The 72,089-nt window shown below is 41.0% G+C and overlaps 2 protein-coding genes across 4 annotated transcripts in view; one reads left to right on the top strand and one right to left on the bottom strand.

Moving 5' to 3' along the window:
- The window catches only part of adamts3 (ADAM metallopeptidase with thrombospondin type 1 motif, 3), a 113,582-nt gene extending 109,119 nt beyond the window's left edge, over positions 1-4,463 (top strand). For both annotated transcript variants that reach the window (XM_035638733.2, XM_035638734.2), the window contains one exon: positions 140-4,463. In XM_035638733.2, the coding sequence (XP_035494626.2) occupies positions 140-615 (476 nt within the window). In that variant the 3' untranslated portion in view covers positions 616-4,463. The remainder of the gene's footprint in view (positions 1-139) is intronic.
- Positions 4,464-25,681: 21,218 nt separating this feature from the next.
- Positions 25,682-51,323, bottom strand: npffr2a (neuropeptide FF receptor 2a). 2 transcript variants are annotated; one of them, XM_035639884.2, is made up of 4 exons: positions 50,934-51,323; positions 43,600-43,934; positions 37,059-37,158; positions 25,682-34,868 (listed from the first exon to the last, which is right to left on the bottom strand). In XM_035639884.2, the coding sequence occupies exons 2-4, from the start codon at positions 43,925-43,927 to the stop codon at positions 34,016-34,018; spliced, it is 1,281 nt and encodes a 426-aa protein (XP_035495777.1). In that variant the 5' UTR covers positions 43,928-43,934; positions 50,934-51,323; the 3' UTR covers positions 25,682-34,015. The 2 variants fall into 2 exon arrangements, with proteins under 2 accessions (XP_035495777.1, XP_035495776.1); XM_035639883.2 differs by lacking the exon at positions 50,934-51,323 and having other exon boundaries at positions 43,600-44,543.
- Positions 51,324-72,089: the final 20,766 nt, after the last annotated feature.

The raw sequence follows: 72,089 nt of genomic DNA, 5'->3' as shown, positions 1-72,089 counted from the left end.
CCATGTGAGGCTACAAACACTTCCCTGTCCGTCTGCCTCAGTGCTCCGCGGTGCGTCCACCTGCACTCGGCCCTCCTGACCTCTGTCCACGGCCGCCCGCTCACAGCCTCACACTCTGTTGTGCTCTTCAACTTTTCAGACGAGCCGTGCAACGGGGACAAATCCATCTTCTGCCAAATGGAGGTCCTGGCGCGCTACTGCTCCATCCCGGGCTACAACAAGCTGTGCTGCGACTCCTGCACCAGGCGCAGCGGCGCGCTGACCCTGCTCCCCGAGGCGGCCGAGGCGGAGATGGAGCACGTCCGCTTCGGATCGGCCTCCCAGCTGCTGGAGACCTTGACGGCCTCTGCGGCAGCCAACGGCACCGGCGCCGGTAAACAAGGCGCGGGCGACAAGGGGTCGGCCGGGAAACACGCCAGCACCCCTGCGCCCCTGAAGAAAGCCCCGTCAAAGGTCACGGCGGCGCCGAGGCGGGTTCCGCGACACGCGGCTCTCGCCGGCAGGGGGCCGCGCGCCGTGGCGGCGTCTCCCCTGGCAGATCCCACCGAGGGTCAGAGGCTGAGCGGCTCGACGGGAAGCCGGCGGCCGACGGCGCACTCCGAAGTGGAGAGATGAGAGCGACGCCCCCTTTCCCCCCTTCAGGACTCTTTATGGACATTAGATAATCCGGCTTCACCCTGAGTCTTCTCATCCCACAAACACCACAGAGAGAGAGAGAGAAACAAAGAAAACAAGAGATAGAGAAAAGAAAAGTGCTGGTTCACTTTGTTTGTTGAGAGTTCGCCTGTTTGCCCCTTGACACAGACTCCAGACATCACGTCTCACAGCGAGTTCCCACATCAGCATTGGAAACGCAACCTGCCCGTGTTGCTTTGCCGTCACACCTCATATTTGGACCGAAAGCATAAATTGATAATTTCAAGGTGAAGGAAGGGTCACGTGGTCCGGAGGGGATTTTCATCCGTGTCAAATGAACGGCTTGAGGAAACGCAGCTTCGGTGGCAGATAGTGAATCATTCGAGGGATACAAAAACAGCCCAGAGGACAGGTTAGGATTCAATATACACGTACCAAGTAGATACCATGAAAGAAACGGACTTCTTCACTCAGGCGCAGGAAGGTGTTGGCATTTCCCTCTTCCTCCGGTCCTGTCCTTTAATGAATTAGGCCCCGAGTGTCTGCGCAGCGGGTGGCGAGGAGGAAAATGTCAATAGGTGCGGCCATTAGGGCCGATTCCGTCTGTGGGAAAATCTATGCAGGGCATGAAATGTTTCACTTCTTGCATTCGCCATGTTGTCCTTTGTTTATGTGGCTAGTAAACGAATGAAATGCCTCCGTCTTACATGATGAGAGGCTCAGTTTGTGAGGCATCTCACCTTGACGTTCAGGACAAACGGACAAAAGAATATTTCAAAGATCGAAACGAGGTGATCTGATACAGCTGAAAATCCCCCTAAATGTTACAGTCAGCCATTTTCTTGCCAAAGCGAATAAATAAAGTACTGTACCGGTACTCGTGGGTTTACTTGCAATGTACAGAAGTCAGACATGGGACTCTGATTGAGTGCGTTTTGGAAAGTTGACCGGAGATGAACCAGTGAAGACCATTAGGAAAATGGTTTCTTTAGTTGTATAGATTATTTTATATATCCAGCAATGTCTGTTGAGTGGCACTCTTCATTTTCTACGGAAATGGGTATTTATAAAGGTTCCTGTAAATACTGTACATGAAAATATCAGTATTATTTTTCAGAAAAAGCTAAGGATACTTTGAAACACCCAACTTTTTAAAAAAAAAATCAAATTAAAATAACGGAGATTCTTCTGAATGCTTAACCTTTTCAGTAGCAGTAGCAACCGCTCTCTGAAAGGATCAAAAATGATGATTTATTTTCTCCCTGAATTCTGCAAAAAAAAAACAATCTGCGCACGTATTATTTTTAAAAGTTTGACATTTTTGGGAAATGCACTTCGTGCCAAAAGCTGGAGGAGGAGATGGAAACGACTCTCGTGTCTGTAGGCTAACTACGAAGCTACGGTTAGTTTAGCTTAGCACAACGACTGGCTATAGAACAGCTAGCTTACTAAAGAGCATCGATTAACTTTATATCTTTATCTTTGTTTATTTGTAAAAAAAAAACACCAAAGTTTTTTCCACATGTTAAGATTCTGAGTGTACGACTTTCAGCAAGAAATTGAAAAAGCATATAGTTCCAAACGTGTCAAATAGTTTTCACCCCGGCCTTGACCTCTTTCTAAATGACAAGTGTGTGTGGTGCTAGCCATCAACCCCTTGTCTGGCTCGTCTGTACTCGACTCCTTGTGAAAGTTCTTTCTCAGAAAGTGTGAAAATGTCACGTTGAAGAAGGGAACGCGTTTGTCAATGTGTCCTCTCAACGCTAGACGTTTCTGACAGGACGCTCGTGTTCAGCTGGGAAATTCTCAATGCATCAACCAAAAAAAGAACTAAAGAAAATTCAACCTGACAGGTTACTATTGAATTCCAAACACACATCAAAGCTGCATTAAGCAATTTTTGACCACTAGGAAACACAGCTCTCATTCGCTCATTAAGTGCTAACGGCTAACCGGTTAGCACGCACTCGCTTACTGACTGATGCACATCCGGAGGCCGAGAACGCGGTGAGAATGAGCTCGTCCGTTGGCTCAACCCCTTGCGCGTGCGTATTGTCGAGTCTCCTGGAATTCCAACGCTGGCGGCCAACGACATATCATCCCACATATGTTTGTTGAATTTACTCTTTTAAAGCATTTCAATTCTGTGACTTATTGAATTCATTTTTGAGCCCATCGCAGCGGACAATATGTTCGTTTTGAAAAGAAATAATCACTTCACCTACCTCTCTTCTTTCGCCTTTTCCCGCCTCATTCAAATATCTGCCACCGTCAGAGGAACGGGAAAAACTGCGGTGCCGATTGATCCGCCTATTGCGCCGCGGAGAAGAGGAGCGAGCAGCCAATCACGTTGCGACCTCTTTATCGTCCTCGGGCCCCAGAGAACACGGCCGCGACCACACATGTAGCCCGGACGCATAGAATCCCACTTACGTTCATCCACCCGATGGACGTAAGTGGAAAGACTCGCTCCGCTTTCCGCTCAGACTTTGGTCTCCACCGAGCTCCTCGGACAAAAACCCCCCGAATCTGTGCCTCTTCAGCCGCTCGATTATCGGCTGCATTCACCAGCTCCCTGTTAATGGCTGTGTGGCGCTGCGGCGGCTGGAGTGAGCGACCGTTTCACATCGCACAGAACTATTCGAATACTTTGTGCATCAAAAGTGTGCTTAATGGAGCGCGCAGCCTCGCGCCCGCTCCTCGGTCTGAACGAGGTTCTGGGGCACGTGCTGTGTTTGCAGGAGCGACGACTTTTAAAAGAGGTTTTACTGTATGTGGAACGGTTTTGTTTTTTTTCTTCTTCTTTTTTGCTTCAAAGTAATTTCTAAATGGCTTTTTTTTGTTATGGTTCAGGAGAGAAAGCTATTTATTCCAAAAAAAGAAAAAAAAAAAAAAAAAGGATTTCCTCACAACCACCATGCATCTGACTGCAATAGCCAAAGCACACGTTTTGTGTTTTCAGCAATAGCTCGCAACTATTCACACTCACTCCTGTGTGCCAATGTATAGTACATGTATATAGCATTGAGTACATGAATATTTATTGAAAGTTAAAGGGTCCTGCTTTGTTTTTTACAGCGTGCGAGGTGCCGGCTGATCAATAAGCTCCAGCAGACAAACCATAGATCGCCATCTACATTTTCTACTTGTAACTGGATTTCTACTCGTCTTCTTTTCTTTCTAAAGAAAAAACATGATAGGATAGAAACGACATTGTTCCCTTTTTGTAAACAATTAGATGTAAATATACATGCTCAATTTTTGAGATGTTTTTTACCTTTCTTGTCAGAAAGCTGTTTTTTTCCCCGCAGCTGTTTCGTAGAAGTCGTGAACGGAGCTGTGCCAACCGCAGCGACATGTACTGACCAGACAAATGCTTTATTATAACCAATAAAACATGAATAGCGTAGCACCAGTAACGTTTTGTTTTTTTTATAAATGCTGTTTGTAGTTTGTCAGCGTTGTCTTACCATTTGACATTTCTCTTTTCACACCCTTTACTCGCTGCCCTATAAAACATTGCTGCTAATGTTGTAGAGAGCTTGTAACGATACGTAGGATATAGTTGTAGATGTTACGTTGACAATCCCTGAGCCTCAGACAGATATTGCTGCATAGGATTCTCCATGTACTGTATCAATACCCCCCCCCCTCCCCCTGTGCTATCGATAATAATAATTATAATAATAATAATAGCGATTGTCACGACTGTCAGTCACTCTCTGCTCTATTCTGCTTTTCTATGTATTTGTGTAGATTGAAGTGTACACTACTGATACTGTTTGTTGTAATGGGGAGCACATAGCAATAAAAGATATGATCGACGACTCTTCGATTTCTTGCTTCCCAGCCTCTCTGCTGCCGCATCGTCTCGGCGTCTGCGGGGTTCAAAACGTATAATTAGTTACACGGATTAAGTCCGGCATTATTCCGATTACGCCTATTCTTATCGTTTCATTCATTCATTTCCACAGAAACCTAAGTTTCTTTCAATCAGTCAATCACATTTTATTCGTACAGCCCATGTTCACGAATCACACTGGGCCTCATAGGGCCGAACAAGTCGCACAACCCGGAAAACCTTCTCCCAGGACGGACAGAAGTGCAGGAGATATGGCGTGTTGCAGAGCACGTCACCCAAATATCAACATGTCGAACACTTGGCGTGAGAAGAGACGTCGTCTGACATAAATGTGGAGATCTAACTATGTTTTAAATTATTCATGCAAAAAAAAGAAACCATCTGACAGAGATGGAGGGAGAGAGAGAGGAGGCGAGGCATCCTGACAAGTATGGAGAGTAGCAGTACTAGTACATGGAGGTCAGTGCATTGTGTATCTGAACAATCCTGGATCCTATAGAATCCTTAATGATCCATGACGCGACCACGGCCACCGAATTCCTGCATCTGCGGTGATGAAGCAACAAGGACTCCGGGGGGGGGTTGAAGAAGTCAAATCAATGGCACGAATTAATGGGACACTGATGTGATGAAGAGCTCTGAGGGAGGGACGTGTCCCCAGACGGTCGCTGTGACTGAGGAGCAGGTGCGAGGCCGAGCCGAGCGCGAACCGTGACGAGCTTCATCAGAAGAGGGAAGTTACTGTACTCTGGACTGAGAGGGCGTCGCCTCCCGCACTGAGACTAGGAGGCTTCTTGTTTTTGATGCAAATGGTCAGTAATTTCTTAACTGTACGTTTCGATAAATCTTTCTAAAAACAAAAGAGAAGAGGATTTTTTTCTTCAGGTACCAATCTCAGCTGCGGATCAGCAAATGTTTGGCGTCGGACTTTCTCCTTAGAATGAGTTTGTATTTGGTTTTGATCTTTTCCTTGCAAAACTCAAAAAAAAATATAGAATTAGAATAAAAGGAGCAGGAAATAGAATTCAGTGAGCCTCCACTGCTTTCTGCTGGGAGAGGAAAAACACACATCGCGTCGCCTCAACTTCAACTTGCAGACTGCACAGGTGGAGACAACGTGCCAGAGGCCATCAGGCCCCGGGCCACGGTTACAAGCAGCCGTCGATATGGAAATGTCAAGCGTAATTACTCGAGCGCTGTCGTGATATATCGACCGGAACACCAAGCGGAGAGCGCCGAAATTGATTCCGGGCCGCGAAGTAGACCAGCAACCAGGGAAAGTCAAACCTCGGTCCCTGTTTGAGGCGTGAACAGGAGCCTCTTCGTATCACAGCAGCACTTGTTCACTGTGTTTACCGTGGCACATCATTTGCTCCCTGAGTCCGCATCTGTCACAGATTTCTTCCTGTTAAAAGGGAGGTTTTTTTTGTGCTTTGCTCATTGTGGGATCTGTTGGGTTTTCCCTGTGATATTGTTGCACCGACCTCACTATGTAAAGTGCCGTGAGACAATGTCTGTTGCGATATGGCCCAATACAAATAAAACGGAATTGAATTACTTAGATCCTCACGTTCGGTCCCAACGTCGCATTGACGAATGCGGTGAGTTTTACATGAACAGAGACGTTATTGAATTAACCCCATCAATCACCTTCTTCCAAATGAGGTTTATGTTTAGCTGAAATAATCTCATCTGCGACAGAACAGATTCATTGATTTTACAATAGACAACAGCGGTCAGTGGAGCGGACGACCCCCCGAGACATATCCCACATGTTGGTTTTTTTTCGGCCTGTATCGATCAAAGTGAGACGTTTCATTCGTCTGAAATACTTTTGGCCTTTTAGTTCCAATTAAGTGAAACTGCAGCCGTTTCAAAGTCAGCGCAGCGGAACATCGATGTCACGTGTGCAAAGGTTCATGGACCTTCATACGTATACACACAAACACAGTCGGATGATATAATGAAATCCATTACCGAGAATGGGCCCTGTTCCCTTATGCGTCTGTTTTGCCTCTTGATGTATTGATTGGAAATGGATTATGATGGACGGCGGCGTTGTGAGGAGGAGGTGGCTCAACGCTCTCTGTGGCTGCAACGGGACAAAACAAGTAGAGAGACTTCCATGAGTAGTGGCGGCTGCGGCGTCGATTATATTGTCAAACACGAATAAACGTAATTTAACTAGTATGAATTATAGTGCGTTAACCGTCGTTTGGGAGGCGAAGCGGCGGAGACGCCGTCGCTGGACGTGAGCTGGTGCGTCTCGGGCCACTCGACCCAACTGGACCTTGAGACAGTTGAGGCTTCATCCGGAGAGACAAAATCACAAAGAGACGCGCGGAATCATTATTCTGACACGAATGAAACATAACTCTGACACCTTTTTTTCCCCCAGCAGGATTCAGATTATGTCTTGTTAGGATTCTGACAGCGGCAACAAAAGCTGGAAGTGGTGGCGTCAACATCCTTCTAGGTTGGCACACGTCGTACGTCTGATGGACGCAGCTCATATGAGAGGAATATTTCAACACTGGATTAGTCTGGTTTCTAACATTTCAACAGAGATCTAGATTGTTTCTAGGGGCTGACACTAACGATTATTTTCATAATCGATTCATCTGTTTTTTTTCTCCATTAATCGATTTGGTCCAGAAAATGGTAAAAAAACGTCGACCGTGTTTCCCAAAATCTGAAGGTGACGTTTTGATTTGTCCACACACCAAAGATATTCAGTTTACTGTCGCAGAGGAGCAAAGAAACCAGGAAATATTCACGTCAGCTGAAATAAGACAATTTGGACTTTGTTTCCCCATAAAAACTACTCAAGCGATTAATCGGTTATCAAAATGGTTGGCGATTAATTTAGTAATCGATTGACTGTTGCAGCTCTAATTGATTCCCACTAAGGTTGAATTATTCCAAATCCAAACCCTTTTTTTATTTTTAAGGTTGCAGATTCTCTTTTGACTCGAATCGATGGGATTTCTACAAGAGATGAATAATAATAATAATAATAATAATAATAGTACATTTCAATACTAGAGCACGTTTCATTGCTAAAAGCAATCTCAAAGTGATGACAAGAACAAAATCCCCGAGAAATATCTGACAGGCAGACTTTGTCCAAACAACAATAAGACGAAGAAAAGCGGAAAAACCCACAGCTCCAGAAATCCTCCTCGTTCTGCTCAAAGCTGCTTCTTCTGAGGAGACGGGAGCCACAACATCGGTTCACGTGAGCGCCTCGCAGCTCGGTTGAGCGATGCCATGAGACAGAGCCGTCGCGGGGAACACAGTCGGTGGCTGCGCTCCACGATAAATAAAAATAATCCGGAAGTGACGGGCGGAAAACCACGCTCCAACCTGATTACAGCCACGTGGCAGTAAATTAGGCCGACAGGCAAAAATAATGAATTCTCTCTGAGGAAAATTCCTACTTCACTTCGTCTCTCTCTTTGCTCCTCATCAGGTGAGATTGGGGAGAATGTTGATTACACCATGGGATCAACCACACACACACACACACACACGCACACGCAGCGTGACGTACTGTCATTGTGCGCTCAGAGCTCGGGCGTCTGACACTGAGCCAGAAGCCACGGTGCATGACTGATGAGCGGCTTAATCCTGCGAGCTGACAAACTGTAAACTGCTTCGCTCGTGGCTGGCTGCTTTTATTTGCAGTGCAGCAGAAAAAGAAAGAAAACGTGACGTGAGCCCGCACTGTGGAAAAAAAAGGCTGATGTTTGACATCGTGACATCATTGCGCGTTAGAGCCAGATGCTTTTGATTTATTGATTTATTCTCCGTCCCCATCCGCACATCACTGACATGCATTCTGCATTCACCTACAGTACAGTGGGATGTATTCATCCATCTGCTCCGATATATATTCCCTGTGGTTATTACAACTGCAGGTTCACGGGTGCAAACAAATGCTATCTTTCAGTATCATTTCCACACAAATTACTTTGAATCATTGAGGCAGGTGCTGCTAAGGGCCTGTGACTGTGACTATGAATATTCATGATATGCAAATGACACAGGCCCCGCCCACCACAGCTGCTCATGCTAGGTTGACTGGTGGAAGAATGTGCGCAACAAAATGGCTAGAGGCAACATTCAGCCAAAAACTTTCACAAACTGCTAATGCTAATGCTAACTGTCTGATGATACACCCGCCGACCTCACGTGGATGCTAACTGCTAATGCTAACGCAAACGGTCTGCTGACACACCCGCCGTCCTCTCGTGGATGCTAACTGCTAATGCTAACACTAACTGTCTGCTGACACACCCGCCGTCCTCTCGTGGATGCTTACTGCTAATGCTAACGCTAACGTTCTGCTGACACACCCGCCGTCCTCACGTGGATGCTAATTGCTAATGCTAACGCTAAAGTTCTGCTGACACCTGCCGTCCTCGTCCATGTGACAACACCTCTATAGTAACATGTGATCAGATACAAGTCGCTAAAGTAAATGTCAGACATTTTAGAGGACAGGAACAGAAGGAAAACACTTTTTTTGAGTGGAGGGGGCCATTGCTGCCTGAAAAAGTAAAAGTGCATAATCAATATAATTATTACATGTATGAACATTCTTTCATTTCCGCCTCACATTCTACAAGTTGTCATGTTTTCAGTTGCTGAACAGAGTACGTGTCACAGTCCACTCAGCGATGAAGGGACATTGTCGCAGGTGCATCACAGATCTGAAATCAGTAAACGAGGCACAAGAGCTTTCTCATCAAGCAGAAAAGAACAACCACATTTACTGACGTTTGAATTCATTGTCGCACTGAGGCGGGATGAAACGGGTGACTTGTTTTTAGTATTGACAGTTCTGGCCGGGTGAATCCAGCCCAGTGGCCGGCTGCCAAATGACGGGCGGGCGGGCCGGCTCGGCTCAGTGTGAACCTTTTTTTGCGCGACACTGTGTGTCCAATCGCTCAAGTGGACGAGACGTGAGCTTGTCAGAGATCGTTAACGAGACGCCTCCGCTTGGAAGACATGCGAGGGTTCTCTCGGCCAAACAATGGTTGTTTTTGTGCGGCGAGACACGACTGCGATCTGACACGACGTTGCGTTTGTCCTTTGTTTCGCTGGACAGATCAGGCTGACGGGCTCCTTTTGAGCTCCGCAAGTGGCATCAATTAAATGGGAGAGGTGGCAGTTCCCCAAAGGCAACAATCAACATGTTTATTACAGGATGAACGACCGGTGACATGGGTTTGTAACGTGTGCAAGCGATTTTACAATCTACACCAGTTATTAAGTCTAAACCTTCACTGAAAATCCATAATGTGTTTACACTCTTGACATGAAATCATTCATTTTAAACTCACAGGAACTTTGACAGTCTAACATTACAAAATAAATACATGAAAAAAGGTGCACAGAAGTTTAAACCTCATTCTGCCCCACACCAGTCCAAAACAAAAAAAGTTTCATCCCTGGTATTAATTTGTGATCAACACACTCACACCACAGGGCACGTTTGTGATGATTATTAAAGTGATATTTCATACAAAAAGATTTTCTGACTTCTGTAAACCACTTTGCGACCACTTCCATGCAGAGATAGTCACATGGAAGTGGTCCCAACTCTGACTTTTCAGAGTTGGGACCAGGAAGCAGAGTTGCAGTCTTACACGCTTCTCTGCGCTTCTATTACAGCAGTCACCCCCACAAAACCCCATAGAAACTGTTTCTGCCCCACGACCACTTCAACTATCTAATCCAAAGGGAAATAAAAGAGGTGTAATTCACACAAATCTCATAAAGATCAACACAAAGCCTATAAATGAACCTAACAATAGAACAATAAAATGTGGATTATTTAATATTAGGTCACTCCCATCTAAATCTTTGTTAGTGAATGATCTGATAACTGATCAGCACGTTGATTTATTCTGTATGACTGAAACCTGGCTACAGCCAGAAGAATATGTTAGTTTAAATGAATCAACACCTCCCTCTTATAATAATACTCATATTCCTCGGACCACAGGACGAGGAGGAGGAGTAGCAGCAATCTACCAAGCAGACTTATTGCTTAACGCTCGACTTAACCATAGTTTTAACTCATTTGAAAGCCTAACTCTTAGCCTCCTTCACCCTAGCTGGAATTGTCAAAAACCAGTTATTGTAGTCGTTGTTTATCGACCACCAGGCCCTTACTCTGAATTTTTATCTGAATTTTCAGACTTTTTATCTGAGTTGGTGCTTAGCACAGATAAAGTTATTATAGTGGGTGACTTCAACGTTCATGTGGATGTTGCCAACGACAGTCTTAGTTCTGCCTTTAATTCGCTCATAGACTCAATTGGTTTTACTCAACATGTAAACAAACCCACTCACTGTTTTAATCACACCCTCGACCTCGTTCTGACCTATGGCATAGACATTGACAATCTTATAGTATTTCCTCAAAACCCTCTGTCCGATCACTACTTAGTTACATTTGAATTCTCCATTAATAACTTTACTGAATTTGGAGAAAAGTTCTATTACAGCAGGTGTCTATCAGAAAACTCTGTTAGTAAATTCAAAGAAACAGTTCCTTCGTTATTTACTCTACTGCCATGTGTCGATACAGTGCAGGATCGTTATCAAAACTTTACTCCCATACAAATTGATGATGTTGTTGATAGTGCAGCAGCCTCACTACGTTCCACACTTGACACTGTCGCCCCTCTGAAAAAGAAGACAGTCAAACAGAGGAGGATAGCTCCATGGTTTAATGCACAGACACGCGCTTTAAAACAGACGTCACGTAGGTTAGAAAGGAAGTGGCGTTCCAATAGTCTAGATGATTCTCACCTAGACTGGAAAAATAGTTTAATTACATATAAGAAAGCCCTCCGAAATGCCAGAACCAATTATTTTTCTTCACTAATAGAGGAAAATAAAAACAACCCCAGGTTCCTCTTCAGCACTGTAGCCAGGCTGACTGAGAGTAAAAGCTCTACTGAACAGTCTATTCCTCCAACTCTAAGTAGCAATGATTTCATGAGTTTCTTTACTAATAAGATTATTACCATCAGAGAAAAAATTTACCAGCTTCTTCCCACTAATGGCACATGGTCCAGTACTGTAGGTTCTGAACCAATAGTATCGCCTAATTTTTATTTAGAATGCTTCTCCCCTATAGATCTGGCTGAGCTGACTTCACTTGTCACTTCATCCAAGTCATCAACCTGTCTTTTAGATCCTATTCCATCAAGGCTATTTAAGGATATATTACCTTTAATTAATAATTCCATATTAGATCAGATCAATTTATCTATATTGACAGGCTATGTACCAAAGGCCTTTAAGGTGGCAGTAGTTAAACCTCTGCTCAAAAAACCAACTCTGGACCCAGATATCTTAGCTAACTATAGACCCATATCAAACCTCCCCTTTATCTCTAAAATCCTTGAAAAAACTGTTGCTAACCAGTTATGTGACTATTTACACAGGAATAGTCTGCTTGAAGACTTTCAGTCAGATTTTAGAAAACATCATAGTACAGAAACAGCACTACTGAAGGTTACCAACGACCTTCTCATGGCCTCAGACAGTGGATATGTTTCTATTCTCGTCCTTTTAGATCTTAGTGCTGCATTTGATACCATCGATCACAAAATTCTGTTACAGAGACTAGAACACATTGGGATTAAAGGAACAGCACTAGAATGGTTTAAGTCCTACTTATCTGATAGATTTCAGTTTGTTAACGTTAATAACAAATCTTCCATGCATACAAAAGTGAGACATGGAGTACCACAAGGTTCTGTACTGGGACCGATACTTTTCACTCTTTATATACTTCCTTTAGGCAATATTATAAGAAAACGCCGCATCAATTTCCATTGCTACGCTGATGATACCCAGCTGTATTTATCTATAAAGCCAGATGAAACTAATCAGGTCGACAAACTTCTGGATTGTCTTAAAGACATAAAGGCCTGGATGACTTATAATTTTTTACTTCTAAACTCAGAAAAAACTGAGGTCATTATACTCGGCCCTAAACACCTCAGAGAAACATTATCTGATCATATAGTTACTTTGGATGGCATTACCTTGGCCTCCAGCTCTACTGTGAGAAACCTTGGAGTTACCTTTGACCAGGACATGTCCTTTGACTCACACATAAAACAAGTCTCTAGGACAGCCTTCTTTCACCTGCGCAATATCAAGAACATTAGAAACATCCTCTCTCAAAAGGATGCTGAAAAACTAGTCCATGCTTTTGTTACTTCTAGACTGGACTACTGTAATTCATTACTGCTAGGATGCCCCAATAAGTCTGTGAAAAGCCTCCAGCTAATCCAAAATGCCGCAGCTCGAGTTCTGACAGGAACTAGAAAAAGAGATCATATTTCTCCAGTGTTAGAATCTCTGCATTGGCTTCCTGTAAAATTTAGAATAGAATTCAAAATACTGCTCCTAACCTACAAAGCCCTTAATAATCAAGCTCCATCATATCTTACAGAGCTCCTAGTTTCATATTATCCCAATAGATCACTTCGCTCTGTAAATGCAGGATTACTTGTGGTTCCCAGAGTCTGTAAAAGTAGAATGGGAGGCAGAGCCTTCAGCCACCAGGCTCCTCTCCTCTGGAACCAGCTCCCAGTTTGTGTCAGGGATGCAGATACCCTGTCTACATTTAAAGTTAAACTTAAAACCTTCCTTTTTGATAAAGCTTATAGTTAGAACTGCTCAGGTGTTTAATAAACCATTTCTTTATTATGCTGTTATAAGCCTAGACTGCTGGGGGAACTTATATCATGAGCATCTTTCTCCCTCTCCCGTTCTCTCCTTCTCCCTCTTTCTCTCCCTTTATATCTCTCTCCTTCTCCCACCTTTTCAATCTCTCTCTCTCTCTCTCTCTCTGCCCCCATGTATCTACATTACATGTCACTAACTCTGTTTTCTCTCTCCCCTAGTAGATCTGACCCCAGATCTGCAGGATCCAAACCCGTCATTATTATTATTACTATCATTATTATTAATAACATCATTGTATTTATAAGTATCAGTTTTCACTAATTATAAGTATCAGTCTGGTAGAAATTAAAGCAACTGTTATACTACCCCCCCCATCCCCCGATATGTTTACAGTACATGTCACTAACCCTGTTTGTGTTTTCTATCTCTCCTAGTGTATCTCTGACCCCAGAGCTGCAGGACCCAAACCCGTCATTATTATTATTATTGCTATTATTAATATTAATATTAATATCATCACTATATAATGACAACAACATAATTGTATTTTTTAATTATAAGTATCAGTCTGGTAGAGATTACAGCGGCGGTTGTACAACTGTCCTCTCTCTCTCTTCTCTCCTACTGTCTCTCCTCCCACCCTCTTTCTGCCCACCTCTCCTCTCTTCCTCCTCTCTCTCCTCACCCCAACCGGTCGAGACAGATGACCGCCCACAACTGAGTCTGGTTCTGTCAGAGATTTCTTCCTGTTAAAAGGGAGTTTTTTCTCTCCACCGTCGCCAAGTGCTTTGCTCATTGTGGGATTTGTTGGGTTTTCCCTGTAATATTGTAATATTGACCTCACTATGTAAAGTGCCTTGAGACAATGTATGTTGTGATATGGCGCTATACAAATAAAATTGAATTGAATTGAATTGAATCTCCACCGAGAGTCGTCTGAACGGAGCACAAATCAATGCAAAAAAAAGGTGTGTGGCTGGCTGCAACCACACACACACACACACACACACACACACCTCAGTCATCAATAACTATTCATATGCCCCATCCAGTGGGAAATGACCAATTTTCTTGTGGAGAAAGCTGTGACAGCTCTTCTTCATCATGAGATAAAATCCCACAGGAATCACAAACTGAAGATGTCCAAGCACCAGGATGTGGAATTTTTTCATCTTTAAAGCAGTTTCAGACTGGTTCGCTCTCACCACGCTGTGGCCTCCCGAGGCGTTGTGGTGAGAAGCATGATCCTTTGTCCTCTAAAAAGTCTGTCGTCATTATCTCTGCACATCTTCCCCAGAACACTCTTTTAAAAAGGTTTTTAGTTGGAGAGAAAACATTTTTAAGAATAATCACCGCTGCAACAGCCTTACAACAAAATAAACATGTTAAAATGCTTTTTTTGTTGTTGTTGCTGAAAACATAGAAATTCAAACCACATTTGCTGAACATTTACCTGAACCCTTTTTGGGGGGTGGACAAATCAACATAATATGTTTCCTAGGAAATGAGCAGCGTTGCCATTTGTCTAACTCCATTCGTTTTGGTCAAGCAACCGTTTTCATCTCGAAACCAAACGCTCATCGAAGTGACTGCGCGTGCGGATGCAAACCCCACCGGGCCCCGGCTGACACCGTCCTCACTGGAGTATCAGCTGCGTTGTGAGTTCTGTGTGCATGGCAGCTCTGGCTCCACACACCACTGGAGCTGGTGCTCATTCACTCAGTGGAGTCGATTCAGCCTCACTGCATGCCCCCCACCCCCTCGCCGTCCCCTGCAGCACACAGCTTCTCTTTAATTTGCGTCATTAGATGAAACCGTGAAGCGACTGGAGCCACTGAATCCGAGAGTGTGTCATGAAGGCTCTCTGCTTATACACTCTTAATGCTATCATCCCCATTGCATTCCACTTCCATAACAGAGAGACGCTGTACTTTTTTACTCCTCTTCATTTAGAACTGTCATCACTTAGATTTTACACCCAAAACCTACGAGCGGCTTCTAAAATTGTGTTGCATTAATATAGTTTCAAGGCCATGCATATATATGGAGGGATTTGCGTGCTGTCACCAATGAGGATTGTAAAAGTTCAAACTCCAACAGCAACAAAGCTAACAAGAGAAAAATTACTATTTTTAATCAAATTTTATGAAGTGCATCTCTAAATCATTTTTTAGGACCTTGGGTGCTCGATAATGTAACACGGTGGGACATGCCATTCTGCAATATAAGTACTTTTGAATACTTTGATTTGTTCAAGAATTTTTACATTGTGCTATTTTTTGAAAATGCATCCCACCACTGGCAGTAAATTAATTTCATAGATAAAACATAGATTGTGCCAGTGAAAAGTAAAAGCAGGTCTTATCATTTATTATTTTTCTATATTTATTTATATTTTTATTTTTTGTAAATCTGTCTCTAATATATTTCCTTTTATCCTTTTAGTCACATACTGAATTTACCTTTAACTAACCCCACTAACAGTAAATATACTTCTGTTGCTGGGAGAGTTACGTGCATGTTGTAAATCTTTGGTGTTCAACAGAAAATCGATGACACTGCTGAGAAAAATGTCAGATTTCATGTTTTGTTTTCTAACATCAGTCCTGAGATTTCTTCATGTTGACGCATCTTCCATTGGGGGAGGACAGGTGCGTTTGTTTTATACATGGATTTGACATCACCGGCGGGGCGGTTCTTGACCGACAGGCATTATAAATGATGTGTTGGAGCTTATAAAATATGTATTCTCGCTACAAATCACTCTTTCAATCCACTGATGGTTCGAACGGCAAACCGAGGCGACAGCTGGTTCGGATGCGGAGTGCCGACTCCGCCCTCCGAGCGCGTGTCGGTGTGCGCCGGATCGAAGCAGAAGCGCTCCCTCGGGAGAACGCCTTAAAAACACCAGCTGCTTACTGCGCATGTCACACGACGAAACGAACTTCCGGGCGGGGTTTGAAAAAACTAAAGATTATCAAGTGGTTTCTGTGAGTATTTACATGTTTAATCTTTAATAATTAATTTGATGAAAAGTTGAGGAGGAGAAGTGCATTCATAAATGTGTCTGCCAACAACAAAAAACAAGCTAAATGTTTGTAGCTATAGCTAAATATAGCTAAATCGTTTCCACAGGTGTGGGGCAATAAAGCTAACTAGTTCAATTAGTTAGCTTGTGATTAGCATGCTAGCATGTCCTCATTGGTAATGTTGGCTAACTGTAGCTCCTCCAAGTTAAAAGTTGGTGACTGACGAGTTACAGTGATGTTCAAGCTAACATGGCGGTGAGATGCACTGACTCACCCTGTTTCATGTCCAGTGAGTTCAGCTTGTGTTGTGATACTTGTCTGGTAGCCAACGTACAGATTTCAGTTGTATATGCTTCCCCCTTAAAAAGTGAAAATGTTTCAACTGAAATATATCTGTTATGGTTATTATATACAAAAGCAAAATGACAAGGACATATTCCATTTGGTCGGAGGTTGTTGGTGTTGTAATTAAGTTCTTTTGTTTGCGTTTGGTCATGAGAAGGTGGACAATAGCCTAAGAAAGAATTAGTTAAGGATCGATGGAGGATAAAATACGAGTGTACTCTACAGACAGAAATAGTATATTGTTATGAATAAATATCAGGCATATGTAGTTTTTTATTTCTTTTAACGTATTATATGTAAGTTGACCAGATATAAGTTTTACGATTGTTTGTCGGATGTTTGTTCGATGTTTCCTCTTGTTTTGTTTTGTACATGGTTGTGGGTTTTTGTTTTGTTAATGTGGGTAGAATATATTGAGAGAACTGAATAACACCTTTTAATAATAAAATGATAAATTATGTGCTTTTTAATTTTTATTGTAAAAAAATAAATATATATATATATATATATATATATATATATATATATATATATATATATATATATATATATATATATATATATATCAGGACTGTTGAGGGTCCAGATTAATCATAGATAGGATATAATCTTTCAGTGTTTGACTACTGATGGCAAAAACAGAATTCAGACTCCATTATTTAAGTTAATTGGTTAGAAATCGACTACTAATTAATCTATTTTGATAGTTGATTATTTTTCAAGTAATTTTTCTGTGGGAAAAAGTCAAAATTCTCTGATTTCAGCTTCTTCAATGTGAATATTTTCTGGTTTCTTTGCTCCTCTACGACAGTAAACTGAATATCTTTGGTGTGTGGACAAAACAAAACATCATCCTGGGGTTTTTCTGGCCCTGAGAAGAATAGTTTTTGCACACTTGGTCGTGCACTTTGCATCATCCTGGAAAATTGTTTCGGCGAACGTCTCTGGTAGAACACGTTGACGATAGAAGGAAAAGTCCTGTCTGCTCATCTTTTTTCAGGGAATATGCACTTTCCCTACTTTCTCCCCCAGTGCAGCTCATTAGCTTGACTGCCTGTCAGTCCACTGTGCTGCAGTCTGCCCTCATCAGTCAGTTGGCGAGTTCCAGACAGTTGTCAGTTCCACAGGATGTGATGTGTATTTTCTGAGAGTATATTGTGTTTGCAGGGGGGAAACACTCGCTCAGACGCCAGACGGACGCTCGTCGGACCCGACCTGGAAGAAGATGATCAACACCCAGGCTGTGTTACACAAGGTATGAATAAAGGATCATCAGTGTGTTCGACTGGCATTTCTAGTTTCTCTAAACCTGACCAAAGGTTATTCACATTGTGAAATGTGTTCAGACTGACTTGTTCAGAAACTTGCTCTTGTCAGTCTGTTCTTTTTCACTGGGTTGCCACTGACAACAGGCGAGAGTTCATGTGATGCCACTCATTTGTCATGTGGAGCTCCACTGGATATCTTTCTTTTCTTTCCCTCCCATTTCGCACATCTGATTTTGCTGTGTGTTTCTTTGTATCACTGTTTGTTTCAACTTCTCCTAAAATAATTTTAGTTTTGAGAGTTTTTTCTGTCATTGCTCTTCCTACGCTTAATGCCAACTACTGTACCTGCTCAACTGTCTACAGGACACTATGTTGCCGAAGTGGTATCTGGTGCTTTAGTATCTGAGTAGGTTAATGGGTACAAGTCTGAGTACATGAGCACAGTATCGGATCCGATAGAATTCATTGGCAAAGGTTGGATTTCACCTCATTACGAGTGCACATCTCCTGTAAACAAAGCTCAATCAGTTACCAGTAGTGGATTAAGAAGTGGACTAAGAGGCAAGTAAGTGTTAAGAAATTATAAAAAAATTATGGGAAACCAAACTAAATGTGGACTACTTGTGACATGAAGTGGATGTTATTTTTATTTTTTTGTCATCTGAAGCAAGTTGGCTGTGTTTCCACAATCTCTTCCAACGAAAAGCTGTACCTCCCTCATTTAAATTGAATTTTAACACTAAGCTCTTGTTCTCTTTTCCAAGTACAGTCAACCTGCACAGCCTCTTATCTTTTTTTTTCAAAGTATGCGAAAAGTAACATTGAATTAGAATGAAGCCAAAGTGAATCTGCGCCCCCCGCCCCCAAAAAAAAGTTTGCACAATCTCAGTTACATGGATTAGAAGGTCAGTTTGTTTGATATCCTTTTTATTTGTTATGTTTCTTCTTGTGGCAAAAGTTTCATCCTTTATACCACATTCCTCAACAGACTGTGCAAAACCCCCCCCCCCCCAACAGTTGCTCATGCAGGTTTGTGAAATACGACAAACGGGCATTAATATTGCAACAACTTTAAGGAATGAGGTTACTTGATATCTTGAGGCAATCAGGATGTCATCTATTACTGTTTCAGGAACTCGCTCCTCTTAATATTTCATCATTTGGTGTAAAGACTCGGCGACATGGTAAGTAATTGAGTGCTTGAGGAGGTCATCACACATCACTGTTGTTTTACTCCTGGGTTCACTTCTTCTAATTGGCTGAAAAATTTGTATATTCTCAGAATATTTTCTATTAAGAGAGCAATCCATCACATTCACAAAGCACTTGGTCAAAATTCTATGAGCAGGGCAGAGGCTGTGTGAGAATACAGATGCAAATTCAAAAGGCAAGAAAAAAGAAAAGGAAAAAAAGTCCTGACATATGTGAAAGGAAGAAGATTAATGCTCCGGCAACAGAAAAAAAAGACTACACATCACAGGCTCTGGAAGTACATTATACAAATGCATCTGCTCTACTGTATATTAATAGTGTAGCAACCATCTGGACACATTGATGCCAATTTTCTTTTAAAGCTATTTTTTTCGCACGGGTGTCTCATTTATAATGTTGGTATTCAATGCTCGGCTCCTATGAACTGAGTAAGCAAGAAGAGTGTTTATTACCTCAGCTCGGCGTCGATGACACGTCTATAGGTTGAAAATGAACCTAATGAAGCAGTGAGTCACATTGTGTCTTACACAACTATGCCCGAGCCTTTTGCGATGCCTGTTCACGTGAATTTTGTGCCGATAGACGATGATGTTTGTGGTTGATCATGGTCAGAGCGATAGCTGTTGCCTATTAATTAATATTATAATAATTGCCCAGCCACATATGCCATCTCTCCCTAACTGATTTTGACCTTACGCCTGTTCCTGACCAGGCGTAATATTTACGTCCGGTCTTGGCGAGGAGAATTCTTAAGCCTATATGGTGCAACAGGCGTAACCATGCGGCCGGACTTAGAATGTGAAGTTACGACAGACCAGGCTTCAGACCAGTTGGTGTAACCGACCTCTAATACTTTACCACTTCAGAAAAACAAAAGAACAACATCCATTGAGCGGCAGTTCTGTGGAAAGGCTAGATGAGAGAGAGGTCAGAGGCTACTCGCTGCTGAATATCTGCTGAAATGATGTGACGCATTCATGTCAACATGGAGCAGAGACTAATGTTAGCAACATCTTGGTGAATCCATGCCACGAAGAACAAAGGCTGGGCACTGAGACACTTCCCTTCCCAGTAATCGGTGGGGTGCTCTTGCTCGGTGAATGCATGTCCTTCACATGTCAGAGATTACGTGAAAGCTGTAATTGCCTTTGTGTTATGAGAGAGAGCCCCATAATGCATCATGCCAGACCAAGCTCTAAGCAGGTAGCAAACAATTTCAAAAGGACATTTGTGTAGCTCGGCAAAAACGCCCCAGAGGTTGTCTGTTCTGTGATGTATATTTTAAAGGTTTGCATAACCTTTGGATGTTATACTTGCTACCTCTGAAACCACAGTGTAATTTCGTCAAATGAAATGGAGATGTTAAATATCGTTATATGAAGAAGTATTCCTTGACCTTTCAAAGCGTCTCCTTTTTTTTTTATCACCTTAGATGTTATTAATGGCTTTGTCAGATACGCCAGTTGATATAACTGATCATTAGGGCTCAGTGAACGGTTTCGTACATTGTACTTAACCTGACGGTCGGCAGTTTGACACATCAAGTTTTTTTTTTAGGGCCGACGTTGCATCATGAATTAATGAGTTTAGTGTGAGCAACCAACGAAACGAGCAGCAGGAACAATAACAAACCAAAACCAATTTAAAAGCTTGATATTTGGAAAATTTGCTGCAAGCGGGAAAGCAAGTGATACAAGTCTGATGGAGCATAGCTGAAACACGCTTACGCATTCTCTTGCGGTAAGTGTTAAGATGGAGGACAAGAAGCTGCAAGTTGTTCCACTGCTGATGGAAGCATTGCAAGGCTTCTCTTTAATTGAGATTGCTGTCACTGACCAGCGCCTGACGTAATATAAAAAAAGGTCCAAGCACCAGCAGTCCTCTGTGTAACATAAAGTAGTCTTAATTAAATGTCATGGTTCTGACGTGGTACGACCCCTTGTGTGAAAACCACTTTCAGCTATAAAGTGAAGGGTGAAGAAGCTCTCTGTGATATATTCCAGTAACTAGCCCCAGGAACATGTACTGTACGGTCTACTGTACATCTAAATGGAAATCTAATTTTTGCTTGAAGAGAGAGCACATGGGGCTCTATATGTTAGGATAATGGTGTAAATGCTCGGAAGGTGCCATCACCCCTGTAATTTCACTGTGGCTTCATGTCCGTGGTATATCATCGCCATGTCTAAGTAATACGTGGGGGCTTCTAATCTTAGCCTCAAAAAGATGTATCCAGATTACACTGTTGAGGCACATTGAGATAATTACACAGCGACTAAAACTAAATCATCGCTCAATCAAGCCATTTTATAAGCGCAAAGTCGTACAGTAGCTTGTCGGACTGGAGCACAGGCTAAATGGCTCATATTCAGTGATTACTTTTTTTTAAATATAAACTCTGATAATTATTTTTTAGCTATTAGGATTACCATAGAAATGTCTCTCTCTCCTGCAGGATGTCTGTTTTCCACTGAACAGCCAGACTGTTAATTCCAAGCCAGGCGTTTACATGAGCTCCAAATTGTGCGATTGTTTTATACAAAATGTACCAGATTGCAGACAATTACACAGATTTTTAGTGGTTTACACGTCAGATAATATAATACAGGCAATTGTCAGTGTAACATATGGTTAGTTTGTTTCTTAAATTAAGTTTGCCTAGATTTCCATAAATGCCCTAATGCCAATTCACACTCTCATTCCAGCAGGTATTTTGTTTAGCAATTTTTTTACCATTAGTTCTGCTGAAATATGTTTCAGAAAAGCTGATGGTTGAGTAAAACGTTGATTTCTGCCGTTTGATGTCGTAGCGATGCATTTTCCCATGTGTTGTGGGCATGTCTGTGCAGTATGTGCCGGTTCTTGCTGGACAGAATAGTTAGCTGCAACCGCTCCTGCTCCTCATCTGTCTCGCCATTCCTCCCCCAGGGAACCGGGTCGGCTCGTTGCAACAGCTTTCTCTCCTCCTCGGCAGCACCAAGGTATTGCTGACTCCGACGAAATGAGCTTAAAAAAATGCCCTCGGCGGTTTTATATCGCGGCTTCTTGCAGACATATTCACTTCAGCTGTTTTGTGACTAGTTGACTAAATGGCTGTGATTGCCTTCCGTGGCACATTTGTGAGCAGTCTAAATACAAAAAAAGCGAGTGAAGTGGTAATGTTGAGCCAACAAACGGAAATCCTTCCAGTTTTTAAAGCACTAGCCTCTCCGAGGTCAGCCCAAGGAACTGGCAATTACTGTGTGCTGCTTTGCTGTCTTGTATTTAGAACTGTTTTAAAGTCAAGTTTATGTATTAACCAGTGATGTTATTTAGAATATCCAGGCCAATAGTCGCAGGCAAAGCCAAAATATACTAATGAGGCAGAAGACTAACAAAACAAGTTGCAAGACATAGCTCCAGAGCAGCAGTGTTGGACACTAAGGTTCACCACTTTGGATCAGGCTACAGCTTCTAAGTCTACTGGAACGCCGCAACAGCTTATTGAATTATTTATATTACGAAGGATGAATCCTGAGTTTCCCTCTCGTGCCACCATAAAGTTAACATTTTTAAATTAAATGTCTCCTCAGCTGCCTGGTGACTTTGTCCGTTTTTATATACAGTCTATGCTCCTGACAAATGGCAGCCATCTTTGTTACTGAGGCACCAAGTGGGCAAAGGCAATGCTGCGGACTTCTCAGTGTCTCAGGATTTTAAATGCACCTAGGCAGCATATTGTTATTTTATTCAAACATTTATGATAATGAGAGTGTAATGGTTCCGTTCCTCCACTTAAGTAGTCGTGCAAAATATGTTATCTGCATTATTCATTTTTATGCTTGCAATCTTTTGAGGAATCTTTTCTTAGTTTTTTTTCACAAAGGGTGAGAAATTAATGATCACAAATGAGCAGCCTGAATCTTAATAATTTCTCATTAATATAATACACAAACTCCCATTTATGAGGAGAAATTAGTCAGTGGAAAGAAAGTTCAAATATGCACCAGTGTGGACAGTAACGGTGTCTGGAGGCATCGAATGTGCACAGATCCACACGAGTCCACTATTGTCTTCATATTTGCAAAACTGATGAAATCCTCATTCGCCTCAGCTGTATTATGTTCTGTGCTAATGAGCCAGTGTTTCCGTACTAATATGTATTTAAGCTACTGTAGTGAACATGGCAAACGTTGACACCTGTTAAACATCAGCATGTTAGCATTGCCAACGTGAGTTCATGGCACAAGTTAAAGACAATAATTTGTAGGTATACAACGATATTGTGTTGGTGACTCACACGGACCCAATCGTTACAACTACAATTAACTTAAAATGTAAGTAAAATATGAAAAACGAGACAATAAACAATACCAGCAATTAGACCAGCACAGTTTTAACATTAAATATTACACAATGAGCTTGATTGCATATGGACAGTCTCACAGTACAGACTGACAGAGCTGCTAGCAAGGCTGTAGACTCGTCTAGTTTGTTTTCCTGTTTTATTGTAAAGTAATTATTAACAAAATACTGTCCACTGTTTCCTTGTGAAAGTCAAATTGAAAAATCATCTAATCATTTTGGTACCAACGATGCACTCTGATGGGAATAAATTACCAGTGTGTAGGATTTAGTGGCATCTATTGGCGAGGTTGCAGATTGCAAAACAAATAACAAAAAATCATCTGGAGCCAGTGTTTGGTTTGTCCATTCTGGGCCGCTGTAGAAACACATTGGTGCAACATGGGGGACTCTGTGGAGATATCAAGGCCACATTTTAAGATCATAACACCCAACAATTCCAAGGTTCAGGTGATGAAAGCATAAATATAAAATTAAATTTGTAAGTCCCACACACTGGCCTTTTAAATCGTAGCACATGAAATTGGATATATATGTAGATCATGAATGTGTGAACGCTGGGTGGTGTTTTCAGCTTGCACCGTTGAATAACACTTTTCTGTCTGGAGATTAATGTGTAGCTGGTGAGGCCAGATGATTATGAGCTCATGTCATCATGTTTCCTCTTAATCCTTTGATATGAGATATGTTTTGTGAGGACAGTGGCAAATCTAAAATTGCTAGTATACCCTGTGATGTGTTTCTGTCACGGAAAACGGCCCTACCAGTAAAAATAATATTTAATAATTTTAGTCCTCTAACCCTATAATGAATGTATTGGGTTAGGGATTATGTTACAGCAGTCAGTGATGTGAAAGAGTTTTTATACTTCCAAGATTATAATTTATTGGGTTCTTAAAGGTGTCAGAGATTCTTAACATTGACATATTGATGTCACATCATCATTGTCTGCAAACTGAGTCAGTGAAAGGTTTAAAGTCAGATTCTGCCTTATTTTACTGTAGTCTTGAACATTGTCATCATCAGACCTCTTAAATCGTTTCAGAATGACTTATGATGGTATACTAACTTTAGATGTCGATGATAAAATATTTCAGTACTTTAGTGAAATCCTCTGCCTGTATTAAAAACAGTCTTTTGGACAAAATGTTTTCCATAACGACGCAACTTGGGATTTATTTTGCAGCAGCCCTCATCTTTTGACGTCATTCATTAATAATTTGACCTTTCGTTTTAAGTACCATGCAAACGTTTTTCAGGAAAGTGCTCTGCAGATAAAAATGGGAAAGAACAAAGTACTGTAATCTTGGTTGAATGGAGTAAATCAGAGCAGGACTCACAGGATCATTCACTTCAGATGAAGTCTTTCTTTTTACAAAGGCTTCTATTTTTTTAGCACTCAACATACAGTACTTCATAACTATACCATTTCTCTTAAAAAATGGACGCAATGCAAAATGAGGAAAACATTTTGATTTTCACTTGTGCTGTAAGTACAATTATATGGGAAGCCTCTGAATTAACTTTCAGATTAGGTGATAATAAAATTAGATTAATAAAATGAAACACTCAACTAATATATTTAGGCAAAAATATATTCCAACATTATGCAAATGACATGCATCTGGATTTGCAAGTAATCCCCAATTTCACCGGTGTTGAATTAATAAAGTTTTATCTTGCATCTCCTGAATGTTGAATACGAATTATAATAATACAATAATACGTACAATAATTGAACGTCCAATGATCTGCATTTTCAGAACAACGTTTATTATTTGTCTTGGCAAGACCGAATTATAGACGAGGATAAAATCACAGCTGTATTGTCTCCCGTGTTGGCATACAATGTTTTGAAGGAGACATTTGTTAAGGTTATTCATAATTTCTGACAACAGCAATATGTGACTGATATCATTAATTTAATCATAAAGATATATTCTATAATATAATAAATTCACCCCCCACACATATACACAAGATATGTTGCTGGCTCCAAGACTCACTGTAAGATTGGCAGGTCTGCAGTATGAACCTCGGCATATTCCCTGACGCTTCTCTCTTAATATAGTGACTCAGTGGTTTTGAATCCTCCTCACAGTGCTCTCACTTGGCTTTGGGATTTAAGAGCTTAGCGGTGTTCAAAGATTCATCTGTAGATTTCATCAGTTGCTGATAAAAGTTTTTATTGGCACACAGAATGCATTGTGTGGCATAATGTCCTTGACTTTGTCCCCACTGAAAGCAAATTACTGTGCCAGGGAGAGATTTTAGTACTTTTATTGTTAATGAAGTTAAGACCGATATCTTTTATTAATGACCGTTTGGACATTTTGCTGTTCACAAAGACACAAATGTGCCCTCCCACACTTTGGGCACATTGAAAATATCTCTTCATACAAAGGCAGGACAGAAAGGAGCTTGACTTGAAAAAAAACAAGCATAAACACAACCCCAACTTTCCCCCCTCCATTGATTCAATGCTTTCTGCAAATAAACAAGACAAAAAGGTTTTGTTTTTTTTAAAGAAAATATTCACTCAGTGACCAGAAAATTGTGCCCCTGCCCTTGCAAGAGACCGTCCATTCCTTTTGTGTGACTCAATTTGTGGACGGATTACTAAGGAAAACATCGTGAGCAGAGTGGGAGGCAGCACTCGTTCGACAAATGTTGTAAACAATGATGATTACATTCCTGCTTACTGGACCCTTTAATGCCTGGGGGTCAAAACCTAAACACCAGAGTTAAATTTAACATTAGAGCAGTCAATTCATTGACATTATGAGTAATTTTCACATTGTCAGCCGGGATTGGCTCCATCCCGCCCGCCCGCGAGCCTCAGTAGTATAGCTAACGAATACATGAATTATGTATCTACAAAGGATTAATTCCTCTTTGTGAGAATCTTTCATTATGGGTCTTCAGAACATAAACATACAGGAAATAATGGCTCTGATGAGGGGGAAAAAACACTGCATTACAGTGTTTACACAAAGCATAATCAAAATCCAGCCAAGATTTCAACGTCTGAAGCATCCGAATGCTTGAGGTACATGAATGCCGTCGCAGTACAAAGACACCGAGGAATAGTTTAAAGAACATCCATGAAAAATAATGTCAAGCATAATATTCAGATCACAGTAGCATCTGCCTCGGCCATGCATGACCTATTAAATTCCACTTTTTTTTTTTTTTTACAGCAGGATGTTCCAAGAACCTTGTTTGCCCCCACGTCTCCTAAGGGACTGAGAGAGTTTCTCTTCTGGTCACTGGATGTACAGTTTACAGAACAGATATAAAGAAGGCAAGCTTTTCAGACTTTCAGAAAATAAGTCAAAGAACAAAAAGAAATTGCACATTATTCCCTATTTGCAAAAAAAAGGCTGTATAGTTAGTAAATTCATAAAACAAAATGGACATTTTTCTGGTCATGGCTGTGCTGAAAGTGTCTCATTATTACCCTTGATCCCTTGGAGATAAATGGAGAAAATAAGCACATTTTCTCATACACAGTATAATAACAACAAAACAAATGGTTAGGAATAACCCTGTATTTGTTCGAATTCAACATCATGGAGTTAAATGGTTCAGCGATCTTGAAAAACATTTTTCAAGAAGGGAAAAGCACCATGCCAGGATGAATTCTGTGCACAGATCATCAATTCTCACCATCCTTATCACAGCAGACAAAAATAAATATCTGTCTGAGGCCACGTGGACATTTACAATGAGCTTTGGAGTAAATCGTGTGGTTGCTGCATAGCTAAAAGAAATTTTCCATGAAGCACAACCAAAATAATGCCTAATGGATTCGGTCATCCTCAAAATAGTAGAGCCAACCAGCAGCTGTCTTCCTACTGGGTTGACAAGAGGATTTGGCTTGAAGGAGTTTTTCTGCAAGTTTAATTCTGCTTTCAAAACACCCCATTGAATAATTCACTGACATTTACGTGGACAGTGATTATCAGTGTACTGATTTTTTTACTGAGGTGAAATCTGAAATGGGCTGCTTGTTGAATTATTCCATTAACATCCCAGTGTACGTGATTCCAAATGAGTGCTTTCACTGCGTCAATGGAAACTAGGCATTAGTGGTTAGTTATGTCATGATACTATTTAAGTTTAGCTGTTGGATATGGTTGTCCAAGGTATGTTTAACTGCAAAAGCCAACACTAACATTATTATAATATGACTCTCAATGATGAGACCAACTTTAAACAAAGGGTTAAAAAACACACTTTAAAAAACAAAAACAAAGGATACCAACTTGAAGCTGCCCACCATTTTCTTTGGTCACTGGCCATGTAATGAAAATCGACTCTGACCTCTTCTGGTAAACGTAAACCTAACAAACCTGTTGGAGGAAATAGCTTTGCTTCGTGTCACAGTGTACTTATGTCGTCACCCTGTTTTTGTTTTTGTACATGTGAATCAGAACATCTTATTGTGCTTTTCTGACACCATGGCCCATCATGGCTAACTCCAGTATTTTACCTCAAATGCTCTGTCTATCATGCTAAAATTGTTTTTTAAATTTTTAAATTTTTTATTTGCAACCACATCAAGGTCACGTTCGGTCTGTGTGGGGGGAAAGACACCGCCCTCTAATTCAGCTGAACGAAGCTAGTTCACCGACGCAGTCGGATGCTATTGCAAACGTCTTCGGCAAAACAACACTGGGTCAGTCTGCAAAAAACAAAGAGCCAGGCTCAACTTTTGCTGCTACACCGCGTTATCAGGCTGTCGGCCAATCAAATACATGCATGCACACATTGGCAGTCGATTCTATTGTTATATGAAAGCTGTAAATCGCCTGTTAGCCTTGCAATTACGGTAACAAATGGGAAAACTGATGCACCAGGATGATGACGTTGTTAAATGAGAGTACTGCAAATTGTCAAGGCATGTTTTTGGCGTTTGATTAGCCTTTAAATGAATTCATGTTATTCCAAACAGCCTATACACTATTGTCTCACTTGTACCTATAGCAACACGCCCGCCAATGCAGCTCTGCATTGTTTCAACACAGGGCTTCTTTCTGCTATAAGGCAGAACATGTGTTGTCAAAGCTGTTAAAATTGTCACGTGTGTTATATCATCAACGTAGTCTTTTGTTACCTCTATCAGGCAAATTAAATTTTGTAATCCATGTGCGCAATTATATCCATTTGGCCAACGTTGTATTCCACAGTGTATCAGAGAATTGGGGCAAAATCTGTTTGAAAATAGATTTAATTATCAGGAGTTTGCTTTTCCTCAGAGGCACAGCTTTCATCATTTTATAATCTTAGTTAACTTCTCACCCCCCTTTTCATAATGTTTAATTACATTAGATTATGTGCAAAGGAAAGTCATTATACCAGTAATGCCACAAAGCAGTAGCATTAACAAGCCTTTTGTAAATACTCTGTACCTTCTCTATGAACCTTGCAGGCCTATTATGTGCAGACAATCACAGAGGTAATAGATTTAATGTGATGAATAGCCCTTCACAATTAAATAGGACACTATTTATTTTATTACTTTCTATAAAAAAAACTATCATGTGTCCCATAAAACAAATCTTTTAAAATAGTTATTTTAACATCATTAAAGAACATATAGGTGCAGACACCAAAACCAGACATGCTAGTACACAAGCTATTCACATGCAGACTATACAAAGGTACCAAGATTCTCGAGATCCTAAAAAAAATTCACAGTAATTCATTCATTCTTCTTTAAAAAGAAAAAAAATACTTTCTCACCACAGGCACCAAAAAGTACAAATTTATTACATTCATTACTGATGTGTCACACCTAACGTCTGGTTTGTGGAAAAGTGTCTCTATTGTTACTGTGCATGTCACAAACAATTCTCAGAATGTCATCAAGAGTCTTGTGGTCTGTTGAACGATGGTAGTTAACCCTGACTTCTTTGGCAGGAATGAATCCTTTTCAAACTACAAGGACGCTCAGACAGCACACGCCTCTGCCAAGGTCAATGCCGTATCTAGTGAAAAATCTTTCCTGGATCCACTCTCAAATAATAAAGAAGGAAAATGGACTCTTCCTTGGGTCATGCCCCACCCCTTCAAAAAAATTTCATGGAAATCTGCTCAGTTTTTGCGTAATACTGAGAATTAACAAACAAACAAATGCCAATGAAAATATAACCTCCCATAAACCCCAGAGAAACACAACAATTGTTATGAAAGCAAACAGAACAATCTGACATTTTCCTTTCTACATATTTTAGATTTTAGTGTTGTTGGAAATTCCGAAGTTGCTAGTAGAGCTCGGGCCTGAACCCCTATATTGTACGAGTACAGACTGACGAGACCTTAGTATGAAGTACTAAAAGTGTTCAGTGTTAAAGGCTTGGCATCAAATGCTTCGTTTAATTCTTGGTCCTGTTTACTGGATGACTGATGAGACTTTTCTCCCTGATTTAAATCGAATAACTTACAACTTTATTTCTATAAAGACAAAGTCCTTAAATAAAAAAAAGGGTTAAATTAGAAAAAAGGATTTCAACATTTTTAGATTTCCCAAGTACGGTTATGTAAAGTTCATTTGTAAACTGAGGCATTGTATTTGGCACTGATATCAAACAATTTCCTCACAATGCCTATTCATAGCTGTGAGGGTTAAAAGGGCAACAGGGTGGCATGACCTTGCCACCATGTGACTCATTCCCCAAAAAATGCCATGACATCATATCGCTAAACGCTGGGCCCACTTTGGATCCAGGTACCAAGTTGGTAGAACCAAATTTGAAGAAGAAAAATAAGCTAAATCAGTATCAGATGGACTAACTATAAACCCTAATGTTTTTCTAGTCCACATGACAACACTCACAGATGCACTCGCTATGTTCTGACGCAGGGATCGGGAATATTACTTCCCATTATAACCGTCTCCAGATGGCTAGTCAACCAGAAATTCACAGGATGACAAATTATGCCAGAAAAATGGACAACGGTACTCTCGTCTGAGTGAGTAGCAGTATTTACTGAGGACATGTGAACTGGCTCGACAAAGAGGGGGTCAAATCAGAGTCGCTGCTGAATATGTCAACACATTACACAGCCGCGTCCAAAAGGGGTGGAGGGGGGGGCACGAACCCTTTTCATCGGCGAGGTCAAGGCCTTAACTGGTAGATGATGTAACGCTGCACGGCAGATTGAGCTGTGAGCACAAAGAACAAAGGTGTGAGTACAGTACAGCGGGTGTTAAAAAAAACCAAAAAACTCTTAGCATCTGTGAGGTCCTTGTAGAGATAGGATGTGCTTTCTGATCCCTGTAGAGTTTCTGAATTCATTACTTTTTTAGATAAATATTGTGACTAACTCTGTCTAAGAACCTTGAGTCTAATTTTTGTGACTCATTTGACAGCGCTTTACCTCAGTAAGATTGAAAATGCCAGGGGGGCTCCCCTCCTGTCAACAGAGGAGATGTGGCCATTTGGAAAAGTTGCTGTCAGCGATTAGAATACAAATGTAGTTGCTTTTGACATAATGGGTGTAGACGTCCACGGACCTGGATGATCGGGAATCTTTGCAGACAACTTATCAAAAATTAAGGCACCTGCTTGAGACAAGTGTCTGTGCCATATTTTCCAATGACTCAGTGACTCAAACAGTTAAAACCTGTTGTTGAACCAATAACGGTTAAGTAGATTTTTCTTTTGATATCAGACAGAAGCAGTCTTTAAAGGAGACATATTATGCTCTCTTAATTTCCCCCCTTTCCTCTAGTGTGTTATAGGTTTATTGTGCATGTAAAAGTTCTGCAAAGTTAAAAAGCCAAAGGCCGTAGTAAAGGGAGTACATTGTATGGCACATTTACTTTGGCACATTTTCAGTACTTCCCAGCTTCACTGACTATGGTAACAAACTGGTTCATCCACCAGTAAAATGCTCGTATCAATTCATGTAGGGAGATTAGAATGTAATGGTAATCTTAAAGTACAGCATACGTATAGCAGCATCTTTTAAATTCAATTTACAACTTACATTTGGGGTTCTTGGAACAGGCACTGATTTATGATGTGTGGCATAACAAATTATTGAGATGGCTGTCAAACAGAAAATCTGATTACGCACCACAGTCAGTTTGTATTTGTTTGTCATCCTGCACTCTGGAAGGAGTTGAACATTTGTCATCCTCTTGTCACTTGTTGCCACCTTGCCTTTTTGCATCCCTAAGGCTATTTCCTCCTTTAGTAACAACTTTCCACTAAAAAACATCACCTTGAATTTAGCAACAAGCTGCTGCTGTTGACTTACAGTAACAAACATAAAAACCTATCCCTCCCGATGCAGCAGTTGAGTTTCCCCAGAGTTAAATGTCAAACCTCTTATGAACAGGATGGAATCACTTACATAGAGATTCTCTCCATTATGGCTGCCACAGTGTGCCTCAGGTCATACAACACTCATAGCTGTTATTTTTGGAATGTGTGGTTTAAGAATTTAGCAGATTATGTTGCTGATAAACACATTTTCAGAATGGGCCCTTATAAAAAAAATAAAATAATTTAAGACACCAACAGTAGAGACTCAAAGTCTGTAAAACACCTTTAAACCAAAGGTTGGATTTTCCAAATAGTTACTTTAGTTCACACAGACGAACAGATTCACATTATCACTTGCAATCTAAGCTTTAGACTCAGTAGTGCATATTTACAGCAGACGGTACATGTTTTGGGCCCCAATGCAGCCCCTCTGTTTTTTTTTTCCTCCCCCATTTACTGTCAAGGTGAACTGCACAAAGAGGTAAACACAAAATAACAGCAACACACTTCAACAATCTTGAGATTTACATGGCACAATCATAGCAGGCTCATGAGATATTCATGAATAGATAACGTTTAATCCAGCGTCACGACACTTTGATGTATGCGTTTACAGTGCAGATTTCTGAAAAGATGGGTCACAGACAATCATAATCGTACCCCTCTCCTCTCCTTATGTGCAAAAACTCTCTTTCAATGCTGATTTTTTTAAAAAGGAAAAGCAAATCGCTAATGTGTGTAACCTACAGAGTTGGCCCTTTTCCATTTCTGTGCAAACTTCGTCTGGTTTGCTTCTGAGTAAATGCTGCACATGTTCAATCATTAAATAAAACGGCCCTTTGAATGGCTGAGGTGAAGTGGTTTAAACTAACCGAGACGGACTAATTATCTCTGGGTTTACACTCCATTTTATATCGGCTTCAATCAGCCTATATTTTACATTGTGTGCTAACGTATTGCTTTTCTTTTTTCCAAAAGTTACGTATCACCTATTTCTGTTCTCTTTTTTGTCTTGCGTTTGGACTTTAGTGACGGCTGCTTCCCCAAGGCTGGAAACACCGTAAAGCCAATCTGAACTGTCTAATTTTAGAAAATGTCACCTTCCTACAGCACAGCCAGGAAAAAAAACCGAAAAAAACTGCGTATAAAAAGTCAACCCTCAGAAATAACGCTGAAGTCTGCACATTTCTTCTCTCCACGTTACCAATGTTAAATTAACTTCCTCCTATCACGATGTCGGCGTGACAGATTAGTCACTCTTTGCTGACTGCCTAAACAAATTAATGGGCCCTTCGCAAACTGCTGACACAAACTCAAGGTCAGACAAAGTAATGAAGTGAAAACAAAGTTCAGTCTAATAATCGGGCTCTGGTTGTGTTCTGAGGCAGGTGGGCCGAGAGAAACGCTGCTGTGACAACGACGTAACGGGTAAAGTGGCTGCTTGATTTCAGAGTCTTTCTCAGGGTTTTGTTCTCTAAAGTGTAATTGCAGCTGCGGGTCTAAAAGTTGTCGTGCCATGTGGAGTTACCTGAAGGTTTGTTACGTCACCAGTCTTTGATTCAACGTTTGAGCCCTTTTTTTTAATTTTAAATCTTGCTTAAACATGTTCTTTTTTTTTTCTTCTCCTTTTTTTGTTTCATCTATTGATACCAGGAAATAAAATGATAGTTACTTTACTTTTGAAATCTGCTCTGCAAACATCACAGTACATACATGTGTTTGATGCATCTTTATACATTTATACATACAAGGTTTTTATTAGTATTTTTATTTTTTTCAATGAGCAGGACAGTAGCCTTTATCAATGCAATATTGACAAATCCTAATTGATCGATTTACACATTGGAGCTTTTAGGATTTGTTATCCAGTCTGAACAGCACAGCCCATGGCAAAATATGTGCAACATCATATTGTGTACCTCAAATGTGTTGAATAAGGAATAATAACCACATTGAGTTTTCTCTCTTGGTTCTTCTCTATTGGTTATTTACATTTTCATTTTAGACATATAAGGGTTTAATTCCCTGCTGTGTAAATTGTTTAGGTGGCGCAAGACAGTCCTAAAAGTTTGTGTGTAAAATATTATTTTCTTTGCCAGTTTTATCTCGACAGTACTGAAAAATAGCCTCGGACAATTTACATGTAAACGTCAGTTTTCTAAAAACCTACTCGGGAGAGGAGAGCCCTGTTCTTTACTTGTGCTAATTGAACTTTTATTTGAATAGTAAGGGGTGTTTTTGTTTTCGCTTTTGTTTTTTTAAATGTGAAAACCGTTTGCCTACACCTCGGAATAAAGTCTGTACTGAATGTGTGTCTGCTCATATAGACACCGCAGTCACACCCCCACTGCTGCAAGACGCCTTTTCCAGGTCCTCCATGACCAAGTCCTGTTCAGTCACGTGGTTGAATCGCCTGGATGACGTCTTTTCCAGGCTGTTGAGAGAAATAGGCTCCAGAGTGGTCTGTGCGTTGTTGGCCGGGAGCACGGAGTTTCCCTGCAGCCTGTGCGAGTATGTCTTCCGCCGCGGTCCGTCCGCCGCGCACAGGCTGAACTTGAACACCGCCTGAAATCCACTGCGGAAGTTCTCGTTGAAGAAACCGTAGATGATTGGATTGACGCTGCTGTTGAAGAAGGCCAACCAATGGGCAAAGGGGTAAATGTAAATGTTGATGATTCTGTATTGCTGCTCGGTCAGGCGAGCGTAGTCGCTCAGCATCATGAGAGTCCACAGGGGCAGCCAGGAAAGGATGAAGAGCAAAGCCACTATTAAAAGCATTTTAATCACCCTCTGCTTCTTCTTTGACACAGTGTGGCGGCTGCTTTGGCCCGGCTTCCCCTCACTGGGAACCGACGTTTTGAAAAGTGTAATGCCGATCCGGGCGTACATGATCACGATGAGGGAAAGGGGAGCAAGGTAGATATTCGCAAACAGGACAGTGGTGTAAATCTTCCTCATCTCCTGGTTCGGCCAGTTCTCCCTGCACCAATAGAACGGGCTTGTCTTGTTGTCGTAGCCCAGTAGCACTCGGATGGTTTGCTCCTTGGTCACTTGCAGCATCACCCCAGAGGGACACATGATGGACACGGCCAGAACCCAGATAATGACGATTATCAGTGTGGCTGTGGATATGGTCAGCTTTTGCTTGAACGGGTATACGATGCATCTGAATCTGTAAAAAAAGGATTTTTAAAGAAGAGACAGAATGAGGGATATGAATGTCGACACTTAACCTGATATGGAAAATATCTTTTCCACAGGAAATTGAGTGACGGTAAAGACAATTTACTGTAAGTGGCACATTATATATGTAACTATAAAGGACAAATCCATAAGGAAACGTTGACGTGCATATGTTATCAATTCAATTATCCTCCCTTTGCAGTGGCTTTGTACAATTTTTAACAATGGAGCCAATCATAACCAGCGCCCTTTCATTACCTTCATCATGATAAATGACTTTGGGCATCAGTTATAAAAGATTGTGCACAAAGACGCACAGTAATGTGAGATTTATTAACAACAGAGCTTTCTCAGGTTGGGAGTAAAAAGTCTCAATAATTTTTCTGCAAACTAATATCGTACATTTGTGTTTATTGTATAATTTGACGTGTAAAAATCAGCTAGCGTTGGCCTGCTCTCTTCATTCCAAGCTGAAATTGTAAACTTTTGATTTCACACCCAACAAAAACAAAAAGAATCGGCCTCGTCGTTCCAATGGTTTTAGCGAAGACTTGTATCTGAGTAAAAAATGGAATTGACACTTGCTAGTTCACATTCACACAATTCCACACAAATGGCAATGGACTGGCAAAGTCATTGACGAAGTAAACATGGATGTCAATAATGCAGAATGTGTTTTCTTTAACCTGCCTTGCTGAGGATGGACAGGCATTCATCTCATTTGATAGAGCTCAAGGTTACACACTGTGTTTTGGAGAGTGATACTGAATGCAAGCCTTTGTTTTCAAGAAAACTCCACAGAGCTCCCTTTTAAGTAGTATATAATAAATTAGCAGAGACATGCAGGTAATAAATGGAAGCCATTACGGCTCAGATAACAGAGGACACTCCAGGAGGAATCGATTCGAGTTTTGCCTGAGAATCTTTGGATTGCAGTCTGAGGCATAAAAACCCAAACGATTTATTCCAGTTGGCGTTAGTGATGTTTTTAAGAATAGTCTCTGTCTTGCCACCATGCTGCGGTATCTGGGTGGATAATGGTGTGATGGCATTAGGCTCACACAGGGATGGTCTCAGAAATTGGGACTGCAAAGGGATCTGTGTATGAAAACATTGGCCAAAGGGGCACACACACACAAACACACCAGAGCTCTTTATCTCCTCACCCGTTCCAAACCGATTCTAATCGTGCCGCTGATGGATAAGCGAAATAGGATTTGACTTTTGGATGTTAACGCATTTTAAACTCCATCTGTCCTTTCCAGAGGCACAGACACGCCCTCTGGTGATTTTTATTTAAATAGCGACATAGACGTCACTGCACGTCTGGCGTCCGAGGGCCGTTAACATATCAGCTCTTGTCAGTTTTTACAGCTTGAAGAGCTATTTTCAAACCTCCTGTCCTCCAAACTGTCCTCCAATGCCACGGCCCTCGGTCAGTGAGCGTAGGCTGAACAACACAAACTCCTCTCTGTATGATTCAATACATCCAACAGCACCACAATGGACATGCTCCAAAATACATACACTACTTTAAAACTGTTTCAACAAAGACTGAATGTTAAAGGGGCAGTAAGCGATTTTAATCCAATAGCTAGCTGTCTGTTCTATGTGTGCCAGAAAGAGACGTTTTAGAAACAGGCGCTTCGACTCAGAGGTTTTGGACTCGTGGTTAACACGTCCGTCTCTTGTACCCGAGGCTGCGGTTTCGAGCCCCGACCAGCGCAGTCACAAAAATCGACCAAAAAAAAACTTTCTCCAAAATCTCATACCCCCCTATAAAACCATTATGAAGGGAGGAATTAATGCAGGACAGTTGTATTAAACTGCAGTCATTTTAGCTGCACTTACTTTCAACTGAGTGTATGTGAGCTGTTGGGTCACTGAAAATCAACTTATTTTCGGACTAGGCTCGTTGTTTAACATTTCTATTAATATGAACTACTTAAATTTGTTAGAACTTGACAGCCGCTGAAGAAGGCAGTGATGTACGGAGGACAGCTCTTAGAAAAAGGCAGCAGGTGAACCCATTTAAACCCCTGGATTTAATGTTTTATCGCAAATTATTGGAATGTGCTTTCTACTTTAATCTGCTTGGAAATATAAAACATGCTCCGTAAAAGGAAATGTATACTTGTATATTGAGTGAAGCAGTAATGTTAAAATAAAGCCACTCTACCTGTCGACGGCAATAGCAACCAGGGTGAAGACGGACGCGGACACGGAGATCCCTTGAACCATGCCGCTCATTTTGCAGACAAGGCTTCCAAAGGGCCATCCTGTGTGACAGCAGGAAAGATGCATTTTTACTGATTTACAAAGGTGACTTCACGTTCACACATAGGCGCCATGATGAATGCTTTATAAGTAACTTTGATTTAATATCTGTCCATGCGTGAATGCAGACTGCTTTTAAAAGGCGTCACACCCCCAAAAATAAATCAGTGTAGTAGAGCCGCTGAAGGGAATTGCAATAATATATCTTAAATGTCTTAAAGGGGAGTAATCCCTTCTTTAGCGGTACTTAATCGGGGCTGCTGGATGCAGCAGAGGTGCTTGAGAGAGTAGGTGACAAATTGTGGCTGGCTAAAATAATCACACGCCAGACTGCCATGGGTATAATAATAATGCTTAAAAGGTATAATGAATTCTGTGACTCAGAGGGGAGATCTGTAAAAGTAACTGTTGTTAACAACCCCGCAAACAAGTTAAATGCCTGGGACTCCCCACCAGTCTGTTAGAACTGAAGAAGCCTTTCAGATGAGATGTGAAACCTCTTTTGTTGCATTTTTCTCTTTGGTCGTGAACTTTTATGAAGTGTTCCACGTTTTTATACCATCTTTTGGTGGTAATACAACAGTTTTGCAGCACCACGCACTAGAGAAAAACGCTAACAGAGAACAAGTTTTTTGCGAGAGGTTTTGCTTTGCTGACCTTATATGACTGAAGGTTTTCCGATCAATTGTCGACAGATTGGCCAATATTTTTCAAATAGTTTAATCGGTGGTCTCAATAAAGGCCAATCAGAAGAGCCAACAAGGCTCAAGACTCCTGAGACATTTTCTCATTTCTGCTTCATTGGCTTTACCGGTCTGCTAGTTCTACTAGGAGTCTGAAAAGCACAAATCAATTCGGGAGGTGCAAGCAAAGGAAATCCATCACGTGGAAAAGCAAACAAAACATTTCAACACCATAAATCGAATCAGACATTTAAAGGTTACTCACGTGAAGGAATATGCTGAGGTTTCAAGGCTCACTAACACTAATGCACAGTGTGACTTTTTTAGCAGATCAGTCGTGCTCACTCAGCCGTCAGAGACATTATACAGCAATGACAGCAAGACACTAAAAGAACGTCAGCCAACATAATGGAATGAATTTGCCTTGAACACCAGCTGCTGCATATTATGGAAGGACAAGCGATCAGACGACCCATGTCCTACTTGAATCAATGCTACAGTACACGCTGCCATGGCCAAACTCTTTCACCATGCGCAGTTATATCAGCCTTTTTTAATATGTCGACGGCCTCATTGAGGTCAACGTCCGAGCTTTGACTCGTCTTCTAGAGAAAACAAACGAGACTGGCCATGGTGGGATATCTCCAAAAGCTGTGTTGTTGGAAGTGGTCCAGAGCACCTAATCTGAGGAACCGGGCAAATGCGTCTTCAAAATATTTCAATCCAGAATCAATAAAGATGGAAAAATGTGCTTTCCAATTCATAAGTCTAGCATTTCTAGCTTTAGCCTAAATAATTGATAAAGGGAGCTTTTGCTTAAGTACCTTAGGTGAATTTAATTTGGTGGTGTTCTATCCTTAAGTGAAGGATGATTGGTATTTTCTTTAAATTCAACTAAATTTGGAGTTAATTGATAAGAATACACAAAAGTTGCAAATTTGGATTACAGTATGAGGCCAAGCATGACTAATTACAAGAGTTAGGACTTTACCATTTGTATGAACTGCACAAAATGGAACATTTTCTGTTTTTCTTACAATTTATCTATGCTTGTTTTCTAAACTGTAATGTGACTCACTTTCCCCTCGGATCAACTTAAGTATTTCTGATTCTGATTCCTGAAATCGGTCAATTACATTTCCAGGAAAAGGTGATGGTCCCCAAAATCAGATTACTAATGATCAATAAGCCTTAGTGCAGTGAAATCATTTTTTTTTCAAAGATAGATTTGTTTAATTTTAAAGTTTTTCAACTTGTTACCAAGTTCCTCAAACCTTCAGAGAGAAACTATTCATTTACACTTTTACTCTTTGCACTTTGTTCCATGTATTTGCATTATGTTGGACAGCAAACAGCTTCTCAATGCTTATTTTAAAAACCTTGAATATGCACAGGGACAGGCAACAGTGTTGAATAGATGTGGGCGACGCATTTGCGGGATGTTGCCACTTTCATCTCCTCTGTACGATGCTTCTTTCATCTGGTTCCCAAATTGCACAGGGGCCAATTATCATAATCATCAATTATCATCATTGCCGATGATGACGAAGACACCCATCATCCAAACCATTGTTGCCTAAAGCACCGTAGACGGTGCATTAGATGAAAGCTCTCAAATACGCCACATCTCAGATTTCCAGTTTCGAGAGGCCGAACAAGAGGCTCATATCACAGCAGCTAGACTGAGACAGATGTAACGCTGTCTGACAAATCTATTGTCTTCTGTTTTTATTAATACAAACCATGGACACATGTCCCTGATAAACATGTCAGAAGGTTATTTAACACTTCGATTAGATCTCTTTTTTCCAGCCAATGAAGTCTAGAAAACTTATTATCAACAAAATCTTGTCCCTCTGACTTGTGGCCATCACTTGGCATTACCTCACAAAATGTCATCGGCTCTCCGAGCGTCCCGCACGCCGCTTCTGACGAGTACTGCATCGCATGAGGCCTTAATTACAGATGAGCTTAGTTTTCATCTCTGCGACACCAGCAGGTCTTTTTTTCCCTCCTGCTCTCAAGAGTCTTTCATGTGCCTCTTTGCAAACTGCCGCCTCACTCGACTTGACTCTTATTCACCGGAGGCTCTTTCTCTGTTTCTCATGCTCGTAGATTTGACAAGTGCATCTCTGACGGTTGTGCCTGTAGCTCACTTAGCAAGTCAAAGGACCAGCACAAGGATCTTTTGCCACGAATGCGATGTAATATTCTGAATTATGTATCAGGTAGCGTAAATCACCTGAAACAATTTTTGTTAGCTTAGATTGAACCCTTCATATCTACCGTGGCTTTTTAACCCCCAACCCTAAACTGAAGAAGACCTGCACTAAACCCTTCATCTAGCTGGGTTAGCCCATGTTGCCCTGCCATGTTCCTATAGTAGCCCAGAGAGGACAAACCAAACACTGGCTCTACAGAGGGGCTTTCATATTTTATACATTACCCTGAAAGCCACCGTAAATACTTTCAAATCTGATGAATGTCAGTCAACAGTAACCAAGCTTCTCATAAGCGATAAACTAATTTCAGTTCAGCCGGCTACTTTATCGTGTTGATTTTTGATTCCAATAAAATCATTTCAATTTACAACCATGTACATTTTACAACCTTGTGCTTGTTTTGTGTGTATCCTGCCGAGCGGACTAAAATAATTGATTAAAAAAAACATGGATTAAATACACAGACAAGGGGCATCATCATTAGACTTGAATGAATGGATCTTTATTTGCTCTGCACTTTTTACAGCAGTCGTCTCTGAGTCACATTGCGAATACACTAAAACATTTGAGCCACGATAATATTGGCCATCTGTCATCTGTCTTGTTGAACTTTGCAAAGACGAAATGGGGTGAATAATAAAACGGTACAACACTGGCCACCAGCATGCAGCTTGCCACACAAATATAATCAGATTTTAAAATCTTGTATTGGATCAGCCCTGATAAAATATTTAAACGGCCTCCTAAATAAAGCCTTTAGCGCTGCTATGCAATCCCGGTGCTTCCAAAAAAACTTTCACAATGCACTCCAGATCGATGCCCGTCTGATTCGTGTTGACAGTCTCTGCACTGAGGAGCTCTGGCACCTGTGGGCCCCTTAAACAAACACATGCTTTGTTAGGAGTTGAGTTGTGATCGAATTGATCACAGCTCAACACCATTCAGAAGGAATTTGAGAACATATTCATCCTCTGGGCTGTTGAGGTTCCTGGGGTAAAATCATCAAATTAATCGTTTTTATCTCTTGAAAAGCTCCAGGTGCTTGTACATAGTTTCAAATTTGTGATTTGCTCCATTTTATATTCAGACTGCAGCAGCGAAAGATTCGGCAATGAATTTTCAAGTAACAGTAAAAGGCAAAATACATTAAAACATTTTCTAACAAAAATTGTTTATGTAACTTTTATTTAATCTTTTATGTTTTACTAGTGCCACGGCCTTTTATTTTATACAGCACCAAAATCATAACCAAAGTTTTGGCACTTTTCATATAGAGCAGGTCAAGACTGTGCTCATTATATTATCAAACACAGAGACCCAACACTTCCCCATGAAACTAGAAAGGATGGCAAGTTGTGGGGGTGGGGACGGAAGCTTCTTATTTGAGTATTTAATTCTGAATAATATCATTACCTCAGGGGTTTAATAATACCAAACACTGCCAGCTGGATTTCCTCAAACCCCACAAGCCTGATTTAGACAAAAACTCATATTATGCTGTTTTAGGATGGATATAATCTACTCTTGAAGAGGCAATAGGTGGATAATTGGTGTGTAATTACCTATTGGCAACCAATCTAAAATAATTCTCTGCAGGTGAATGAGGGAATTTGGTTGATTCACAGCAAATTATTTTGTTGCTCAATTGACATGCTCGTGATCAAGGAGGCGTGCTCGCAGGCTTTATTTTTGTTATTATTTTCAAAATGACTCTTGACACAGGGGTTAGATCCAAATCAAAGTCATTTCAAAAAGCCCCAGAACACACGGAACAGATTTTTAATTCAAGTTTAGTCGAGAGGAAAGTTGGATCATCCTGAATTATTGTCTGGTCAGAAGCACTTACAGTACATGAAGGAAGTGAACTCTCAACCCCTATCACTCGCCTGAAAAATCTCTTGTGTGAGATCTGTCATAGAGTCAACTGTCAAGTCAAATTGGCTCAATAAGTAAGAATATCGCCTCCCTGATAAATAACTGCTCACTTTTGTTTGACAAGGATAGGTTATGCCACAATGTTCAGTTTGCGTAAGATGACCATGCCCTTGAATCTTTAGTTGTCCATATTCATACAAGTATAAAGTGGAAAACAAGGGCAACTCTGTTACTTAAGGTAATAATATGTGATTAATGATCAAGGTTAATAAGAGGATTATCGAGGCAAGTTTTTATTACACACCAAACAACAAAATTATTGGTTGCCGTTAAAAACGGAGAGAAAACTTGCCTTAGTGATCAACATTCATTTAATCCATCAACCCCAGCTGCTCTTAGGCTCAGCTGGACTTCCAGATTAATGCTTGCATGTCCGGTAAATATACCAATTAGCACAGTAATAGTTCAGTATTTGTGGCAAATTAAATTATAACTTGTTTTCCCACAAAGTTTTATGGGGATCTTTATATGACCCTCATGTCTGCATACTAAATATCTAACCAAAGCCAGCAGCTGCTTAGCTGCAATAAGCAGAAAGACTAAAGGGAAACGACAAGTCGAGTGTCCCTGCAGGTTCCTCGGGATGCATCCTTGTTTTGGCTGGTGGAATTGATTGGTTTGTGTTACCTCAGGGAGTGTTGCCTGAATAAATATACAGATTAATTGAAAGCTCTGACAAACATCACTACACTTGTCCTTTTTGGCACTGGCTCCTCTCATACGCTTTGCTCCTAGCTCATGGTGAATTGTTGCTGAATACGTCTTGCATGAAACAAGAAACCATGTAATGGAGACACTGTGATATGATCTGGCCAATCAGGACAGCCATCAGGTAGGCAATCATTTTGTTTCTTCGTGAACATGGCGTGGATCCATCTCATTAGTGTAGTCTTGAGTACAGTAGGAGGATGACATGAAAATGTCATGACCCTTTACGAATCCCTTGAAATATAGATTGCAAACATCTTAAAGATTGATCAGTCTGCGGGAAAATTTCCAGTCGTCATACTAAGCCGAGCTAATCAGTTTGTCTCTGTAGCCTCATATTAACCGTACAAAAACGTTACCGGTATTGATTTTCTAATGTAGCTCTTGGTGAGAAAGTGGGTTACTTCCCTAAATGTCAAACCATGTAAGAGTAATACCATTCAGATTGATCGATTTGTCAAGAGAATCGAGGCAGAGTTCTGGGTCTATAATTCATAATTCACTGCTCATGTTTGCAACTGAAAATCTGGTAATTAGAGACTATTGAATATCTAGTACTTGTAAAAAAGTTTTTGCAACTGACTGCTAACGTGTTGTGTTTTGACTGTTAAGCATGTAGAAATTTCAACTTCTTGGTTTCAGGAGCTCTCTAAAATAATTGTTGTTTTATCTTATGAAGTCCATTAATGTCTTTGTCAAATTTCATGACAAACCATTTCACAAATGTTTACCAGGGATATATTTATCTGTGTTCAAGGCAGTTCACCCAGTGGTTGTTGAGATAATTCAGTCCAAAAGTGTTGAACTGACTGACCGTTATCTCTACGACCAGAGACAATCAAGTCCGAGAGACAATCAAACAGCATATTGAAAGTTGAATCGCTTGCCCGCTCACCTGTAATTATGTTGTCGAGCAGCGTTGTGGGCATGCAGAAAATCCCAACCAGGAGGTCACTCACGGCAAGATTCAGGATGAACAAGTTGGTGACAGTCCGCATGTTTTTGCTCCTCAGCACAATGAAACACACCACCCCGTTCCCCACCATGCACACGAGGAAGATCAGCAGGTAGGACACGATGAAGATGGCCGCCGTGGACGGCTGATGCAGGTAAAATCCAACATAGGTGATGTTTTTCCTGGGTACGACCCACTCCACGGAGTTGTTGTAAAATGTCCAGTTGTCGTAGAGTTGAGTCGAGTTTGTTTCGAGTCCGTCGTTCATTTTAAACCTGAGAAATGAGAAAGATGAGAAGATGACTTCAGGGTGATTCAGATTACTTTCTAGCAGAGGATGTAATGTTCCATTTTCTGACTGAAGTTTCATTACTTTCTTTCTTGTTAATGGCTCAGAGAATGAAGTGAAAGATTTCTTGAAGCAAAGAATAAAACTTTGAAAGTGACCATTGGCATGGAACAAAAACAAATTTTCTTTTATCCACCAGTGTCAGTCCATGTCATCCAAAATGTGTGAACAGACTGGTTGTTCCCACTCAGTCCTGCTGACAGTGCAATCACCAAAAGAAAAATTGTGCTTTAGTCCTTTGCCCCTATTCATAAGCATTCTCAAAGACAGTTTTGTTTTATGTTTCAACTTCTTTTGAGTTGTTAAGCTAAAAAACAACAAGAAACGTACTTCTTTTTGCAACAAGTGGAGTCGCCCTCTGCTGCTCATTCAAAAGAATACAGCCTTTTGATACTTTCGCAATGGCTTCACTTTCCGGACACAGAACTTACATTCGTTTTAATTTACAGCCTGAGTCTGTACAACCTTTTTGTGCTCTTCCTGCTAAATTCTCCACTATATTCACCTACTAGTTGCTAACATTGTCAGGTTGTTGTTCGACAATGGACAGGTAATGCAGGGTGGATGCTGTCACTGACTGATAGGTCTAGAAACAATGTTAATGGGCACAAAAGAAGAAACCCAGACAGTTAAAGGGGCAGGAAGCGATTCTAAAGCAAAACAGGTTTCGTAAAAATTGGTGAATATTTCCTCATCCTCCGTCAGCTGTTGCTCTTGCTTGTTCCCTGAAAAGAATTGCTGCACGTGCTAGCGGCTACCGGCCAGGGCGGTAAAACCACAACAACAACAACAACAATGAGTTTCTCCAAAATTGCTTACTGCCCCTTTAAGTCTCTGGCAGTGAATCCAAAACAAAGAGAACAACTGCAGCTTTGGATGATAATTCTTTGCAAGTTCATAAACACAAGTCGTGTCTTTCATGCTACATGTTGCCATCTGACCTATTGCTAACGAGGTGGTGCAAATTTAAGTTGGAGTTTAAGTTGATGCATGCTGGATGCAGTCACGTGGTTTCCATTTATATCTCTGGTGTGCATAATTCATCATAATGACATTGGTTGAGTTCAGCTGCGCCAACATGGAAGCCTCAGCGCTTCACACATTTTTTTCTTCCCATTGTTTGATGTACTGTATGTGTGAACATTGCCGACTTGCCAAGGTACCCAATAAGATCCCAGATCCTGTTCTTCCTCCGATAGAAAGAATAATAGAAAGCCGTTCAACAGAGCAGAACCTTTCAATCAAATCCCATCTTGTCAGCCGGCAGTATCTCCATTACACGAGAGGGAGAAATAATGGCATAGAAAGTACGTCTTACAAAAAGTGACATTACAGTGAACTCGACTTCAATGAAGAGAAACATGAGAAAGTTTCAACTGCTATACTAAAATGAAGAAGTTCAGAAGAAACCAATAATCCAGAAAGATTGCACTTTCCACTCTTAACATCAGTCTGTGATTTCAGTCTGTTTTTCTACTCTCATCTACTTCCACATGAGTTAGTGAGTTTCTTTTCAGTTCTTCAAACAACTTTCAATAGGCGAGAAGGAGCCATCCTTGCTGCATACATGAAGGAGAAGAGAGCAATAACAATGGCAGAGTGAGGCTGTTGTTGTTGTTTTTTTCCCTTGAGAGAACAGAGCAAACTGATGGAACAATGCCAAAGTCTGCAACAGATCCTCGATCAAGAACACGGCTGCGGTGCAGTTTGGTCCACAGAGAATATTGTCTCAAACTCTTTCTTTGACTGATTTCAGAAGCCAGTGACTTTAGACCAAAAATCCTTTACTACTAAAACGGTATATTTAGGAAGACTGAGGCTCAAACTAACAATTCTTAGATTCAGTTCCTCAAATTCCTAAATTAATTGATTGGTCTGTAAAATATCAGAATTTAAGAGAAATTGCCTCAGTTGAGTTGCTTGTTTTGTCCAAAGATGTTTGTTCTATTGATCATCACTATATCGTTAAAATGATTTAGCAATTATCAAAATCATCAAAGCTAAATATAATTGTTGAAGCTTTGGTTGAAACGCTGACATGTTTCCAACTGCTAAAACAGTTGTTTAATGGATAAGCTAATCCACAGAAAATTGTAATAATTGAATAATCTTTTAAGCCATTTATTATGCAAGATGCCTAACCATTTGGTGCCTCCGTATCCAGAAATATTTGTTCATTTATTGGTTTGTTTGTCAAGCGATTGGTGTAACTGATTTTCTGCGTATCTCTGGAATGTTTAGTATTCATTGTCAATCAATGTGTCGAAAAATTCCCATCTGTAATGAGACTTAAATTTACTGTGGCTAAAGTTAACTTGGACATTTTGTATTGTGTGAAGTCCTATTAGACCTCATCTGTAGTCCGCCGCCTTTGTAGCTCCAAAGTGGGCAACGAACAGCTGTTAGTGAGGCGCACAAGTGTTTCAAAGTGGATTTTCCCTCCATGTCAACAGCGAACGAACAGCTGTGACAATATCTACTCGTTAAATTCTAAAGTGCAAATTTGCATCAGATGAGTGTAGCTGTTGTGATCAAGAATGCAGCTCATTATGTCTAATCATATGTCTAATCATACATCTAATTGCGCTTAATCATGACGTTACGATGGCATTGTTTATGGACTAAAGCAAAATTTAGGTGGGGAAAAAAAAAATTGTTTTTGCTGTCGAGCTGGCGTTCTGTGATTTTCCAATGTTGGTTCTTTAAAATATTTACTCCGTTTGACAGTCCCTTCTATATGACCCATGCTAATGGAAAAATCTTCCAAGTTAGAGCCATTTCCTGGCTTCACATCACTGACCGTGATAAATCTTGCAGCTGGTAATATCGCTCTACAGGCTACAAGCAGGCTGCTTTCTGTGAATGAGCTTAAAAGAGATAAATGTGAATAAAACATGAATGGGTAAATGTAGGTTTGTTCTGAGGGGCAGATTTGAGAGTAGTCTGTGTAATAATTAAAACTGGTATAGAAGGAATTGTGGCTCGAATTATGCACTTTCTGAGGTTTTACTCCTTTTCTCTAAAACTCCAATAGACATATAAAATATGTTCAGCAATAAAATACCAAAAAATGCATGAGCAAGGACTCTGACAAAAAGGTGTTCCTCAGTGTCCAAGGTGAACAGTGTCCTCACAGATTTTGCAGAATGCCTTTTTGGCTTTCTTCTGCATTAAAGGCCTGAAGACAGAAATGCTTTGAGCGCAATTTCATGCGGACGGTTTGCTTCAGAGACGGGCAAGTTTTGCCAAAAAGCAGAAAAGGCCTGTGAATCTGTCTCCTGGGTTAGGAAATGTAAAACCAATGTCAACCTAGAATGTGATTTGTGTGATTTGTGCATGCCCCAAGAATGTGGTGGGGCTGCAGTCTTCTGTGATTTTTTTATTCCTCTGAGCTCACGGGCATCTGTTGCAGGAGGCAATAAATGCCAATATATTTTTGGGTTATCAATCCCATTCTCACGAATGCAATATCTAAAGAACGCCCAGAGGGAACTTCCAAAGTTTGCACGTGGACTCTTGATATGACCTGCTTAGAATTTAAAGACCAAAAGTCAAAGATTACGGTCACAATGACCTCACAAACACACTTTGTGGGCCGTAACTCAATTATTCGTATTCGTATATTTTATTAAATTCCCTGAGATTCCAGCAGCCTCGCACCATCAGATACTCATCAAATTGACAGGAACACAACCACGAGGTGGTTATTGAACCTGGGCTGACATATGTTGTCCGATATCATCTTTCTGGGGAAGCATTAAACTTTTATGAGTTAATGCTCCATCTGTCCATGCACCGGATTTAAAAAAACAACACTTTGTGCGGTCGTCAGTGATTGATCTGGTTCTTTATGATTATTTGAAACTAATGTTAAACATACTCACCCATTTACAGTATCAGATTGGTGATAGCTTTGTAAAGTATGTTCTTGTTGAGGCAATGCACTGACATTCTATCATTTTAATCCAATAAAATCCTATTTCTATGTGAATGAGAAATAATGGATACAATGTAGTTGCATCCAACAATAGGGCACAATCTGTGCATTGATTGTATACGTCATAATTGGTAAAGACACAATACACAGCTCCTTTCTCCTTATCTATGATTTTTATGCATAAGATGGAGTAAATTGCTTCCTCCGTCCTCCATTGTTTGACCCAGGAGGAATCATTGTAGTGTGGAAGTCTTGCTGCCCCCCAGAATGAATAACTTCACTATAAACCCAACTGCCTCATAAAATTGTGATCAGTTGACTGGATTCAGTGATTGAAGATGACTATCGGAGCATCGTGCATCCAAAGTAAGTCTGGAGGTTGAAAGCCTGAAGAGCGAAGTGAGCTCATTATGTTGGGAGATCAGATAATGCTGCCATACATGACCTCAGGAAAATATTTATTAACTGACAAGTGCATTACTCCAGATATGATCTGCAGTATGATTTGCCTCGGGCTGACTCAAGGAAGTAAAGATTTACCATAAATCAGCGGGCTTGGAGTATGTCAAGTTATTATGCTCTAGGTTACGGAGCATAATATTACAAATATGACATTTGAACGCATTTCATATTTTGGTGGCATTTGATTTGAATGTCTCCGCGGTGGCCGGCAAACATTCACCCGTGCAGAATAAGCTCAGCGAGGACTTACTACTAAACATAACTGCATTATTTAAACCTCCATCATGTCAGTTTAACCTCATTAACCCGACACCATACCCAGTTCATTATCCGTCATGAGACTAACTCCTACTGAGGAGCCTTAGAGGCTTCCTTTCTTGACTCGTGTTGATAAATTCTTACATTCAAAGCAAAGGGACAGAACAGAGGATCTTCCATCCGTCAACCAGTCAGTTTGGCGTGACCGTCGGGGCGAGCAAGTCCAGCAATGCTAAAAATAGACATCGGTTAAACAATACGTAATTGAAGCGATCTCTCTCGCTCCTTACTTCTGGTCTCGGAACAGCGTTACAAGTTACCCTCTCATTTTTAATTGACGCCCTCTTGTTTTTTTGTCATTTTGTGAGTGCGACCGGCCACCGTGCACCGATTGGACGCACAAGCTTTCAATCGCATTGTATCCACGCTCCAAAGCATTAGGTGCGTGACTGTCTATTTTACTCTAATGGGACCATAATTCCCAAAATGAACATCATGCTGTATTGAAGAAGCCTTGAAGCTAGCGATTAAACCATAAGGAAAAATGTTTATTTACGTTATTAATCAAGTGAGAAGTATTCTATAGAAACAACCAGTGGAGGAGTCGCCCTCTGCTGGTCATTCCAGAGAATACAGGCTTCAGGTACGAACCAATTGGCTTCATTTTCCGGACCCGGTGGCTACGTCCATTTTTATATACAGTCTATGATTGTTGCACGGGTAGATGGTCATAGCGGGCGAGAGAGATAGTGGGTGAGTGATGGTGATGGCTGAAGCAGAAAGTTTGCAGTGTCGCTGTGAACTATAGTAGAGAAATGTCGCCTTTATGACCAGTTCAGGCTGTTTGACAGTAAATGAAATGCTTCAAGTCCCGCTGTGCTCATGATTCACTCATTTACTCACCACTGCTCCCTCCCTTTGTGAACAGAGTCATTCTTCACTGTCTCTCACACCGGTCCGCCTCAACCTCAAGTCTGCAACACTGCTCTCAATTACACCACCGTGGTGATTCATATTCAATACCTCCACCCCTGCAGCTCTGCTCGCCTCTTTGTGCACAGGGCACCGAACTCCACCGCTGTCAACTGTATCCCTGAAAATCAGCATTAGCCGGTTGTGCAACCTCCAACAGAAAGAGAAGAATTGCCCGGATGATGGAAAAAATGACCTATAGTGCCGTCGCTGTTCCATCTGTACCATAAATCAATTACCAATTACCTAAACATGGAACTAATCATTGAAATTATTGATCACAACGATGAGAAGATCACATGCATTAAGAATACAAAGATTGTACAGATTATAATAATAATGCTTGCATGGCTGAGAAAGATATGATTATAAATGTTCATGGGTTTCAATTTTACGATTAATCCTGAACACATTGACAATCCAAGTGTCACTTGAACACCACAAATGAAAATAAAAACCCCCCACCAGATATATCCCAGAATTTCCTCAAGCCCACACTCCCACTCCGGTGCATCCTTTTCTGTTTGTTTTTGCGGGTGTAATCATATTGGATATTTCAGTCAATTTCTTTTACTGCCTGTTATAAAACAACAGCAGAGCTGCTGCACTGACGTGCTTGTAAAATATTTCCCATTGTCCAGCGTCAGGCTCACGTGTGAAGTGGAAATGGTCAGGGGGAGAAAACCTGTGGGTATTTAGAGGCAATTCACATGGCGGCATGAGTATTTCAGTATTTTAGCAGTTTGTTGTTTTACTGTACATCCTGTCCATCATCCTCCCTGCCTCCCTTCAGCCTCTAAAAGTAACGCACACGCCCCTGATTCCCTCCTCAGTTGCTCCGCACTATGCGGGGAACACACCGCAAAAAAAAATAAAAATATATATATATATATAATTATAATAATAATGCGTTTCTATTCTGAGAGCGAAGAGAACATGCGTGCAACATATTTTGTGCCAACACTGTCGCGCGCATCGCTGGTCCACAAAAGCGCGCGAGTTCGAACGGCATGCAGACTTCGGGAGGCGACCGCGCGCTCAGGCGCACGCATGACTGACCACTCCTGGACAAAGAGGTCCCTGTGGTCCCTGACTTCAAAGAATCAAAGAGAAAAACCCCGCTCGACCCGCCTCGTTCACCTGCGTCGAGCTCCAAACTTAACAACTCCAGCTTGTAGAACTCTTTCCAACGAGCGATATAGGTTCAAATAAAAAAAAATTAAAAAACCCACCGATGAATATGCAACTGCAGCATGTCATGGTGCACGTGGACGCCGGTAAGGTCACTTGACTTACCTTTTGATTTGTTTCAAATCAAGCTGACGACGGGCTGTTTGCTGTGAGGACGGGGAAAAAAAGTGGAGGGGGGAAGAAAAAAAGTCCACTTTCCTCCGAATAAGGCATACGTAGGTCAGGGTGGGGAGGCGGGGGCGGGATACAGAAGATGCACAGACGAGCGTGAGAAAAAACAAAACAATTTAAAGAGTCAACCCGTTCCAGTCTCCCTGGTGTGGGTCAGTCCGGGCTTTTGCTTCGTGTGCCACGGGACGCGCGCTCAGCTCAGCCACTCGGAGCGCAAGTGGAGGATTTACAGTCGGGTCCGTTCGTATTTGACGCGTGACGTCGGGTAGTGAAGGGGGTGGGATGAGAGCATCAGTGGTTGCGTGATGCCCTCTCTCCCTCTCCTCCTCCCTCCTCCTCCCTGATCTCCTCCAGCTGCTGTCTCCAAAAATGTCAAGAGTCGCCGATTAGAGAGACCGATGGTGAGAGCGCGCGGGTTCCGCAGATGGAGGTGAGCCGTCGCTTCGCTGCGCTGCGCGCGACACATTGAGGTCACGGTACAAGTGTGGCCTGTCACAATAAAGCAGCAGCAACAACGACACACTGATGATGATTATTGATATGCGTCGAAGACGCATATTGACATTTCAATTGATTGATTAAAGGAGGAATTGGGCTTAATTAGTTTCAAATGAGCAATTCAATTAAGCCAATACTGAACACACTATAGGCCATGTGCATTATTTAAACTATACATTAAAGCTACAGTGTATATTAATTAAAAGAACTTATTCACAGAAATTTAATATATTGTCCACAACTATGTGTTCATATATATATATATATAATAACGATGTTTTTTCGTCAACTCTGAATGAGTTAAATATAGTAACGTGAGGTGGACCCGACCTCCGTGTGAGTCGCCATGATTGCTACGTCGTGTTGAATACGATGTTGCAAAAAACGGTTTCAGAATAAGTCGCATTCGCGTTAGTGGTGCCGCAAATGGAATCAGCGGTGCGCCACCATAAAGTGCCCCCTGTCGGGTGCTCAGTTGGTTGCAGTTTGCAACTTTACCACCAGATGCTGCCAGAAGAATTACAAAAATGACACACTGGGGCTTCAAGTTAAATATAAACTGCATTAAATGAGGAAAATGTCTTGAATTTGTTTACTGTATAATTTGACTTTTGTTTAACACGGACAGCTTGAGAGGTTTATAATTTGTAGTCGGTTAAACTTTAGTAGATCATGTTTTTTTTCCCACTCATTCTCATAATGACATTGATTGGTTGAATTCAAAGTAAAGCTCTGTGATCAAAGAGTTTTGATCACAGAGCACATTTTGTAGATGGATCCAGTTCTGCACTAAGCTTTGTTAGCTGCTGCTGCTGCTGCTGCTGTTGTCATCATGTTTCCTACATGATAAACAATTCACCACAACACACAGACAGGAGTTGTCAAGTTTGAAGGGTGCAAATGTGATGAATAGTGATTAACAAAAAGCCTCAGGCTGCAGCAGGTTGCTAACACTGTACTTTCGCTGAACATTTGCTCACCGCCAAAGTTGTAGCTTTTGCGGCTTTGGGGTTAAGTCCTCTCACAAAATCTAACTTTGTCCATCCAGTCTTTCCAGTGGGACTAATTAAGTTTAATTTATTAAAGTGAGCGCTGCCACTGTCAAGTATGTTTTCTTTATCTGGGCTCCATCATTGGTTTTGTGGTTTAAGGCGATGTACAGTAAACGTAACAACACAGTACTGGATCTGCCCTTCTGTTGCTTGTCAATCAACCACTTTCTGTCTCCTTTCCTGTCATCACTACTGAATTTGAGATAAAAATCATAATTGTTGATCATTTTTATATATTTGATAGGAATCCATCCAATAGCAGTTTCAGTCAGGGCTGACTGACAGACAAGGTCAGGTTTTTACTAAGTAAAACTTTGGATATTGATAGTTATGTAGAGGTAAAAGTTATTCCACATAACTTTACCTTAAATGAAAACTTCAAATTAAGAAATTCCATTATTTAGCGTATTAAAAGATGGCCCTGTCTCCCAAATGAGGTTATTAACCAGGACAAATTCTTGTCCGTCTATTAGTCTATTCACCGTTTTCAGGTCTTTTCAGGTCTACTGAGGCAGAGTTCTCTGTAGTTTCCACTCTAGTTATTAAACCCTGATTGACCCTATTCGAGTTCTTCTTTTCAGCTCCACCTGCCACAGAGGAGGATGGTTGACAGGTGATTCGTATTCTCAATAGACTTTGATTCAATCTCTTTAGGCTGCCACTTTTGACCTTCTGTGGGGTATTTATGTTTTTATCTAATTTTGTATGAGGAGCCACGCCTGAGCGCCGCGAGGTCCTCCAAGCCCCTTGAAAGTCAGACCTGCACGGCAGCTTTTGACTGGCAGACTGTGCACCAGATGTTACAGATATACTTTCTGCCCGATCTGCACCCTAAGTGTGACGCCGCCGCTGCTGCTGCTGGTTGGATGGTACAGAAATTCAGTATTAATGCGTCCAACTCAGCTGAAGTTTAAGCAATTTTTTTTGCTGATTGAAATCTGACAAAAGTGGGAGAGTGAGAGTCGAGCGGAGAGCTTTTAAACAGACCGGAGACGATGTTCGTTTCTCAGCTGGTCCAATCTGCTCACTCCAGAACTGAGGATCAAGGAAAGAAACTCTATATTCATTTAGAACCTTAACAGAGGTTATTTGAAATTGCTTTGCTCCATTTCTGCCCATTAATGCCTCCCAGTAGTTTTAAAACCAAACAATTTTCCAAGAGTCTCTTGTGATTGATGGAAGGAAAAGACTCCAAAGAGACAGGAACACAGTCATTCTCGATGTAAAAAATAAAAGTTTGACTCATTAAAGCCACAGTGTGTAATATTTAGAAGAACTTATTCACAGATATTGAATATATTGTCCACAACTATGTGTTCATATATGTATAATCACCTGCAACAAAGAACCAATGTTTTTTTAGTCAACTCTTAAATATAGGAACATGAGGTGGACCCGACCTCCGTGTGAGTCGCCATGTTTCCTAAGTCGTGTTGAATACGGTTGTCGCACAAAACGGTCCACAATACGTTGCATTTGCATTGAATTTTCAGAGTTGCCGGAAATGGAATAAAAAAATTACACACTGGCTTTATGTATACTGTTTGTTGGCATGTGAGCAAATTAAAGGACAAAATCCCTCAAGGAGGCCGACGGTGCTGTGTTTACGTTTTTCACTGGTGGTGGAAGTGGATGTGCAGAATGTACGACATAAAGAATGTTTTCAGAGAGGTCTGAGATTGTAAAACACGTTTCTGGCTTGTTTCCAATTGTAGATTTACTAATTTGTCAAATAATCAGCGCAATGTAATCCCGTAATCCATAATCTACCAGCATTCCTCCGTGTAGTTTATCTTCAGCACATACGTCTTCTATGTTTGTGCTCCTTCGCTTGCTCTCATCTTTAACTGGCACACATCCTGCTTCAGTATTCTAGTCCATCTCTGCCAGCACTTATCTTTTCTCTGCCTTATCTTTTGTCATTTCATAAATCACTCGCTAAGACATTTTCGGAGACTGGCCGTTACATAATCCTTTTTTTATAATTAGGCTTGGTGCAGTGAATTACCACTGAATCTTCCTTTTGTTCCCTAATATCAATATTTTCTTAGCTATGTATTTTTATTTAGTCTATGCAAAAATATTGCCAAGATGAAATGAAACACATTTTCACTTTTGAAAATCTGACGGACTCAAGGCCTTAACCCCTCATGGACTGTCATCTGGTGGTATCCACCGTTACAGCTCCAATTCCTCGCCCAGATCGTCTGTGATACCATTTTATCCCCAACAAATCACCACGATCACAGGCAGACAACCCCAACTGCAATCTTTGCTGTGGAAGGAGGTTACCACGGACATTCTGCCGAGTAAATGGTAAATGGACTGTATTTATATAGCACTTTTCTAGTCATATAGACCACTCAAAGCGCTTTACAGGAAAGTCACATTCACCCATTCATACAGTGCTGCTATTTACCGAACCGCCAACCTTCGGGTTGGTGGACAAACGACTCTATGTCCTGAGCCACAGCCACTGTGTGAGTATCCCTCACACGGGAGAAGTATGCTGAGATAAGACCATGGGGTTCTTTGAGAAATTGCTGTTGTGCTGGAGGGAGGGCAAGGCAACCAAAGAGAAGCCTGTTACCATGGTGGGAAGCAGTCGCCAGAGAACCACATGGGCATCCTGAGCTATGCAAACAACTGCTGATTTGGGCAAAAATGGCGTACAGCTCACATTCCTTAATATTTTACCAACTTCAGAGACCTGACAACATCCTGTGTTCATCCAAGACCGAGAATATCACGATGGTGGAATTCACCGTGCCTTTGGAAGAACGAGGTCCACAAGAGGAAAAGTATGACCCCTTGATAGCACAACTGACGACAGCAAGACTATTCCGAGTCGAGTTGGAATGTCTAGGCTTCCTCGGTGTAGTGTGTATGGAGGATGTTTACCGCGTAACGCTGCGTTTACACCAAACACGAAGTACATTTTTCAAGCGATGAATTAACATATGAAGTACAAGTACGAAATTTGACTCATTCGCTTCACCTGCTCCAGTTGAAATATTTGCACTCAAGTTAAATATTCGCGTGATCGATGTTGTGATAGCCAATTAGAGTTGAGATCCTCCCAACGTCACTGACGTCCACGTCCAACAGAAAAAGGACGGCTCTCCGCAGCTGCGGAGCGAGAATCCTGTCAGGGGTGAATGAGGAGAGAGCGATGACTGATGACCCACCACCAACACATGACTGATCACAGCAGAATGTACAAATGGACAGTAATCGTAGTGTGTAATTGCTTGAAAATATTGCTTTTAAATACAGGAATCTAAAAAATATTGATGTAGAAAAGTACTTTCAGAAGTTTGGCTTGGCTTTATTCATGAACGTCATATCTGTTCAAAATACCAGAATTCCTGCAGAGATCAATTAAACCGAACATACAAACATTTTTTTTCACTGTAATTGAGCATTTTCAGTTTGGCATGATTGGCAACAACCCGTGAAAGTTTACCCCCCGGAGCTGTAGTGTGCTGCTGGCATACAAAAGAAAAGTTTCCCCACAGAAAATTGTTGCTAACATTGCCTTATTTTTTCTCATGAATCCTTTAATGAAATATCTAACTTTTTGGATTGAGTGGGGAAAAAAAACTACCTCTGCTTAAAGACATAATTTCATCTGAATAGTTTTAAGTAAGAAATTATAGGAAGTCTACATACAAAGTTTCTTGCTTACAATTTTTTTAAAATTAGTTTTAGAAAAGCAATTGCCCACAGCTGTATCAGTAATAGATGTTTTGAATTGTTTGATTTATCTTTGATATTGCTTCTGAAAAATTAGATCACATCCAAGGGATCAGCATCAAAAGACTCAAATTGAGAACTTGCCTTGGATCTAAAATATTCAAGTAAACAGACTGAGTTTTGAAGGTAACACAGTCTACCCATAAAGCTTGTTGACCATGACAATATTATTAAAAATACAATTGAAAGAACATTCATCATATTCATAATGTGAAAATATGCAACCACAATAAAATTGTGTTTTAAACCATGATCATTTCTTAGGAAATTGTGAGACTTTAAGGATATCATGCTACACGGTGGCGAAGTGGTTAGCACTTTCAACTCACAGCAAGAAGGTTCTGGGTTCGAGTCCCAGGACGTCATCTACTGCACATGATGAAGTCTGCGTCGACTCATTTCCCCTCTGAATTAATTTCCTGGTGTTAAAATCTTGAAGAAAACTATTGGGGACAATTGAGGGACAAATTGCAGATGGAGGTCCCCGTCCAGCCTCTATTAGGTTTGTGTTGTTTCACACCCGACTAGAGTTTGGAAACTAATTCCAGAGCCACGGGGAGCAGGACGGAACAAGTTGTTAGATGTAATATCTCAACTACGAAGGGCCAAAGGGTTCACCTGGGTGTCTACTTAAGAAATTGCAAAAGGTTCATTTTATGTTACGTTATTAGGTTAAAATTCAAATTATGATTGCATGCGTTCACATTCCACTGCTGTTTCATGTCATTCAAAGTAACAAAGTGACGCCATGCCCTGCAGGCAAAACTAAGAAGGTAGTTTAGTTTCAAAACTTTCGCCATGGATTTGAATACAAATGTAAGTGTAATGAAGCGGCCACTCGCACGTTTTTTTTATATTCTCCTGCTCTTTTTGTGTTGGTCTAATGGAGTTGGTACAGAAAAACAACCAAAAAAAGACACATAGCCTCCGACTTCACGCTTGGGTTCATGTACAGAATTGGTTGGTTCATTTTCTCTACCTCTTTGATATCGCTTTTAAACATGCATATTTATTCATTGTCTTTCCACCGCCTGTGTTGTGTTCATTTATGCTATTTTGCCTTTTTTTCATTGTCGTTGTTTTTTACTATTCCCTTCTTATTTGTCGGTTCTACATGGTCATCCTCATTTTTTTTGACCTGACCAAAACCCCAAAACCCAAAGATATTCACTTCACGAGCAACGAATCTCCTCATTTGAGAAGCTTGAACTTGAGAAACTACACAAAAAAAGAGACTAATCATATCACTTTACAAAAGTTTCAAGTTATATGATTAGTGAATCATTTTCTGTGGAGATTCACCAAGTGGCACCGCATTGGATATCTAATTTGTTTTGTAGATTGCATGTTTGTCTGGTTTGAAGCCCATTGGAAAGAAAAAACTAACCAAACACAAATGAGAAATCGTTTCCGCTGCAACTGAGTTTCAAGTAGTTTGAATGAAACCCACACAAACGCAAAAAAAAAAGAGCTTCGCAGCCCGACCGTGTTCCCACTGTTTGTTTTTGTCATTACGCGAACTGGTGCTCAGGAAGTAACTACACCGCCTGGTAGGACAGATTACGGCAGAAAAAAACAAACACTTTCCACCGTTTTTGTACGAATATAATAGTTGAAGTTTGTATCTTCGAAAGTCAGTGATTGGACACCGTTGAGTCTTTGACAGGAAAACGTCTCTTTTGTCCAAACACCTCGATTAAAGACAATCAACTCTCACTGGGAACTGCGGGATTATAATAATATCGAACTGGGCCTCGGCAACATCTGCAATTTTAAAGCCAGAATTTCAGAGAAAAATAAATTCAGAGCGATCATCTGATCAGTGCATCTACAAAATAACTTTGCAAAGTGCTTTCTAACGCGCTAAATACTTTCATCAAAGCTTTCAAGCATAACGCTTGACCTTCATCAACAACGTCTAAGATAAAAATTTCCTGCGTACGTTTAACCTCCACGTGGGCTTCTTTTTAAATCGTTCTTTTAAATCAAAGCACTTTGAAATACCTTTATATGTATAAAAAAAGTACTCAATGAATAAATGAATGCATGTTTTTGAGGCCACCACAAAGAAAGAGGTGACAAACAAAAATTTGAAGGCTAATGTTCTGAACATATCATCTTGAGGTTTTAACAGAATTCAGTCTGATGAACACTTGACTCGTGGATAAGAGATTAATTCATTAGTTCTCGGCAGAATGGAGAAGACTTTGACCATGAGACTCTGCCTGGGAATGAAATACAGATTAACAGAAAACAGTATTACATATCGGATCATTAAAATGCAATAAATCATGTAGATTGCCCTTTTATCATTAGGTCTGTTTGAATGGGTGTTTATTTTTACACTACATTAAATATATAAAGGGACAGAATCAAATCTTTTTTTTTCTATACTAACAATATTTTCAATCTAGGGATTTCACATCAGATGTAAAATCTACATTAAGCACATTAGTTGATCATTTACCTCATTGAGAAAGTCACAAACTACCCCCCCCCCCCCCATCATTAAAACTGTATGTTGGTGTCGTGCAGACGACCGTTTTTCAGACCCTTTTTTACTGAATTCCAATTCAAGCGCTGATGAGGGTCACCATGGTAACAAGAAGGCAGTCTGCCGTTTGCTGGTTGACAAATGCCGACAGGTACACGACTCTGGCAGAATGAGAATAATGCCTTGCGATATGCACAGAAGAACCCGTTAACAGACCGGAGGTGGTCCGGTACAGCTGGGACCGTTTGAAAAGTGTCAAAAGATTTATGACCACTGGTGCGCTCTCTGCGCTTGTGTTCTGGTTAACTGATAAATTCACAATGCAGTGCAGAGGTCTGCGTCTGCAAAAGTAGTTTGTGGGCAAAGATAGTTTTTACAGAAATGGGCATAAGAGACACTCTGGATGTTTCTGGATGTAATGATTACGAATGTTTTGGTCCTTTCACCCGACCTGGCGTTCTACTCTTTACATCTGTCGCCCATTGTCAGTCACTGCCCGAAATTAACCGTTTTAATTCTTCTAACTAGCATTTAAAGGGTTCCAGAAGGTAATCTGGGCATGAGCAGCAGGACATCCTGTAGTTATTATCAATTTGTCTCATTGATTATTTCTTCTGTGTAATGGCTGGTCTGCACACAGATAATGATCATGTTCTGTTGGAACAAATAAGGCTATTTCTAAATTCAGACCAGGATAAATATGCCCTAATAATAAAGGGCTGATTTTCTCTTAATTTGCAGTTGAGGAAAAACAACGTTGGAAATTTTTCTTAAAGACTGATACATACATACACACACATACATTAAAGATGTCCTCCATCCTTAAGTTGAGAGGAAACAATGATGGTCTAAGTAGAAGTTTCTCCAGAGTACATCACTTAAATTGCTATGATCCTAACCTTCTAACACCTTCAAATTAAATCTCAGAGTCAGTGCATTAATTTAATAGTAATTATTTCAGCTCAAAAAAACTCCAATCTAGATGCAGCTGCACTGAATAACTTTGGAAACTTCATTCTTAGCTTTTGTCCCAAAATGTCCTTTTAAAATAAAAAAACACAACATCCACGTCCAGTCAGGATCTCAAATGCACCACAGCTGTGAGACTACTAAAGTAAGACGAGTGTCCTGTAAGAGCGACACACAACTTATACACGTTAGTTGATAAACAGAAAATCAATTTGTAACAATTTTGATAATCCGTAAATGCAAAAGTCACATAACTTCTTGAATTAAGATATTTTTAAATGTTTTTAAATTGAGATTTAATAATGTTGAGTTTCGGACTTTGGTTTGACAAAAACACTTGGCATTTGACAACACTTGGGACAAAAATTGTCGTTGAATATTTTGTGACATTTTACAGATTTAAAAACTTGTCGTTTCACGCAACAAATATAATTGGCAGACAAAATTGAGAAAAAATGTAACCATTATTGATTGGGCTCTGTCTAACTGTCACCATATATGCTGCAGATGCATCTGAAGAAGTGGAATTTTTGTGGAAGAAAAGAAAGAATTATGAAGATGAAAGAGTCGACTTAATGAATGAAGACGTACGAGAGGGGAAAGGGACTGAAGGAAAAAAACTAATTGGAGCTGCTGATATGCTTTTTAATCAGTCTTTCAGACAGTGTCTGTTGCAATAAACTGTGCACACATACTTACAGAACTTCAGCCAACTCTGGTTTTGGGGCTAAGAGATATAAAGCCTAGTCAGTTTTGTTTCAAAAGCCCAGAGCCAAACACTGTGCAGCGTTTCCCAATTACTGATGGTGAGTGTTGTGGCTTTGAGTCTGTTCTTCACTGCAAGACCAACAACACAACCCCCTCTTTACGCCAGAGGACACATCCAACTCGTTTTAGATTAACAAAACATTTAACCATATGGTGGTCAGTAAATTAAACCTCAATGTAATTCTCACAGATTCAAGACTGGAAGATGCTTTTAAAAAATCAAAAAGCTCTCTACTTTTATGGACACTGATTTTTCTCTCCATCTTCAATTAGTTAAAGCTACAGTGTGTAATATCTAGAAGAACTTATTCACAGATAGTGAATATATTGTCCATAACTATGTGTATAATCACTGATGTTTTTTCATCAACTCTGAATGAGTTAAATATAGTTACATGAGGTGGACCCGACGTCCGTGTGAGTCTTCATGTTTGCAACGTCCTGTTAAATACGGTTGTTGCACAAAACGGTCCAGAATACGTCGCATTCATGTTGAATTTTCAGCGCTGCTGGAAACGGAATGAGCGTTGTCAGTTGCTCAGTTGGTTGCGGTTTGGGACTTTACCACACTGGGGCTTTAAATGCCAGTTATGTTTGGCATGGTGCGTTCAAGTCAGAAAGGATTTGTGCATATTGAACTTTGGGAGACGAGGGAAATATCCATGTGGTGGCAAAGAGGGTGCTGCGAATACTGACGAAAAGAGTGGCAGTACACAAACAGTCACATAAATATTTCCTATAGTTAGGGCCTTGGAGCGAATGATTTAAGTGCTTCTTAAACTGGGTGCTTTTGTATGTTTCACTTTGCATGACTGATCTGAAATTTGGATGTTAAGTCTGCAGAATGAGCAGTATCAGAGATGATGTTGGCCGCAGGCTATTTGGGTTCAGTCACATTTAATCCATCCCTCACGCCATCAAACACCAGTTACTCCAGAGACGACATCCCAGGGTAGTTTTTCTCTCTCTACTGTGGTTAAGTGCTTGCTCTCTGTGGGGGGGGGCTGTTATGTTTTTCTCTATAATATTGCAAGGTCTCGACTTCTTCCTCTGCCTTGAGATGATGTATGATTTGACTTGGTGCTATAAAAATGTAATTGAATTGAGCCCTACCACTGTTGCCTGTCTTTCTGCCTGACTGTACATCCAACAGAGAAAAGTAGTAAAAATACACAACTCTCATTTTCATGTTTTCTCCACCTGTGTAACTGCTGCAGATTCAGTGTAGCATTACTTGATTTTCTGTGGAAAGGGGCCAAAATCATGATAATGATGATGATGATAAAGTGCCTGTAACTATGACTTGTTTAGTGTTGATATCCTCATTAAAGTTTCCTAGTTCTCATTTTGCTATGGGGATGTCAAATATCTGACGGCCCAAAACTTTCTTAGATAAAACAGGAGTCTGCCACTTTTGATTTTGAAAAATTGATACACCGAATCATAGGGAAGAGGGAAAAGGGACTCCTCTTCTGAGGAAAGAAGGAGAGCTTCCTGGTTTCACTCACTGCAATTTGAATAATAACATTTAATAACTGTTGTTTTATTTTGGCTTTCTCAGCCTTTTCTCATTACTATTTTTTTGTACTTTGTTTCCACAATTTACAGTTGAATATGATCTTATTGTAGGGAACAAGTTTCATAGTGTCATTCTGCCTCTTTCTGTATTATTTGCATCTGTACAATTGTCCTTTTACTGGAAGAGATGAAGATTATTTTTATCGATTGCTAGTTGCTCCCATCTCAATTTGAAGCTGCTTCTTTATGATAAGATTATGTTTTTCCCACCTGCAAAATATTACTCAGTCCTCTACCACATCCACCAGACACCAACCTCTGAGCCGATAGCTTTGCCGCCTCCTGTCCTTGAAAAAAAAAAGTGGCAGCCGCGTGAAGCCAATTCTGTGAACCTCTCAGAGACAGCTAACCTCCCACTGTTAAGGGCACATCACCCTCCATGGTCATCCTTTCTCACTGAGCACAGCGCACCAGCAAGCCAAATAAATAGCAATCCTGCCCTGCTCTCATGCCCCTTCTCTGCCTCCTCTCAGTTCACTACCTCCTTCGCTCAGCCCTCAAACTGAGTGCAATGCTCCAAATAGCATAACATGTAAAAGTCGTGTGACATTGTCCCACCAGGTCAATGGTGCATCACATTTATTGTTCTTCCCTCCCACTGACAACGAGGTATCAAAACTCCTGACCCGGTAGCCGTCCTAGTACATATGCACCAGCTCAATTCCTACTACCTTCCCCAAGAAATATATATCTGCCACCTTTGTACTAGCACACACACAGCATATAGTTCAAGTGGAGAACTATCAACTGGTCATGTTACTTTCACTCTTATTTAAGGCTTTCGAAGGAGTGGTTTTCAATCACCTCTCAGGATTCCTGTCACGGAATGCCCTTGTTGATTCAAATCATCCGAGGGCAGTTACAGCTGCAGCTCTGTCTTCGGTTCTTATGGTGTACTTATCAGCAGCCTTTGATACAGTGAACCACCACATCCTGCTATCTGGTCTCTCCAATATGGGAATCTCTGATGAAGTGCTTTCTTGGTTTGAATCCTATCTCAGCAGGTGTTCTTTCAATCTGTCAGGGCACGGACATCAATCCTTATCCCATCCCTTAAACACCGGGGTGCCCCAGGGCTCTGTGCTGGGGCTCCTGTTTGCAATGTACACTACTTCCTCTGGGTCCAATTATTTGCCCATGTGGTTTCTCATATCACTGCTATGCACATGACACCCAACTGTACCTGTCATTTCTCCCCGATTAGCACCACAGTCTCTGTGAAGAATCTTGGCTTACCTCGCAGACATATCCCCATGGGCCAGGGTATGACTGCCACCTTCAACTAATCCTTTCTAAGACTGGATTCTTTGTTATTCCAGCCAAGACATTTCTCTAGCACAATGTTAACATCAAAAACATCTCTTCTTCTCCCGCCCCAACCAAGGTCACAAAAAGCTGGGTGTTACATTTAACCAGCTATCCTGCTCTGAGAATGTTGCACGTCCCAGTTGTGCCGCTGTCCAAAAAAAGAAAAAAACTACCCCAAATTGCTCCACTTATTATGCCACCCAGCTCTTGGTAGAGGCCATTCAAGCACTGTGGCACCCTTACAGATGGTCCAGAATGCATATGCAAGGTCTGGTCTTCAATTAGCTTAAAAGGGCACATCACTTCTAATTGACCTTCACTTGGCAAACCATGACCGCACCTAAACAAATTCAAGTCAGTAAAGCTTGCCTACTGAGAAACCTCTGGGTGCTGGAACTCATTCATACAGGCTTATGCTCCTCCTCGGTCAGTCCGGTCCTCTGAGGAACACCGTCTGGCATTGCCATCCCTGCACATAAGGCAATCTCAGTCCAGACTATTTGTATTACTCTTACAATAAATGCTATTAGAGGTAGAAGCATTCTGCTCAATCTTCAAAAACCTTTTCCAAGAGCCACTGCTCTCCTAACACCCTAATGAAAAAAACACTTTCATCACCTACACTTTGTTTTATTGAGCAGATTTGTCCTTAAGTACTTAATTCAAGGTCTGCAATGAAGCTTGCTTCCATGTTGTCCTTCAATTGCAAACCTCTGTGGATGAAAGTGTCTGCTAAATGAGTCAATGTAAAAAGGCACCATATATTTTTCCCTTCAGTTTCTCCTTTTAATCTGTAAAATGACTGAACACCCAAGGAGCTTAACTGTTATGACAGTTAATCCTTTACATATGACACGTTCAATACCATGAAAGAGACACATGTCATGTTCCCAGCACATTGGGACTGACTCTGTGGCAGGTGGCAGCAGCAGGGAGGCTAATTAATTCACATACAGTAATTACTGCATATTTAAGGCTTGTGTGACTGATATACACTACTTTTTGGCGAGCAGCAGGATAGCTACTGTCTATAACTGGCCTTCCTATGGAACAGTAAGAGGACCTCCCATTTGCTTGTGGTATAATGAATCAGAAAAGACAGAATATTTTTTTAAATTTAAAAAGTCAGACACCATATCTCAAGTTTCTACACTGGCTGTTTTGAGATAAAGGATGAGGACCGTCTGGTACGTGTGAGATCCGTTGGCATGTACATGTCCCATATGACTGTGCTGCTCTTGCTTTGAAGATGCCTCCAGCAGGAGATGGCTCATCTCAAACCGCTCCTCCCCTGCCTCATGTATAAATCACCCTCAGCAAGTACGAGTACGTGACTGATGGACGGGCTTCACACATGTGAGATGTTATGCTTCAATGGGAGTATGTCATGTTTTACTACTACATCCTTTAATCTCTGTTGTCTAATATTTTTACATTGCTTCTCTGCGAAGTAACTCGATTTACATGACTGCAAAAAACATGAGAATCAACAACTCTAAGAACAGATCTTAAAGGAAACAATGATACGCTATGAAATGCGTTGCTTTTAACCTTGCAAAACAAACTGCTTTCGGTCAAATTTTGATTGTTTATTGAGGGCTTTTTTTCAAATTGTTTATTAAAATAAAACTGAATAAAGAGCATCAGGTGAAGTCCTCTGAGATTAATTTTCTTCTTTTTGACCAAGTAAAGTATGTTGTCGATTGCTTTGGGGAGGTAATGTGAAGGTCTGTGTACCACAATCATTGGTACTTGTTAAAGGACATTCTGTCTTACAGGAACAATGAAGGATTAAAGCAACTGTCAGACATTTTCCCCCACACGAGTATTATACAGCAAGCAGGGTGTTTGTCTCCAGTAGACAGCGCAGACAGGATACTAATCACAGTGACTTCTTTACCCACCGGGTGACTACATGAGTTGTTTTCGACACGATAGGGGGGATTGACTCAAAAACCCTCCGGTCTCTCCCTGGAGAGCATCGAACTGTGGAAAGCGCGGGAAGGAAGAAACTACAACTACAGCAAATTTGGGTTTGTTTCATAGGTCTTTTTTCCAGATAACTTTTAGCTAAAGGGGATTCTTCAGTTGCAAAGTGTTGCCTAACACAGGGAGTCACTAGAGTTGGAAGACTCGAGGGCAAAACCCACGCCAAGGCCCAACAAAGTGACCTGCTGATCTTTACTCAGTCCCACTGGTAGGAAAGTCAAAAAACTCTATATACATAATTTACTATGTTAACGGTCAAACGTTAACGGTTTAAATGCTTTCTCTGTTTTCTCCAAGCAACTGGCTAAGCCAAATCTCTCCTATTTAAACAATTCATTTGGTATGTAGTCATCTGTGCACTGTCCATATTTCGCATCTGCTTTTTTTCTTAAAATATAAATAGGATAACCGAGAACAACAAAAAACTAATTATCTAAATTGTTTTCAATCCATGAATTTTGCATCATTTTGCATACACAGTCTGTGTGTGTAATCTGTTTAGTATGAACCCCCACAGAGTCTTTCTCAATTTCCTGTGGTGGCGGTTTTTTTCTTTCCTTCTCCCAATTAACAGTTAGTGCAGATTAAAAGTAGCACTGGGACCCAAATGAGTTCAGGATCCCCTCCATTGCGAAGTGATTTCCAACCAGTAGAAAACTTGCCAGCCCAATTACAACCGACTATTTGATTAAGGGCGGGGTTTCTAGCACCAAGGTTGCCGCTAGCGAACGAGCATTTGACTAAAAGTACCCGATATTTTCACATTTCTCCCACAAAACGGCAACACTGGTTCAGACATTGTGGAATCGTCATCACATCATTTAATATCTGCTCTAGTCTTCTCTAGTCGCCTCGCTAAACACACGTCACGATTCGTCTGTGTCCGTCGCAAATCGATAATGAACCTAAAGATCCCAGACCAATATGTATTTGAGTATTAATCTGGCTACGACAGGCTTGATTGAAAGTTCCTTTAATTTGGGATTCTGCAAATTGGATTAATTAAGTTTTTGGCCACTTGAGGGGCCAAAGAACTCCCTCCAGCAAACATGAGTAGCATTAATATTCCGTCTGAACGCTGTTGCGATGAGTTTCCTTTTTCATGTGCTCCAGATGTCAACCATACAGTGTAACCACAATGTGTCATTTTATGAATTGTGCGGAAAATCATGTCATTTCAAAGGGGTCACATAGTTTTCGTGCCCCTGTAGCTACTGTGACCTACGAGCGCACAGTAAAGTGCAGAACTAGAACTTGGAAAATGTATTTTCAACCCACCGTGACATCACTGGTTGGTTTGAAGCCTGGATTTTGACCAGCGCCATATGGAATTTAATTTAAAATAGGAAAAAAGAAAAATCTGGCCCGAGATTAATACACATTTGATAATAAAGTCTTGTATTTCTGGCAGCAGGACAGTGCATCTGGGGACGGTGGCTATTTTCATGGTAATGAAGAAATGTCAACTGGTGCAACACTGTACTGCACTGATGTGCTTCTTTTTTTTAATAGGTTTTGGACAACAATGGGGCTCAGAGGGAACAAGAGGTATTGGGCTTCAGCGACACAAACAATACTTGTTAGTGGGACCAATTCATTCTCCGTTCTGTTCTCTCCGGGGCCTTTGTTCGACGATAAGGAAATAGAATAACACCCGACTTATCCTTTAAAATCAGAAATAGTCTCTCCAAGTCTTTTGGGAGGAGAGGCGGATATTTTCTATAGGGTAATTTTTTTCTTTGGCTTACACACAAGCCCAGATACCAGAGGGAAATTACACCGAGTTCAAATTAGATTTATTACGCTCAGTGTAGGAATTTCAACGTGTCAAAAAGGAATTGTGGCTATTTGAAAAAATACATCACGGAGAGAAGGCTTTTATTTTTTCCGTATTATATGCATTATGCAGGTGCTGTCCAGCAGCACAAGGAGCCCTACGAGTACACTTCTCTCAGATGAGAGCGAAAAATTATAATATAAAAAAATACTAAATGCGAGGGAGCGGAGGTAAAAATATGCGTCTACAGGTTGTTTGTAAAGCTGCTATCGTTTCAGCTGACACAATAATAACAATGGAGCAACCTCTTCTTTACTTTAATATCCAAAGCCAAACTTGAACTTCAAAGCTGGTGAGAGCGGTCCTTGGGTTTATTGGCTCCCCAGCTGCCGTCCAGGTGATTTGACAGCTTATCTGGCAGGTATCGGGATCTGCTGGGAACCTTTTGAAATGCAAATATCAACATAAAAACCAGGCCAATTAATAAGAAAGAGCTGCTTCACACCAGGCACCTCTGTCTTACCCCCCCCCCCCCATCCCTCAACCCCTCAGCCCCTCCCCTGGTATCTGCTCTCACCTCTAATCCCCCACGCAGCAGGAGGGTTGTTCGTCACCGTCTTCTTCAGAGAGCTGCACCGATCAGACGAGCACATGCTCAAAATGAAATTAAGGAACAAGCTGCTTTTCAAAAGGAATTGATGCCGTGAGCAAACACTAATGTTATTGTGGAAATAATTAAACTGTCGAAAATTCAGACTAAGTAATACTTCAATTTAAAAGAGGACACTTAGAACAAGCCACTTCTTCCAAGTCACGTTCACCGTTTTTATTTTCAGACCATAAACATGGTGTTGATCATAGTTTTTAAAACAGATGTGAGAATAAAACTGCTCCTGCCTCTTATAATTCCAGTTAAAAAAAACATACAATACAATTTGCATTTTTATTCCAACAAACCAGGCTTAGACTCGACAATAAGTTGCATCCAATTTGTCGTGCGAGACGTTGTTGTATATTAAGTAGCAATGATGTGAAGATGTATTGAAGAGAAGTCCGCCGACACGGTCTTGATTGTATATAATGGTTTATTACAAAAAGACCAGCATCAATACAAGGCCTGCAGAGCTTGGAGAGCATCCAGCCAAAGGGACAACTCTGTCCACACTTCGTAAAACATAGACTTATATAGGACTTCAGAAGGTAGAATGCAACATCTGGTCATGCAAGGTAAAAAGGACGATTAGCGGGGGTTTCAAATGAAAGGTCAAAAGGTTATCAAGGGGCCCCTAACGTATCGATCCAAAGTACAAATGATGTGGACCTCATCAACTACTATCATTACATATGTTGACAAAAATACACCACAACGTTATCATCCTTTCGAAATAAAAGGAAACGACACCAGCAAAGCAAAAACACTGTCTTTACAGATGCGTTCGGCCGACTACGTTTCCAACGACTTGAAAGCTTGAGGTAGAGTAAAGCTTCTCGCACAAAGGAATAATTGGCCCAAAATGTATGGCGCCACGGAGGAGTAGTCAGAAGTGAGGATTAAAATGTTGTTCATGTTCCACATGTTCTTTTTCTTCCCACTTCTAGTTTTTCCAAGCCATACTGTCAGTTTGTTTGTTTGTTTGTTACATCTACACCGCTGTTTAATCGGTCTCAGAGTAAGTTGAGTCCCAACGATATTCTGTAATTTCATTTGACACCACAAACTTCGGTAGTACAGTAGTTTCTGTAGCATTTTAAAGATGATATCAGAAAGAAGTTTAGATAGCAGTTTTTAGTACTTTGGATTGTTTCAGCTTACAGATTTTTACAGAACAAGGAGGCTTTATTTTTTTTCACAGCACTTTTCGAAACAACATGGTTGAAATGGGATCAAAACATTTCAGGACTGAGGCAAATAAGATCAGGGTATAAAATAATAGAGAAATAAAAAATGAAATTCCAGCATTGAGGGCAATAACAATAAAAAGAAAAACAGACGAGGCCTGTAGGTAATAAAATTGTGGTGCATTAATAAAAAAGGTTGAGAAGTAAAAATAAAAGACATCTCCCGAGGGAGGAAGTTTCAGGCCCGAAGAGCCTCGACTGGCAAAGTCTACTTTAGGCGTCGCGTTGCTCCCGTTGTCTGTCGGACGCGGACGTCGGTGACGTCGGCAGGACCTCACCGCTAATTGGCTTTTCGCGAAATTTAACGTCTTTGCATCGACTTTGCATGTAATCTGTGCATGCACATCTGACACATCTGTCAGATCTCTTAAGAACGACATCGTTCGATCTTTGTGAAGGGGAAAACGGCGTACGTGTTTTATTTGCATTTAGCGCAGATGCGATCACAAGTGGACACCGGAGACACGTTCAAGAGGCGCTACAACACAAAGTGTTGACGAAGGAACTTCAGAGTCTTGCGCCTCGTGATCAGGTCCCTGAGGACGCGCGTGTCAACACCAGGTCTGAACATTAGCAAAGGTTTAGTTTGGTAACAGGCTCACGGACGGTGTGACAGAGACACACCACAGGTCCATTAGTCACTTCTTCACACCCAGAAATGGACTCGGCAGAGTAACAAAGGCTTCTTTTAAGCTTTTAGTAAGATGGTGTGACGGTTGGTTTGATTGTCCATGGAAACAATGTTTATTCTTTTAAATCAATATGATTCAGGGGGGATTTTTAAGTTTGGACACTTTGATAGTTTGATGCTGTAAGAAATCCCTTCCCTTCACCTGCCAGCACTGAGCCTCCGCCTGCCGTATGAAATGTGCTATGTTAATAAACTTGACTTGACTTGACGAGCCCCAGAAAGTTGTCTGGCCTTATATACATATATATATATATATATATGTATATAAGGTTGCGCCACCAATAGCATTTCGAGTGTGTGACTTTCCTCCCGCTTCATAAAATTACATTAAAAGGCAAATTATTCCTCAGCCATCATGGCAGAGTGCGTGCAGTGGAAAGTCAACCCCCGCCCCCCGCCCCCCCCCCCCTCGCTTTTCATGCATTTCATTACAGAGTCTCCTCAGCGTTTGAATAAAAAATGTGCTGCTGAATTCAAGAACAATGAAGTGACAGCTTGGCTTTATCGCGGCCAACCTGACAAACGGGGGCCAGCGAAGGCGGAAAGACCGAGACGAACGCGCGCGAGCTCGTTCACGCTCACCTATTGCATCACAGCGGAATGAATCACAGCACATTGTCTGCGCTGCTCTGGTTCATTTCATTTTTTTTGTTGTTTATTTCATTCCTCCGTAATAACAGGGTTTGCCAGTCAAATGTCTGACTGTGCCCACTTTTATTATTTTATACTTGACAGATTGGACAAGTCTGTGGTCGCTCCCAATGTTGCACGACATGAATTCGAATACGAATTCCTCCCGTGAAGAGAATTCAAAGACAAATATTTATCACAGAAATCCAAGAGCAAAAAAAAAAAATATTTGTGTTTTACTTGCTTTTCATTAAAGCGGCGAGACGTGTCGGGGAAGCCAAACTTTCAATCACTCCCGTCGGACCAGACACGAGCGATGGGTCGGACGCTTGCCTGCACCGGAAGGACTTTGCTCCAAATTTGATAAGATTGCCAATAATGACGGCAATACATGTCCGAGCGTCTCGCGGAGACGGAGGCATTCCAAGGTGAAATTGCAACGAAATGGATTTTTTTTTTAGGCCCAGTAAATGGCACGCGGACGTGAGGAGCTTAATCCGAGTGCAATTGAAAGAGCGGCCGACGTTTCACGGCGGGTTTCATTTCATAAATTTGAAGACGTTGTGTTTTTTTCCCCCCAAAGGCCAAAGTGTTGTTGCCCCGGCGAGTTTCCTCCAACGAAAAACACCCCCAGACGCCCAAGACGTCGTAGTGGGAGCCGACAGGCCCTCGACCGTGCTGTGAGCTACTGAGCTGCTGATCTATAACCAGGGTTTTTCTTCCCAGGAGAGCGGCCGAGGTTCAGATCTCCGTCTGGAAAACCGGACCGACGCACATCTGCAGCAAATGTCTCACGCACAGAGCTCGTGTTGGATGCCTCCCGTCAGGGAGAGGCTTGCCTCTGGTCCACAGTTTGCTCATTGTACGGTTTATTCCTTGCAACACGGGCGACAGTTTTAATTCGAACCGCTCTCCTCCTGTGGGTTTTTCATTGTGGATTCAAGCGGCTCCGTGTGGGTGCGAAGCTAAAGAGGATTTAGAGGAATGAAATAAATAAACCCACTCTATGTAATAGCACAGAGACAGTGGTTTTTTTCCGTGGCGCTAATGCTGTCAGTCACCCGGCGGATGAGTCGATTGATGGATCGGCTGTAACGTTTTATAATCAACTTCAAATTAAACTGGGCATTTCCTTCTTTTTTTTTTTTGTTAGATCTGCTCTAAATTATACATACCATACAAGCAAAAGGGAGATGTTTATGAAAAATGGCAAATAACAACTATTCAACCAAATATATTTCCCATTATTTATAGATTGATCAGATAAATGTTTGCTCCATAGAATATCATTGTTACTTGTTAAAATGATCCTCACACTTTCCCCGCAAACCAAGTTTACACTGTCGGCTCGTTTCGTCCAATTACTGTCAGTCGTTCCATCTGTTCCCAGTATATGAAAATGTAAAAGTTTGAAAGTTTGTTGCCCTAAACAGTTGGTGGAACCGAAGCTGCAGCTGCATTTTGTCTCTTCGGCTGATGTTTTAGTCTCTTGTCTACATCAGACTTTATCTTTATCTGTTTAGTTTGCGCTCAAATTTTCCAGATCGGTCAAATATAAAAACTTTCTTGTGAAATATTGAGAATTTGATATATTTTTTTCACTCACAAAATTCGTATTACTTAAATACCAGTATTCATAAAACCGTCCTCATTTTGGAGCATGTCTTCCTCTAAAGACGAA

This window comes from Scophthalmus maximus, chromosome 19 (genome assembly GCF_022379125.1).
Source record: "Scophthalmus maximus strain ysfricsl-2021 chromosome 19, ASM2237912v1, whole genome shotgun sequence".
NCBI classification, from domain to species: domain Eukaryota; kingdom Metazoa; phylum Chordata; class Actinopteri; order Pleuronectiformes; family Scophthalmidae; genus Scophthalmus; species Scophthalmus maximus.
This window is presented reverse-complemented; position numbering and strand designations above follow the sequence as displayed.

Coding starts and splice junctions, on each gene's coding strand:
- npffr2a (XM_035639883.2), bottom strand. CDS start 44,029: ATGAAACTTCAGTCAGAAAATGGAACATTACATCCTCTGCTAGAAAGT. Junction 37,159..43,599: donor GCTCGACAACATAATTACAG/GTGAGCGGGCAA, acceptor GCTGTCACACAG/GATGGCCCTTTGGAAGCCTT. Junction 34,869..37,058: donor GTTGCTATTGCCGTCGACAG/GTAGAGTGGCTT, acceptor CTTTTTTTACAG/ATTCAGATGCATCGTATACC.